This window comes from Sarcophilus harrisii, chromosome 1 (genome assembly GCF_902635505.1).
Source record: "Sarcophilus harrisii chromosome 1, mSarHar1.11, whole genome shotgun sequence".
NCBI lineage: Eukaryota > Metazoa > Chordata > Mammalia > Dasyuromorphia > Dasyuridae > Sarcophilus > Sarcophilus harrisii.
Genome location: NC_045426.1, coordinates 348,103,047 through 348,175,135, shown reverse-complemented (window position 1 = coordinate 348,175,135; position 72,089 = coordinate 348,103,047). Strand labels below are relative to the sequence as shown.

Here is a 72,089-nt window from a genome sequence, read left to right as displayed (position 1 = left end):
TCACAGAAAACAAATTCTCTTGTTGGCTAAAAATGTGTGTCTCATTCTTCATTCCACATAAATACATACCCAGATATAGCAAAGGAAAACAAATTCCCACATAGGCCCGGTTGCCCTAAGTCCATCCTTCTCAGGTGGTGGTCAGCATTCTTCATCATCAGGCCTCTAGAATCATAGTTGATAATTGTGTTGATTGCGTTCTAAAGTCTTTCAGAATTGTTTATTTTTATAATGTTAATATTATAGTAAAAATTATTTTGCTTAGATTATAAACTTCTTGAGGGTAGGTTTTTTTTGTTTTTTTTGTTTTGTTTTTTAGTATTCTCAGTGCTTAGCACAGTGCCTGGCACATAATAGGTGTCAAATAAATGTTGATTGATTGATTGGTTCAGATCATTTCATTCTGTGTCAGTTTATAGAAGTCATCCTAGGTTTCTCTGAAACTATTTTATTGTTCGTATAGCATTCCATTATTCCCTACTTGATTGACATCCTCCTTACTTTGTAGTTCTTTGTAACTATAAAGAGAGCTGCTATAAATATTTTTATTCATATAAGATCTTTTTGTATTTTTTGTGTTAGGTGCAGTTTACGAATTTTGGAGAAGACAGGTACAATTCTGATGCAGATTATATATGTGTAATCATATAAAACATATTTTCATATTAGTAATTTTGTGGAAGAAAACTTGAGCAATAAAAAAGAAAGAAAGAAAATGAAAAATAGTTTGTTTCAGTTTGTATTCAGATTCCATTAGTTTCTTCTCTGGAAGTGGGATAGCATTTTTCATTATGAGTCCTTTGGAACTGTCTTGGATTATTGTACTGCTCAGAATAGCTAACTCATTCAAAGTTGATTATCATACAATATTGCTGTTACCGTGGATAATGTTCTGGTTTTGCTCACTTCACTGTCTCAGTTCATGTAAGTCTTTCCAAGTTTTTCTGAAATCATTTAACTCGTTATTTCTTATAGAACAATAATATTCCATTACAACCATATACCACAAATTTCTTCAGCCATTCCCCATTTGATGAGCATTCCCTCAATTTCAAATTCTTAACCACCACAAAAAAAGAGCTGCTATAATTTTTTAAACAAACAGAATCTTTTTCCTTTTAAAAAAAATCTCTTTGGGATATAGACTTAGTAGTGATACTGTTGGGTCAGAGTTTAAGTATAGTTCTAAATTGCTCCCCAGAATGATTGGATCAGTTCACAAATCTGCAATAGCATATTAGTATCACAATTTCCCCAAATCCCCTCCAATATTTATAATTTTCCTTTTATGTCACATCAGCCATCTGGGAGATGTGAGATGGTGAGGCAGGTGATTTTCAAGAATTTGATCCTAACTTTGCTGATTCCCTTGCCTTTTTTCATTCTGAACTCAGGATATCTGGGTGTCTATTGTCCATTTACTGACTACATGATCTTAGATAATTCCCATTTTGATTCTCAGTTTCCTTCTCTGTAAAATAAGATAATAATACTTAGCTTTCAGAATTATTTTGAAGAAAGTCCATTTAGTGAACATTTATTAAGTACCTCCTCTGTATGAAGCAATAAGGATACAAAGACAAAACAATTTTTTCCCTCATTTTACTGGGAATGAGAAGTAAGTAAAATAAATTCACCATCTAGTCGAATAATTAAATACAAGATAATTTGCAAGTACTTATAACTGGAGGAAGGGGATCACAAAAGACTTCTAGCAGAAGGTAGGACTTCTAGCAGAAGGTAGCACTTCTGGTAAGCCTTGAAGGAATCAAGAGAGTCTTAGAGGCAGAGATGAAGAGAGATAATTCCAGATATGAAGAACAGCCTGTGCAAAGGCAGATTGATAAGAGACAGGATGCGGAAGATAGGGAGCAACAGATGGCCTAGATTATAGTGTGCAAGAAATCAAGTAGTTTCAAGTCAAGGGGGAGAGGAGGAAAACAAAAGTGCTCTTTGAGAATGTTACTGTTCTTCCTTCAGCCAATGTTAGGGTAGAAGCAAGATTTCAGGTGAACAGAAACCTAATGTCCCTTGTCAGTCCTACCTTTTGAGACACTCTCACAACTCGTGGAGCTAAATGTTTCCTTTATTATTTTACCACCACTTGTCTAAGGGCAAGCAAAAAATCTAATCCAGGGAAGACTTGCTTTGGCCAAGACGACCTTAAACAGGCACAGAGATCTCTCAATTAAGTTCAATTTGAAAAAAAAAAATTGCTATGCGAATGTGAATTGTTGCTGGGCTGATATTTATGCATCAAATAGAATTTGGTTTGGTGCAAAATAATGGTGCAGTGTGTTCCCTGGTCTGCTCCTTGAACAACAGGACTGACAAGCCGGCGTTGTATTTGAAATGACTTATCTCCAGAGTAATAATAACAGGATTTTATCTTCCCCACTTCACATCCATATCACAGATATTCTTACCATGTTCCTTCTTCCCTGAAATATACTTATCTACTTCTAACTTCTTTTATATTCCCTAGAGGCCGAAGGCTCAATTATCTTAACTGATCACAGGGGTCCTCAAACTACGTCCTCGGGCCAGATGCGGCAGCTGAAGACGATTATCCTCCTCACCCAGGGCTATGAAATTTCTTTATTTAAAGGCCCACAAAACAAAGTTTTTGTTTTTATTATAGTCCTCCAACAGTCTGAGGGACAGTGAATGGGACCCCTATTTAAAAAGTTTGAGGACCCCTGGGAGCTACAAGAGATCTTGAAGATCATGAAGGCCAGGGGTTCTTAATGTTTTTGTGATCTGGACCCCTTTAGCATTTTGATGATGCTGATGAGCCCTTTCTCAGAACAATGTGTTTAAATCCATAAAATAAAATATATAGGATAACAAAGGAATCCATTATATTTCATATAGTTATCACAATATTTAAAAAAAAAAAAAAGTCCATAGACTCCAGGTTTAGAGCTTTGGATGAAGTAACCTAATAATTTTTTAAAAATTAAAAAAAGAAGAAATTGAGATTCACAGAAGAGAAGGAACTTGTTTAGGATCACACAAGTGATAAATAGCAGAGAAGAACGCCTGGCCTTTATGATCTTCAAGATCTCTTGTAGCTCCCAGGGGTCCTCAAACTTTTTAAATAGGGGTCCCATTCACTGTCCCTCAGACTGTTGGAGGACTATAATAAAAACAAAAACTTTGTTTTGTGGGCCTTTAAATAAAGAAATTTCATAGCCCTGGGTGAGGAGGATAATCGTCTTCAGCTGCCGCATCTGGCCCGAGGACGTAGTTTGAGGACCCCTGTGATCAGTTAAGATAATTGAGCCTTCGGCCTCTAGGGAATATAAAAGAAGTTAGAAGTAGATAAGTATATTTCAGGGAAGAAGGAACATGGTAAGAATATCTGTGATATGGATGTGAAGTGGGGAAGATAAAATCCTGTTATTATTACTCTGGAGATATGTCATTTCAAATACAACGCCAGCTTGTCAGTCCTGCTGTTCAAGGAGCAGACTAGTCATGTCCTCTGACTCCAAAAATCCTCCTTTGGACTCATTGTAGTATGAAGATGAAAAAGGGACTTTGAAAGTAAAAGAATTGAACTTGGCAAGTCAACCACGTTGAAAGAACTTCAAGTATGGACACGTCAACAGATTCTTTTTTCCAGGGATCAACCACTATTTTCAGAGAGTTGCAACACCAGGAGCTTCAGAATGATTTACTTTTTGACCACTGCTTCTCTTGAAATTACTTACTAACATAAGGAAGATAAAAATCTTCATTGATAGAAGGATGTGCCTACTAACAAACAAAACCATGGAGTCTTGAAGTATGGAAATATATTTGTTGGATTTTGAAAATAAACATGATTTAAAATATACTGCTTTCACTGACAACATCATAGGTAGGAGATCTGATTAGCTGGTTGTTTGCTGTCCTTCAAAGTCAAAGAAGACCAAAGTGACATCACTATGTTAGAATCAAGTTGGTATGTTCAACCAGATCAACAGATTCCAAAGCAAGCTTGGAATACTCTGCCACAGGTCAGACACAAATACTAAGAACATTTGGGGTAGCTTCTCTAACTTTGCACATCTCACATTTCTTTAGAGATAATTTAATTCTGCTTTGTTCATGGAGCACAGGACCTTCTCTGATGAGAGCACGGCATACTGGACTGCCCTATGCCAGTGTCTCCCATGTCATATAATCAGTTTTAAGTTCTTGAGAGACCTTGAGAGTGTCCTTGTATTGCTTCTTCTGACCACCCTGTGAGACTGACACCTTAGGTAACAGCCATAAAAAAATGAGGTATTTATTTAATATCTTCTTATGTAATATCTTTAATATCTCCCATTATTCTGAGTGACCTATTATTTCATCAACATGGGTAGTCCCTATGGTGATTGGCTTAGCCAAATGCTTAGCACAAAGTAAGAATTTAATAAATGTTCTGACAGATTCATTTAGCAACCCATTCATACCTGATAATCCTGTGTGACTTTTTCTTTAAGTTCAAACCAGAGAATCTACTCCATTTACCTAAGGCCTTCTTTGCATTCTCTGAACATTACTAGCTACCCCTGGAGGACACAGACTATTTACTAGTTACATCTCACTTCCTCACAACATGACTAGTCTATTGTTTTTTCTAATTATAGATTTCTTTGATCATATCCTTGATAATACTTCATCACAATTCCTTGTCGATCACATGTTGTGGCTTAATCCAACTTATTTTCCTCTTTTCCATTGCTCTTTGGGGCATTCTCAATTTTAACTGTTGAGAGACTTGTGTTCCATGTCTTGCAGTATGTGATGAAACCATTAAAATAAGTCTTTGTGTCAGAGAAAAGTCATTAAAAGATCTTTGTAATTGCCCAGTGGCAATCTATCCCTCAATTTCTCTTTTCAATAATTGTATTTATTAAGCTTGCATTTATTTTTATAGAATATAAACTCTTTTATATTCTCTAGATGTTCAGGGCGATACAGCAGCACATTTGGGTGATATAAAAGTGTGTAGGCAGTGCAATAATAAAAGTGGTTGGGGAGGGGTTAATGATGGTCTGGATAGAGTAAAAGTGAAAAGTTTTATAAATTCCCTTTTTAGTCTTTCTCCTGAATTGATTTGCACATTGCTGGGGTTGTCATGAGGGTTAAAAAAATTTTCTCACCTCCACTCAACTCATGTCCTTTTCATTTTTTTGTTAAATGAAATCCCTGAGATTTCTGCTAAACAAAATCCCTGAGATTTTTGCTAAACAGGAGTGTGGTAGAGTTGCAATGGAATTTTGGACTTATTGTCACAAAGAGTTTATTCTGAGAGAGTATGAGCAATAGCCAAATAAAGGAAAGTCCACAGTGTTTCTGGACTTCTCCATTTGGGAGAGTTATCTATATCTATAACACAAGAGAGTTAATTAGTTGTGGGGACTGTCCACTGTGGGCAAGCTTTAGCTGCATAGCTGCTAATATCCAGCAGATGGCAGGAGAAACTAATTCAACAGAAATACTAGCGAGAGATTTTGGGGAGAAAACACTCAAACTGGAAAGTGATGATATCTCCAGAAGGAGGATATTGGCAGTTCTGCGGGAGAACAAGCATCAGTATCTGAGGTGTGAGTTGACTTCCTCGGCACCTGTAGGACAGTGTGCCCTTGTATGGATGGGTAATGTCTTATCACATCTTCTGCTATGTTGTGTAACTAAAAAGCTCTTGCTTTGATCTAATGTGTCCTTTAGTTGATATAAACATTTCAATGGGGACTGAGTGTGCTCTAACCTGTAATGTGCCTTGAACCAAGGGTGATTTCAGAAGGGGTCATGGGAAAATGTGCACTAATGGGTACTAAGCCAACACCTGCCAATGACATGTTAGGTTGATTAGTAAAAGGATTTGAAATACTTTCATCAGTATAAAAAAAAAAAGTTTCTCTTTCCCCTTCTTACGTACAAAGCAATTTCTAAGCTTCTAGATCAATGAGTGAGTTGGCTTGGGTTTCTGACCTCCTTCCCTGACACAACAGGAACACAGACAATTGTGCTTTGCCAGACTTCCTTTCCAGCTTTACCTTTAATCTAAGTTCTTGTTTCTTTCTCCCTGCAATTTAGAACTAAATATCAGAGTGAGAGGGAGTGTAGATTGGTTCACAAAAAAAGGAAGGAAGCAAGATCATTTTAGAACAAAAGAACAGTATTCTTAACAATAAGAGAAACATGATCATAGAAACATGGAATTTCAGGAAAGGAAGGGACCCTAGTCAGAATTTCATAAATTTTAAGCTTCAAGAAGGTGGGGACCATGTTTAGTTTTTATACCTATCTCCACATCCCCCGCACCCCACACTGTGCATGACATAGAATAGATATTTAATAAATGTTGGTTGAATTATCTTATGCAATCTTTTGATTTTATAGATGAAGATTAAAAGGACTAGGAAAGTAAATAATATTCCATATTACAGTAGTATTTTTCTGTAAAGACTAAAACTCACTCATCCTTCTTTACCTCCTTTACCAGCCCTCTTCTCCTTTCCTCTCTGCTCTCTTCTCCTGTGCACATGCAGAACCATAACCTTACCTGTGGGTGCTCTGCCCAAAGGGATGTAAATTTTAATTACTGAAATCTTGAAAGATAACTTTGATAATGTGGGGTTCACAGACTAGATTTCTTTCTTGAGGAACATGCCTTAGACTCAGATCCCTCAGGTTCTCACTGATTGCCTAACAATAGATTCCAGTCCATGTCCCATCTGCTCATTGTTTGGGTCCTGCTAGGTAGAGTATAAATAACAACTATTTTTGGTTAAAAATCCTGAGAGTCTTCCCTTCCCAGACTGATTTTTTTTTTAATGAGGTAAAAGAGATAATTCTCTGCTGCATTTCTTACTTACTTTAATCACTGAATAGGTAAGACCTTAATCAAACTGAGACCTGGGGAAGACCTTAGCTTAAAAAGGCCAAGATCTCCCACTGCATCCAGGATCATCTCCAGCCGTTCTGATCTCTATCTGGCCACTGGATCCAGATGGCTCTGGAGGGGAAAGTGAGGCAGATGACTTTGCACAGCCCTCCCTCACTTAAATGCAATTCACTTGCATGTCATGCAAGCCTTCCTGATGCCATGGCCTTCTTCAAGAAATAAGAACAAACAAAAACAAAACCAAGGCAGAGAGAATGCTGGAATCAGCTCATACAAACTTACCAGAATCAATTATTAAATTTTCTTTTTTTCCTCTGATGCAATTGGGATTAAGTGACTTGCCCAAGGTCACACAGCTAGGAAGTGTTAAGTGTCTGAGAGCAGATTTGAATTTAGGTCCTCTTGACTTCAGGGCTGGTGCGCTCTATCCACCTAGCTGCCCCCAATTATTAAATTTTCAATGTGAACATTTATTTACACCTCATAAACGTGATACAAATCAAGGCTTGATTGTTCTGTTGATTGTCTAGACTTAAGAAAGCCATGAAGAAAATGTTTGATAATGAGATTAAATCACAAAGTGCCTTGCTGGAAAGCCTGTTGTTAAACATTTGCCAGCATACCTGGAAAGCCAGTTGTTAAACATTTATCAGCACAGCTCTGAATCCAGGTCTTCTGACTCCTTGACTCCTATTCTTTTCAGTACATCAGCACTAATGGAAGGCTTACTCTGGGGACAAGAATTCTGAGCAACCTAGAAACAATCTCATTTAACTTAACACCCACTTGACTTTTAAATTTTAGGGACTAGAAAACTGCTGGCTCATCCTATGTCCTGAATGATTTGGGGGAGCCAGACTATGTCAATAAGTTCTTTCCTTCATCTTAAGCCTCTTACCTGCAACAACAATTCCAACAGCTAATTTAACTTTTTTGTGCTATAGATCCCCTGTCTAGTCTGGAGAAGTCTGTAGATATTGCAGATTTCCTTTGATTTGGATACTTTCAAATTCTTTCTCCCCCCTCCAAAAAATTGTTGGACTATGAGTTACAAATATCTGGTGAGAAATTTTTACTGGTTTTTCAATTCCTTCAACTTTCTGCTGGCAGATTATCCATTAAATGTTTGTGGGTATGTTTTACCATATTCATATTAGTACAGTAGTGATTCAATTTTCAATTTATTTATTAAACACCTACTATGTGCCAGGCACATGCTAAATGCTGGAGACAGAAATAAGAAAAAGAGAGATGTCCTTGCCCTCAATGAGATTACAATATAAAGGGGGAAAACAACAAACAAAAGGAAGCTGAAAAGAGGTACCTGGCTTAAAAGCACTGTAGGCAAGCCTCTGTAGACTGTGCTATGTAGGCAAACCAAGCAGAGATACTGATGGAAAATGGAGTAGTACATATATAATTTATAAACTGGTAATTATACTTTAAGTTTATTCTGTGGAGAGGGATTCATGATTTAAAAAGTTTGGAGACCACTGGATTAGACTTTTATAGCCCCTTTGGGCTCTAAATATCTGATCTTGATGATAAGATTTGTCACCAAATGATGAGGTTGGAGTAGCAATTTCCAGTCCAAAATACTAGGCACAAGGAGCAAGGCAGATGTGAAGAGTTCACAATCGTGTTCTCTTTGCCAAAAGGTACCTTTGTTTACGAGAAGCGGTTACAAGACAAAGTGAAGAGGTAAAATAGATACCAGGAGTAATAAATATGAAATAGATTTGGGAGAGCATAATAGCAAAGAAAAAGGATTTTAACATTTAACAAGGGAAAAGACAAGTTCCCTAGTGGAATTCACAATTAACCAGGAGAAAGGGAATACACCAGGAGTAGGGAGTCTGCCATTGACTGACAAGGTAAATCGGTAGAGGAGGTTAACACCCTAAAAGAATTAGCTATAAGAAAGAGAAAAAGGTAGTACATAGTGGGCCAAAAAGGATTTTAGCAAAGATGGCGTGGGCCATGGGCAGAATTATAAGGGAAATTTCACCTGAGGGGAGGATTGACATCATCATGTGGCTTTCTGATTGGATACAATAAGGTGGGGTATCCCAAGACCTCCACAGAGGTAGAGCTGGAAGGCTGTGCTAGTCCCCATCAGTGCCCATCCATACTTGCCTCAAGTAGTAATGTTATCGATGCTTCAGACTTTCTCTCTCAACCCCACCGAGTGACCCAGGACCTCATCAGTGGGATCCCACTGTTCCAATTGGGTCTACTACAAATTTATGTTATACAATCTCAAGTGGGGTCTTATTGCTGCTGCTGGGCAGTTCAATTATACTTCTCTTATTAATTCCCTATTCCTGTAGTTAAAAAATTTTTTTCATTCCTCTTCAAACTGCCCATGGCTTGCCCTCCCCCTACTCTCTCAATGGAAAATCTTACCTTATTTTACAGGAAAATTTGGGGCTGTTTTCCATGTCTTCTCTCTTCTCCCCTCTTCCTTGCTGTTTATCTTTTTTTAATTTTTTAAATTTTTTTATTTAAAAATTTTTTTTTTTTTGCTGTTTAAATTTCAGATGCTTTTTTACCACTTATTATTTCCTCTTTCATCCCTATCTCACATAATGAAGAGATCATACTTCTTATTAAGTCTAACGCTTCTATTAAAATTGTCCCGTCATTCAATAGATTTTCCCCTCAGCCATCTCCATTTTTTGACCCAGCCCCTCCCTGCCCACCAGCTCATAATCTAATATCTACAAATATGTCCATATCTGCCCCATCCTGAAAAAACCCTGAGTTGATCCTTCCGTCCCACTGTTGTTTTATCTCTTCTGCTTTTATAGCTAACTCCTCATAAAGGTTGTCTATACTATAAGTCCTTTAATTTCCTTTCTTCTCTTTTTTTTATTTTTATTTTTTCAATAGTATTTTATTTTTCCAAATACATTAAAGATAGTTTTCAACATTCATTTTTGTAAAATTTTGTTCTAAATTTTTCTCTCTCAAGGCATCAAGCAATCTGACATAGGTTAAATATGTGCAATCCTTTTAAACATTTGTCCATATTTGTCATATTGTGCAAGAAAAAAATCAAACATCTATCATTCCACTAAAATCGCCATTACCAATAATCTCTGTTGCTAAATCCAGTGCCCCTTTCTCAGTATTCATTCTCCTTGACTTTTATGCAGCCTTTTATACTGCTGATCACTCTGTCCTGCATGATATTTTCCCTATGATTTTAGAAATATCTCCTGGCTTCTCTCCTGTCTATCTGATTGCTTCTTCTCTGTCCTGCTGAGACCAAGGCCCTTCTGGAGAACTTCCAGTACCAGCAAGATTCTGTGATGATCAATTATGACAGACTTAGCTCTTCTTGGCAATACAGTGATCCAAGGCAATTCCAATAGACTTGGGATGGAAAATGCCACCCATACTTGGTCTCAGCAGGAAAAACACCACGAGAATGGTCAAGAATAGAGCCTAGATTCTTTATTCTGGCCCAGTCTTGATCTTAGTGCAGGGAGCATGCGAGTCACCATGAGGCTGGTCAAAGATAGAATGTCTATCTTCCAGTCTTTCTTAGCTCTTATATACCTTATTGTAATTACATCATTACAGTACACTGAGTATGTATGAACTAGAGAACCATTCCATCACTATGCTAAGTACTGAGTACATATGTGAACTAGAGAACCATTATCTCATCAATTCCACTGAGTTAACACCTTGTTTCAGCTATACTTCTCCAGAGTTCTGGCTCTCTACATCTGACTTTTTACTTTACTTTTAGTTTAGCTAAAAATTTTTTAGTTTAGTTCAGTCATCAATTTAGTATTATTGTTTTTGGAAAAGGCATGTCAGCTGATTGCCTTACTAATCAACTCACCATCTCTTCTACTTCCCAGACCAAAATTGTCCTCAGTGATCAACACTCTCCTATTATATGTGTTCTTTCTCATGGCTCTTTGAAGGCAATGGATATTTTACTTGTTTCTCCAGTATTTTGTGGTTAATACTAGTGGATACTAATATGATGATAAATTGATAGATTTTTCCACAGCTGCTTTGATTCCATATATAAATAAACTAGTATTTATAAAGCAAAAAATACTTGTTTAATATAGCAATTTAGCCTTTGCTTGAAGACAGTCAGTGAGGGGAGTCCACTGCTTTCTTAACCAGTCCCATTCCATTTTTGAATCACTCTAGTTTTGGAGTTTTTCCTTCCATCAAACCCTCTGTCTAAAATAGAACTTGTGATTTTTTTTCTCACAATTCTTTTTCTGAGTTCTTTTTCTAGTAATGTGCACCATTATCCTTTTAGTGACCTCAGTATGCAAGCAAAGTGTTATCTTCAACAAGTTACGTTCCCTCACCTTTCATAGACACTAATGTGAAAAATTAGTTGACATCTTTTCTATCCATACCCTTCTCCCTATGTACATACACCAACATAATTCAGCTCTTATTGCCTTTTGACTTAACTTTTGCAACAGATTCCTAATAGGTCTCCTGAAGACTCCAGTCTCTTCCCTTTCCAATATACCTTTCCTCAAATATGATTTTCCTAAAGTAAAGGTTTGACCATATCATTCCTCTACTTAATTTCAGTGACTCCCTATTAATTCTAGGATCAAATATAAGTGCCTTTGTTTGGCACTTAAAAGCCCTTCACAATGTGGTCCCTACCTAACTTTCCAGCTATATTTTACATTATTCCCTTTCTCCTACTCTGGTAGAGTCAAACTGGCCATTTCATTGTTGTCACCCATGTCCCTCCATCTTTTTATGCTAATATCAATATGGGTTAGAAGTCATTTTCATTTCCTTGCCCCTTCTTAGCATCCCTTATTTCCTCCTAATCTCAGCTCAAACACTTTCTACATAAAACCTTTCCTCAATACCTTTCAAATTGCCTCACTTTATGGACACCTACACTTTTGTACCCTTTGTCTCTCTTGGTAGAATGTGGTCTTCGAAAGGATGGTTTCATCCCTCTGTGTTCCCTGCACCTAGCACATGCACTGGCATAAAGTGCTTTTTTTTTTTCTTCCTTTTGTGACATAACTGGGGTTAAGTGACACGTGACCTATTTATTATTATTGTTAGGTGTCTGAGGCTGGATTTGAACTGAGATCCTCCTGATTTCCAGGAGTGGTGCTTTATCCACTGCACCTCTAGCTGCCCCAGAGTTGTGCTTTTTAAGAATTTGCTAGTAATCAATTTGCCCGTTTGCAATCTCCACCCATTGTTCATAATTCTGCTTTTTGGGGGAAAAACAATTGTCTGAATTCTTGTCATTTCTAGTTTAAAAGTCCTATTCCTACATCCATCCATTCTGGAGAGCAATTTGGAACTATGCCCAAAAAGTTATCAAACTGCATATCCTTTGGTCCAGCAGTGTCTCTACTGGGCTTATACCCCAAAGAGATACTAAAAAAGGGAAAGGGACCTGTATGTGCCAAAATGTTTGTGGCAGCCCTGTTTGTAGTGGCCAGAAGCTGGAAAATGAATGGATGCCCATCAGTTGGAGAATGGTTGGGTAAATTGTGGTATATGAATGTTATGGAATATTATTGTTCTGTAAGAAATGACCAGCAGGACGAATACAGAGAGGATTGGCGAGGCTTACATGAACTGATGCTAAGTGAAATGAGCAGAACCAGGAGATCATTAAATACTTCAACAACGATACTGTATGAGGATGTATTCTGATGGAAGTGGATTTCTTCGACAAAGAGATCTAACAGTTTCAATTGATCAAGGATGGGCAGAAGCAGCTACACCCAAAGAAAGAACACTGGGAAATGAATGTAAACTGTTTGCATTTTTGTTTTTCTTCCCAGGTTATTTTTACCTTCTGAATCCAATTCTCCCTGAGCAATAAGAGAACTGTTCGGTTCTGCACACATATATTGTATCCAAGATCTACTGTAATCTATTTAACATGTATAGGACTGCATGCCATCTTTGGGGAGAGGGTGGAGGGAGGGAGGGGAAAAATTGGAACAGAAGTGAGTGCAAGGGATAATGTTGTAAAAAATTACTCTAGCATAGGTTCTGTCAATAAAAAGTTATTTAATTAAAAAATAAAATAAAAGTCCTATTCCTTCTAATGACTGGAATGATTTTAACCATTATGGTCACCCTCATTTGGAAACTCTTAGCCTATCAATATCTTTCCTAAATATGTGCAGGAGAGTACAGGATTACTATTTCTCTGCTTCTCTTAATGTAGACTCAAATTACATTAGCTTTTGGAGTTGCCACTTCACATTATTGACTCCTACTGAGCTTATAGTTTACTGAATTCCCCAGATCTTTTTCACACCAACCAGACTTACACAACCATACACAGGTGAAGTTAATTTTTTGAGCCCATTTCTTTGAATCCTGAGCCTATCATTCAATCTTTACACTTCTTTGTGTCAATGTGCACATCTGATAAGGATGTAGCTTTTCCAGATCAAAAAAAAAAAAAAAAAAAAAAAGTTTAGCAGTCCAGATTTCTGAGACACTTTTTTGGAGACCTTCCAAGAAGGGTTAGAGTCTAGCCCTTTACCAATTCTGAATCCATTTAGTTCAACTATCATTTTAGCCAAGTTCCATCATTTTCACAGGAATAGCATGAAATACTTGCACAGAATCTTGCAGTGTTGAATTCCCTCTTCCCCCTCCCTACTTTCAACTTAAAGCTCTTTGGATCATCTGGGATTTGACTAATTATGAAAGGAGTGTTTCAAAAAGAGACTTGCCTCTCTGAATCCCAGCTTAAAATATATAAGTATGGCAGGCTTCTGATCAGGGAGAAAAGTAAACCTAACATGAACAAGAAAGAATGAATTCCCATATCTGGCTCTTTTTGAATTCCTTGCTTTTAATTAATAGTAGTGATGAAAACAATTGCTAATCATTAGCAATATTTCAGGGTTCCTTATATACCTAATTCCTTTTTGTATATAAGCAGTTATTTTCTGCATTTCTTCTCGACACCTTGTACTTCTAATTAAATTATAATGGATAACTGAGAAATAACCTTAAACTCAAAATAATATTTCAGGATCTGCTTGTATGACATGTGGAAGTAAACTCCTTCTGGTTGAAATGGTCCTTACCTTAATTTTATGCGGGAGAAAAAACACCCTTATCACTTGTTTCAGTCTTTCATACACTTCCTAATAGGCCAGTGATTCCAGTACAGGTTCTGTTTGTCAGTCACATTCCTCATTATTGGAAGCTTTTGGATCAAGCCCTATGTTATAACTACTCAAAACTGACAAAAATAAAGCTTCCTATCTAGTGACAGGACCATTGATTTAAAAGTGACAGGGATCTTTAATCCAAACCACCATTATTTTACAGGTGAGGAACTTAAAGCCTTGAGAGTCCATACAAGGCAGGTGCAGACAGTCTTTGAACTTGCCAATTAGGACAACTTGAACCATATCTATTTCTAGAGGACTTAATCATACAACAACAGTGTGAGGAGAAATAAACTGGTATTTTTCATTCATTCTAATGACCTTATGTTCTAGAGATTATTTTACAAGTGCTACGATGAAAATGCTAGAAAGCAACACAGGCCTTGCCCTCAAAAAGCTTGCATTTTAATTGAAGATAACACTACAAAAGACAGCTAGAGTTGAAAACAATGCTAGTGGGTAGAGAGGACAGCAAAGAAGTAGCAGGTGGTCTTGTTTGGGGGAGATTCAGTGAAAACTTATTTGAACCCAGAAACATGGGTGTGTCCAAATGCGCCTGGAAGGAGTCAGAATGTAGGCAGTCTAGTTTAGAAATAGATTAAATGAACACTGGATTTGAAGTCAAAATCTTGTTCAAAATTTAGTTGTGTTTCCTATTATACTTATGTCTTCATTTCTGTAGGTCTCAATTTCCTCATCTATAAAATGAAGTTGTGCTATATGGATGTTAAAGTGTTTTCCAATTTTGAATGATTGTTTGAAACGTAAAGAGGTCTTACACGCCATTATCTCGACCAGTTTCTTCATTTTTTCAGATGAGGAAATTGGGGCCCAAATGATTGGTTTATTTGATCAATGTCAGCCCACACCCAGTTTTGTTGTTGTTGAGGCAATTGGGGTTAAGTGACTTGCCCAGGGTCACACAGCCATGACGTGTTAAGTGTCTGAGAGTCTTTCTGACTTCAGGGCTGGTGCTCTATCTACTGCGCCATTTAGCTGCCCCAGCCCACACAAGTTTAAAGTAGAAGAGCTATAATTGTTGCCCCCAAAACAAGGCTCTCCACTACCAGGTGCTATGATTTTATTGGGGTGTATATCTTCTCCATCATTGAGTCAGTTGGTCTAATGACTTTGGTAGCTGAAAAAAAAAAGTCAGCAAGTTTGCGTCAGGTCTGAATTCTGCTAACATAAGCTTCAAAAACTTGGGGCTAACCATTGAGCTACGAAGACACCCAGTAGTACATGTAGGTAGAAGACCTAAAATATGTTTAAAATCGAATTAGTGTAGTGATGCTGAGATGGAGCTTCTAGACTAGAATAACCATTTATTTTCTTTTGAAGTTCTGTGATGTATTTTTATTATATTAGACTAATAGTTTCAAAATTTTTCTAAGGAATAAATAACACATTGATCTCTTGACAACATAATGATTTCATTACATCTTTTAGAATTTTGTTGAATATGGACCCAATTATTTTTTTTCACATCTTAGTGACTTATCTCTTGTCAAAACCACATCCACTTACATTTAATCTATTGTTTGGTTATTAAACTAGAAAAATGGGATTGATCAATGCTGAAATGTACATGTCATTATTATTTACAATGGCAATAAACAGTATTGGCAAGACCGTCTATGATTGAAGAGGCAACTCTATTCTAATAACTGGGGAAGACAGCATAAGCAAACAAAACTTATTGCTGGGCTTACATGCTTATTTATAACAAAATTTCTCTAGCAGTTAAAAGTACTTTTACTTTTGCTTTGTTATTGCTATAGCTATTGCTATAATATTAAATATACATATTCTGGAATGGATTATAAAAAGGTACTTCATGAAGAGTCTTTTTGGAATTAATTCTTCTAATCATAAATTTAAAATGAGTTTTGAAAATAAGGGGAAAAAAAACAGAGTATAAAATAAAGAACTCATGTTCCACACAACATATCACAAGTGTCCTTCACATTAACTTTTTTTATGGTTTTTCCGGCTGTGGGGAAAAGAAAGGATCATTTCAATATATATAATTACATGTTAGATTTACAACAGGCATTCAACTTCATATATGGTTTAACTTCAAGATGAGGAAGGAAACAGGCCCAAAGAAGATAAGCTGTTCCCAGGCATGCAGTTTGGCCTGAATCCTAGTCTTCCAACTCCCACATCGAGTACTCTTTGTACTTCATCAGTTATGACGTATAGAGAATGCTGACCCATTATATATCTATATTTGGATACTTCAAACAACTAGGTTTGATCATTATGAACTTGTTGGGTACATAAAACTCAAGTTTCTAATTAATGATGGGACTGCTCAAATGAAAAGTTTTGACAATGAACAGCCAATCATCTGTTGATAAATCTCTCTAAAGAGAGATCTCTGAACCTTGGATAAGAGTCATAAACTACACAATTTCATTAGGACCATATTAAAATCTTAGGGAAGCAAGATTTTGTTCTATGGCAAAGCTTGTCATGGATCTGTTAATACTATCGTTAATTGTATGAAATAATTTGTTCCAGCTTGAAAATAGTAAAATTGATAAATTTATTGGTAGGCTAAAGAGAAAATAATTTAAATGTTGGCAATTAAATCTTTAGCTTTTATGTTGATCTACTCCTTAGAACTTTGCATTTCCACAGAGTAATAATTATACAAAACTATTTTGTAATTATTATGGAATCACTTCAAACATAAAAAATAATTTAGGGCTTACCCAAATTACAGCAAGTAGAACATGCAAATTAGATACTAAATTGTGATAAACTCATTAATACAGAATGGTTAAGAGAATGAGCATATAATTGAATATTCACATTAGGATTTCTAATTTGCAAAAAATTAGAAAGCAAAATTGACAAAATATATGTGTATATGTATATATAATTGGATCTTTCTGCACCAGTGGAGTGTACTCACACCAATGAGATGATGGATCCATCAAAATACTGAGAATTACAAAATAAATTATGGTTGAGACTTTTTCAGAGTATGAATAGGAATTTATTATATTTATTAAAGTTTTCATTTAAAGTCCTATATACATTGAATTTCCAAAAAATATACAGCACTAGAAAATTTGGTATGTTAGAAATCGGGTGACTCAATACGAGGGGATTTTTTTGTTGCTCATTAGAGTTCAGAAAATGTTCAAACAATTTAGTATGTTGCCATGGGCATGCTCTGAAAACAAAGAAAAAATTATCTTAAAGTGCTGTTCCTTTTGTTTCCCTTCTGGCCAATTAATTTTCTTCTGGCCAGAATAAAATGACCAATATTTCAGAGTTGAAATGATGACTTCATTTATTTACATACAAAAGTCAAGTAATACTCCCTCATTGAATTTTGCAAAATACCATTAACTTGATTACTCAAAGTTATGGAGATGAGCCAAGTAATACAAATATGAAAAGATCATTTTGTTTTGATTTGCATCATAGAATTTGGGGGTGGGAATGATATTCACCTTCCTAACTAGTTCTTTACAGCTATTAAAATTAATGTACACAACTGGACATATAGTAACAAGGGGAGATGGAGAGCAGAAGCTCAAAAGCATACTGAAATATCAAAGGAAAAGTTAGATTAGAATTCACATGGACATATGAGAAGTGACTATACTGATAAACATTTCATTTATCAAACATGTTAAAAATAGCTAATCTCAAGAGTATTTAAATATCATGTCCTATCTTCTTTTGATTCAAAACTTCCCATGGTAGTCTTCAAGTATTACTGAACTATTAAAAAAAAAAAAACACACACAAATGCAACAACTTCTTTTCTAGAGTAGTTTTTCTTTCAAATAACTATGCTTATATGGTACTATCGGCCATATATAGAATTTAAAAGTAGACATCTATGAAGCCACACATGCAGCAAACTGATTGTCGGCCTTCATCATATTTTGTGTCCTAACAAAACCATGGCTAGTTAATTCTCATGTGCTAATCATAATTACTTAAGCTGGTCAAAGACACAAGAATCTAAATGATTATTCACATAAGGACATTTAAAATTTTTAAAGAAAAGATCATAAAGGAGTTAAATAGTGGATCTATTTTAAATAGGACCTACAGCCCTGACATTCCACTTACAACTGCAGATTAACCTGAATTAAGTGCAAAATTTCTACAAGAGAACTGAAAATACATTTGAACCTCTCTGCACCTTCAAGAGATGTAGGAAGGGCAAAACAGAAGTTCACCCATAGTTCTAGAGCTGGAAAAGGGCAGATAAGCTGAGGATCGAATCCAACCCTATTATTGAAGAAACTGAGGCAGACAGGTGAAGAAGTATCCATGGTTATTCAGTTAATTTGTGGACGAGTCTAGACTAGAAATTGAGTCTCAACTTCTTGTCTAGTGTTTTCCCCCTGTTATACTGTTCAGCCTCTCAAAAAATTTGGGGCAGCCTCAAATCTAAAATCAAATAACAAAATCAGACCTAAATAATAAAACAAAAATTCAGAAATCTCCAATATTAATAACTAATTTTAAAAACATTCCAGGAATACTATGAACTAGAAATAGAATATTGGGTGAATGCCAATTCTTGAGTTTTAATATAGCTTGACCTAGATAGTGTAGACCAAACAGAACTACTAAAGTGTCAGTTCTAACATATAATGAATTTAACTCATTAAATGAATTTAAGTTTTTATTTGCGTATTTCACTGTAGTGCTGTGACAACAAAATGACACCTGTGTACCAGAGCATACATCAACAATCCGATGTCACTTTCATTACACCACTGCTAAAATATTTAGCTTTTTGAAGGTGACATAAGCATATAAGATGGCCATATCAAATAATTTTCTGGGTTTTTCTTTGATAAAAATGTTACTTTTTTTTGTCCAATAAATATTTTATCAACCTTACTTTAACAGCCTGCAAATTATTGGGGCATGAGGGAGAAAATCACTGAACTGTGTTATAGTGAAATAGTTGCTAGAATAACCTCACAGGCACCAATAAGAGAAAGTTCCATCATAATTAAGGGCTAATTATGGGTGTTAGTCCACACTGATAAAGTTCTTTGAAAATATATGTTAGCCCACTTAAATGTGAAAATGCCCTTTCAACATGCACAAAAGAAAATGTTCAGAAAGTTATTTTTTGGCCTTGCTATGTCAAAAGTCAATTGTACAAAGATCTACGCAATAAACCTAAAATGATAGTTTTTAAAGTCCGTCTATTAAAAACAAAAATGTCATGCACTTTTATTATCAATTATGCAGATGCTTTAAAACTGTTGCAAGACCATACGGTATATATTAGCTTTTATACTGCTAATGCACAACTAACAGCAAACTTGATTAGAATAACAGAAATCTGTCTTAATTACACCTTTATATCACACTAAAGAGACAAATGCCACAAGATCTGCAGAAATATTCATTTCTGAGCACTTAAATGGCAGATAACTTTTTTGTGTTGTAATCCTTCACATATAGAACAACAACAAAAGAAACAAACAAACAAAAAAAAATTCTGCAGTCTCACTTTACAAAAAAAAGTTCTGCTGTAAAATATTAAGGGGAGAGGGGAGCTGTATATTACCTATAACACAAAGTAACTTACAACTAGTGTCAAAGAGCAAACAAAACCTCTAAATAAAAATATCAAAATACATGTAGCAACAGAAGCACGGATGCTGCATTAAATACAGTTAAGATTTAAGAAGACAATGCATTAGTTAATAAAAGACACAGAGATGGGGGGAATCTCTAACAAGTAGCTAGTAAAGTAAGAGTAAAATAATGGCAAAAATCTGAACTAAACTTATTTTACCAGCCCTCCCCCTTATTTTGAGTACAAATATTTTTGGTGTCTTTCCATTCATAAAATACCTAACACTGTACATTCGTTAAAAGTTTTTAAATTCACAGAAACACCTGGTTCTTTCCATAAAATTAACCCTCTAACTTTTTGAAAAGCATTTCAAAGTAGACATTATTATGAATGAAAAACAGCCAACAACTGGGCACACCGTTTTGTTTTGTTTTTTTTTTTTTTTTAACACTGAAGATTTACAAAAACTTTTTAAAAGTTATCATAATCTTTTTTGTCTTTTTTTCCTTCAGCTTCAAATCCATCGACTCCATCACTGTCCCTTCTTCGTTTTCTGTTGTTGTGGATATTGAAGCGCTGGTTCATTTGAGGCAAAGGATCCATACCTAGAACTTTGTGTATCTGACGGAATGCAAGGAGTCTCAGAGCAAACTGTTAAGAGAAAGAGCCATTGTGGAGTGCAGTCGAAGAAAGAAAAAAAACAAACAAGCTAAACATTACTAAAAATCCCAATTTCCCCCCTACCCCCTGCAAAGTATCACTACTTCCTCCAAACCCACCAAGTTTCAAAGCCTAGTATATTTATATATTTAAGAAAAAATATCCCCCAAATAATTTACTCAATCAGATTTGGTTAAATCCAAATATTAACTTTACTATGGAAATATTTAAAAATATATCAGATTACTTGCTGTCCTGGGGAGGGAGAAAAATTTGGAGTACAAAAGTCTTGCAAAAATGAATGTTAAAAACTTCATGTTTACATGTATTGAAAGATTAAAAAATAAAATAGAAAAAATAATGTATTTACTAAAAAAAATTAACTTTACATGTATGAATAAAAAATTTATTTCTCATTAAAAAAAAAAAAAAACCCACCAATACTATACTTCCACGGTTTCATTAACAAATAGCTATGTATATAACCAATGCTCTACTGCTTCATGCCTAGGTTAAACTGTCAAATTCATTATAGACATGTTTCAAATGATTTTGTTGAATATTAGTACTGGAGGGAGACTATAAAAACCAATCTCATTTATTACTAAAAACATCTTTGGAAATTCAACAGCCTTCCATTCCAACATTTGACGACCTTCACTCTGAACAAATCTGTTTTTCCTAATGAGTTTTTTCCTGCCTTTGTTTAAGATATTTTTGCTTTGTTTTTTTCAAGGCAATGGAAAACACTTAGCATCTGCTTAGCTTCTTTTTACTAGGCTAGATAAAATAATTTCCTTTGATATTACTTCAAAATTATGATTTTACAGTCTTAATTTGTGACACTTTCTAATTTGCAATTTAAATAAAATTGAATTCAATTCAAATAAAAAAAAAATCATAATTTTCAATAGTATCTTATTTTTGCAAATACATGTAAAGGTCAACATTCATTTTTGTAAAGACTTTTGTGTTCCAAATTTTTCTCCCTCCTTTCCCAAGCCAGCAAGGAATCTGACATTGAACAAAAATACTAACTAAAATCGTAAGCTGGTTTATCTCATCTTCCTACCTGCTATACAAGTAGTATCATATTCCAACAACAACATTCAAACTACACCAAGCAGGAGTGGTGGGGGGAAGAGAAAAAGTGAGAAGGGAATATAAACTGCATGAAAATATCCTTGCAGATATTGATATTTCTGTTATCTTAGAATAACTTAGAAAACCACATATTTTTATTATATTTCAATTTGTTTACTAAACACTTCCCAAATATTTGGGTGATATTTTTTCTTAATTTGGCATCTTAATATGTTTGACACCTCTGTGCTACACTTATTTAAGCACAGCAGTCCAGCTAAATTTAGCAGATTAGAAAATCAGAGCTAATCTTTAAACTTGAAATAATAGGTTTATTAATATGTGGATTTATAAAACTGTCACATGAGTGAAAATCCTCTCCAATTTTAAGAATAAAATCTATTGAACAGGTACTATATATAGTACCTGTATGAAATTCCCTATTAAGCACAAAGCATATACCTTTATCCTGTGTAAGAAAACTTTTAAGTCTTATGAAAAGTGTAGTGGGAAGAGCTCATTCTAAAAACCTAGATTCTGTAACAAGTAAAATACAAAGTTTAAGCTCCTTTTTTAAAAAAATTACATATGACCTCCAATTGGACAACCTAAGGTTACTTATCCAGGATCACCCAGAACCAGGAAAAACCTTAGGAGACCATTTAATTGCACTCCATTTTACTAATGGCATTTCACATCTAAAAACAGGTCTATATTATATTCCAGCCAAGTGATAATAGTCAATGATCTCACCAATGCCAGTGAAATAGCAGAATTCCCTAGGACAATCTAATAGTACAATAGTATGGGGTAGAAGGCAATTTCAATTGGATTTGGGAGTCAAAAAAACGTAGGCTAAATGCCAGCTCAGATATTTACAAGCTATGTGATCCTGATCCCTTACAGCTAGTTGGCTGTAAAACTTCCATTATAAGAGATATTAATATTACCTGAGCACTAGAAGTAATATCTTCCCGTTGTTGATCAGTCATTGTAGCCAGTGTATCAAATGGGTCCTTTTCACAGGGATCTAGAAGTCCAGGACCACCTGTAGAACATTACCATTAAATATATTCATTACCTTTTAAAAATTATTCAGTCCTCTAAGAATATAGCTATAAGATTATATTCAGCTATAAGATTAAAAAAAAATTTGATTAAGTGTAACTTGCCTTTAAGAATAATTCCTGAAGAAATGCACTCAAAAACTCTTCTCAATGCATCCCCAGGACTCTGAGGTCCAGAAGCACTACTGATTGCTTTCTCTACTAGTAACTCCATAGCCTAAAAAAAATTTTAATGTTTTAATAGTTAACCCCCAAAAAATTGCAATGCTGTTTTACTGATGCTAATGAGAATACAATTTTGTCAGTAAAAAATGAAAGGTGCTAGAAGACTGAAACTAAACCAGTAAAAAGAAAACATAAGCATCAACTTATATTCTCAACTCATTGCAGTTTGCATTTACAAAAGTAAATAAAATTTTGAAATCATTTGTGGACACTATTTATAAAATAAATTAGCATTCACAATTACCAGAAGCCACAGATGTGACTCAAGATTCAGCAGAGAATATATGGAAAAATAAAAGACAAAAATTATACAAGATGATATATGAATTGTGACCTAAGCTGGTTGAAGAAATACCCACATAAGAAGATCACAGATCCATCCATAAGTTTAAGTATAGTGAAAGTGCATGACATTTTTCAAATTTTAAAGGCTCAAATTATTTCATCTAAATAGCTTTTAAAGGACTCAGGCACGTTTTCATAATGTAATATTCTGATCCTTTTAAGTTAAAGATTATAGGTTTCCCCTCTATTGTTTATAAACAACAAAACTGTAATTTTTATTTGAGGCACAACTAGATCTATGATCTTGCTCTCCTAGTGGCAACTATAAATGCCTATATTAGAAATGATCTTGTATGCCTTAATTTTTAATAAATTACTTTTCCAAAAAGCAAGTGACCAGTACTACTAAATGAGGGCAATGAGGAAGCTCAGTGGATAGAATGTGAAGTCTTTCTTCCCCTGAACACTTGGCTGATGTGCAAAGTTCTTCTGCATATCTATGCATATTTGTAACAAGTTCGATTTTTTCTTCTTGCTTTCAAATTGGGTAGAGGAATGAATGAGTGAGGAGAATTTAAAATGGAAAAAAAAAGTTAATTTTTAAAAAGTATGTACAAAACAACAGTTAAATGAAATATATAACAGCAAACAATGGGAAACAATCCAAATGTCCCAAAGTTGAAGAATGTCTAGGTAGATTATAGTTCTCTTAATACAATAATACACTGCCATTTTAGGTAACAAAAATAATACAGAAAAGAGAACAGCTTCAAATCTGGAAAGAGCTTATATCTATCTTCATTTTATGAAGTAATCCTACACAAAGAGATTGCCTTGCCCAATTAGGAAGAACTAAAGCACAAATTTAACAATAAAATCTCAAGTACTTGACATCCAAATCTAATGTTGTTTTGCATTGCACCATGGTTTCTCAAATGATAATTCATAATATCTAATTCAATTAAATCTACTATTAAATATCTACTTCTTATGTGTTAGGCACTGGAACAAAATAAGACAAAAAACAAATAAGGCCTGCCCTTGGAGAACTCTTAAGAAGTAAAATGGAAAGTTTCACAGTGTAACCACAATTATGTAAAAGTATGTTTGTACAAGAAAACAGTAAAAGGTTAAAAACAGGGTTTTTAAATCCTATATACTTTTATTATCAAGTAGACAAATTAAAAAACTAGAAATACAAATTATATTCAAGTCAAATTAATCTATGCCTTATCTTATGTGTTTTGAAATTTGTAAGCATTCTAACTTTCAAAACAAAGTATTAATTTTGAATTTTGAATATGATTGGAACTTGAGATTTTCTAGCTTTCAGATCAGTGCTAGCTTTGAAAGCATACATGATGAATCATTTAGCAACAATGAACTTTAAATGTCACCTCACTTATCCAGAATTCATTTACCTAGTAACTTCAACTGCTTGCAACACAGCCAAGAACCAGCAAAGGTCAGTGCCTATATGTTGGGGCCAATTTCTATCCCAAGTTCGATTTGGTATCTATTAACTTTTATTTTAGAATCAATAATGTTTCTCCTATAAACACAGGAACTGGGGACGACAGATGCAGAATGCTAGACCATATTAGAAATAGTTATGTTAGTTGATTTTGTATAACTGATTTCTTTGTAACTTGGGAGGATTCAATCCATTTGACAGAAGAACATTAAAGTGATATTAGAAAAAATTTAAAACATCAATAAAACATAAAAGTATTATACAACTGCCAAGATGACTTCTCTATAAATTTGACTATTATTATCAACTCTGCCACTTGCCTTTTCCTCTGGTTGGCATTTAAAATTCTTCGTAAATTTGCCCTTTTCCCACCTTTCCATTCCAGCCTTTCTTCATTCCAAGGTCTGAATATTCTGGCTGTTTCCTTGAAAATAATACTCTAGTTCTGCTTCCTGCCTTTACCCTCCCATCCTTGGAGTTCCCTCACTTTGTTTCCCTAGCTTCCTTCAAGACTCAAGTTAAAATTTCACTTTCTGCCAGAGACTCTTTTGGCCTTCTCCTCCCTTCAACTCCCAATTACTAACGTGCTTTACCTGTGATACTAACTTTCACATACTTACATCTTCTATATATCTAGTTATTTACATATTTTCTCTTTGAGAATAGGGACTGTTTTTGCCTTCCCCCCCCCCCCCCCCCCCCCTCCAATTTGGAACAATGACAGAAAAAATAAACATTTATTAAATGTTTGCTGAATGACATATTCACAACAATGACTCTAAACCATCAAATAAAGGTGAAATTATTGTGCTGTACACTGTTTAAAGAGGCCAAAGTATTTAATAATATATTTTAGAAAGGTTTTCATCAAAAATGTTCAACCAAATATTTTGTTACTTAAAAGTTGAATTTTAGAAGTCCAAAAAATTTCCTGAAACAAGTCTCATTCTCCAGCAAGGCTAATTAAGGCACTTTTATACAAAGTTGTTAATAGCATTTGTTAGAAAGGATAATGTGGGAATGATAACAAAGAGTTCAAAGTTGGCATAAGGAAAAATTAATCAACCTTAATGACTCCATGCTTTAAAAGTTTTAGTTTGTGATTTAATCTTTAAGATAGGAGTCTGGATTTTCTATTTAAACAAAATATATGAGGGCATAAGGAGAAAAAGGAAAACCATGAATTTCTCTTTATCATGAAGGATATAAATGTATATACAATGCCTGTTAAAAGCAACCATCTAGACTCACAGGTCACTGGCTTATGAAATAACAATGTAAAACCCATATAAGAAATTTTAGCTTTCAAAAGTATCTTTTTTTGGGGGTATAGTGTCTAAAAAGGATTTAGTGTAACTCAGTAATAATAATTTACTACAAATTTAGAGACTCTGGAATATATGTTAACTTGGCCTAAGTGGAATGTAAAAGATTATAAGAAGAAATGAAATTAAAATTAAAGAATTACATGTTTAGAATAGATAAAACATGATGGTAGATAAATGTTGACATTATAAAATAGTATCTCATACTAAATCATTAAAGATCTAAGATTGTGACATTAATAAACATAGGGAAAGGGAAGAAGTACTCCCATCTTTGGACTTTCTGATTTCATTTTAAAACATTAATTGTTTTATTAACAAGATGAACATCGGTACAGTTAAGCTTAATTAGGCACTAATTTATATTTTAATTAGCCTATTACATACAGTAACAAAATTAATTTTTTGGTCAATTCTTAAATTAACATCAGAATTTTTAATCCATTTATTCTCATTCAATTGCTCTTTTTTCTCCATGTGGTTGTAATTAAAATGTGCTTTGATATGCTGCCTTTTCTATTTTGCTTTATTTTATAAAAGTGATTTCACTGCATTCCTATACTTGGTCTTAGCTGCAATGTAGTATTGCACTATATTAATGTACTACTGTTTATTCAACCATTCTCCCCTATGACTAGACATTTAGACTGCCTCCAGATTATTTTCTTTTACAATTTCGTATAAAATTAACATAAATTTCTGAGAAAAGGACTTTTTTGGTTTAGTTTGTCACAATGATTTCATGTTGTATTTCCAAAAATGGAATTATTGAATCTACAAGTCTGAGTAAAATTCTTCTCAAGTTTGTAATTCAAGAATTAATGAATAAGTATACCTTTTCCTTTGCAACCTTGTCATCTGTTGGTTGTGCTGCGATGGAAGGAGACCTCAAAATGGTTTGCTACTTTCATTTCTAATTGTGATTGAGGCTGAACATTTTTACTAGTGATTTATAAAAATTTTTGTTTCCTCTTCTGAAAATTATATGTTCATGCTGATTGTTGACTTATTTGGTGACTTACATTTGCATTAATCAGCAAATATATTAGCTTAAATTAATTAACCCACCTGTACTCAAAAGTGTCAAACCATCTGGTCTAAAAAGAATAATACTAGGAGGAATTAATCGCCAAACTAACATAGTTTTCCCTTGTAATTCTCATATCAATAAACTAACCCTTCTTTATTTTTACTTATGTCTGGCGAACTAACTATTAAGAACATTTTTAAAATAGTGTTTCTGTTAATTTGATAAAGGAGTCCTTAACACACCACGAAAATTAAGAAGCCATCACCTTAAATGATGACTCACTGATAATGTATTCAGATCAAAAGACATTATTTGAATATCTACTACATATAAGGTACCAGAGTAGGCACTGAATTGTACCTATTGTGATTCATGCAGTACAATTATGACTATTTCAAATGCATTCCAAGGAGCTACATAATACATGGGAGCTCTGTTATTTTACTTATTTTTCCCCCAATGACATGAATCAAAGTATAGATGGCAGCTTACCTAATCGGCAAAACAAAAAAAGCTGACAAGGCTAATAGCTAAGTAATACAGTACTAGGATAAAAAGATCAGGACACACGAAAACACTGTGCTGAATCTAAGATTAAATTTAACTGGGATAAATATTTAAAGTCTTATATTTTTGAGTCAAACTCAAAGTAGAAGTTGAAGAAAGCTCACAGCCTGATAGAAGCACACTGGAAAAGAATATGGACATGTCATAGGTCTAGAAGCTGAAGAGATAATGTCAAATGTCGATGTAACCTTAGGATGCCATGAAAAGAAGTAGTGTTTAGGTTTTGGGCCCCTTACTCTCTAATGTATGAAACTATATGACTGTGCTCAGGACCTGGGAACCACCTGTTTCAGAAGGCTATTGATAATTTGTATGATGAGCTAGTTTCAGCTTCATGCCTGATGAGGATTGTTAGAGGAACTGAGGATAACTAGCTTGAAGAAAGTAAGACTCCAGAAGGACATAATAATTGTCTCTAGACTTTTGAAGTCTAGTCACATAGAAGAACAATGGGGCCAGTTCTCTCTTATTCCAGAGAGCAAAAACAGCAACAATGAATTGGAATTACAAAGAGCTAATTTTAGGATTATCTTAAGTAAAAACTTCCATGAATGGATTTCCCCCGGGAGATTAGACACTGCTGCCACCTCTCTCCCCCCACAATTAAAAGCTTTCAAGCAAAGGTCTGATGACAACTTAATGTGTTGTAGAGGATTGTTTTCAGGTACAGGTTGGAATTGACAACCTCCAAGGTCTTTCCAATCCTTAGAGTCTATATATTGTAGTAAAAATATTTTTTTTCTTTTTTCAAAAATAAGATTGTATAGAATTTTTACTGTTTCATTCTCAAAGCAAAAATTTTATTTAAAAAAAATATTTCAGCATTATCCACTAAATAGCTGCTATAAAATAATTAAAGCCTTAAAAGGTCATGGTACCTTAAGCAAAATGGTTGAATCTGAGGTAATATAGAAAGCTATTTGCCATAAGTAAATGAAATAACTCTGAAGCAGGTATTGTTACTGAAGTTATCATTCAAAATAAGTTATTGGAACCTTAACACCATGCATGTTCAAGACAAAATTTATAATTACCTATCAAATATCTTCTTCAGAAATAATAAAGAAGATGTGAAAAATCAGTTTGTTTAGCTAGCAACTTTATATTTAGGTGGTAAATTATTTTAGAAGAGATAAATTTTTTTTTTCAAAAAACAAAAAAAATCTTAGTTCCTGGTTTCTGCCCCCCTCTTCCACAGGGGGAAAAAGTATGCTATTTTTAAGACACGAAATATAAAAATTAAAATAAAGTTAGTTTTAGGTTCAAAAATTAGTAATATCACCAACACATTTTTTTTCACAGCACACAAGTTTTAAACAACTTACCCAGCTTGGGAAATCAGACCAAGTTGGAACTCGCTGACAGAGGTCACGAAGAATACGTATGATAATCACACAGGACTGGAGACCATTAGCTCTAGCCTTGAGAGCAATACAAAAATCAAATTAATTAATCCTAGAAACTATTGAAAATAGCCCTTGATGAAAAAAGCTAAAACACCACTGTTCAATGGAAGCTCAGCTATAATGACAGAAATAAATCACTCCAAAATTTCATTCCATGAGCTGCCATTTACAGCAGTATTTTATGCCAGGGTTAGTACTTTAAGCTGTACTTTAAGTCAGAGTGCACAGATTATACAAGAATAATATTTCTTGATCTCCTGTGAACTTTGACCTATGTTCATTTATAACAGTAAATTAAAAATCTGCCTATATTAGAAATAAAGGGAATAAAGTAAGGAGCTAAAAAGTTTGTCTAGGGACTGAAAGGTTGAGGGAATCTGTTTGGTTTCTTTACTGTGCCTTTGCAAGACTGCAAAGTCACTAAACCAAACAGCTGCTTCCTCACCTTTCACTCCCTACACTTATAAACTTAGAGAAACAGGAAAAAAAATCTTAAAACTAAACACAAAGCTTTAAACACATATTCCATTATTTAAAGCAAAGGTACTCTGCAGCCTTATGGAATATAATATAAATACACAGCATATGGTGATCCAGAGCGAGTCAAGCTTTCAACATCGCCTTCTCAATGACCACACACACACACACAAAAAAAACCAAACACCCCAAAATGTAAGTTTCTTGTCAAATCAGCAATAGCTGCATAAAGCAGATCTGTACTGAACTATGTTAAACATTTTTCTGTTCATTTAATTTAAAGTAGCATTGCCATAGGCAACCTTTGAGTGTTTATATACAGTTAAACATACTGTAACTGAACTACTCTCTCATAAGGCTACAAGAAAAAAGTAAAATGATGTTCCGAACCTGGAACCACTTAGCGTGGCGTAGAGCAGCCAGAGCGTCAAGGCATTTTTGCCTGTCCAAGACGTCCGGTGGGTCTTTCACCATACCCGAGGTTACATCTAAAATGGATTGAATTGGCAAAATGCAGTGAGGAATGGGTGTTTGACCAGGTGAGCAAGACACTTCCTTAAAGTAGCTTCAATGTCACACATGCCATTTGAGATTTTACTAGCACTTTTAAACCAATGATTATTATTTAGCAAAATTCTTTTGAATTCATAGAATGTTAACCCAATATGAAGGTTGAGAGCAAAATGAAGTTTAACTCTCAGTCACTTTATTATTTCACTGCAATTATTGTAACAGTGTAATTAGATTTAAAATAAATGTTCTAGGAAAACAAATCCCCTCCAAAATTAAATGTTAAAGGAAGGATGGTTGGACACAGTGCACCAGCACAAAGAACACAAGACAGAGGGAACACAAAAATCCACTTCAATAAAGTAGAATTTACAACAAACTTATGGAATTTGCGCATCATCTTAAATGGTCACAGGCTATTTTGGACCCAATTTCAGAAAGGAAATAATTGTGAACAAGGTTTGAAAGAGATTTTGAAATTTGTGGAAAAGGAAGATTTTAAATAATGGAAAAGAGTTAATTCTAAAAAGATTGAAGAAATATTTTTCCTGGAGAGTTTCTGACTTACTGCAAAGGGAATTATGAAATGCCCTTTAAAATTCTTAAGAGTTTTCATAAAGCACATCATGGTAGAGTTGGAGAGGATGTATATAAAGCAGAAAAGGAGAAACAGGTACTATTGATAAAAGCAGAATAAAAAGTGGATGCAATAAGCACAGTGTTTTACTAAGAAAGAAAGCATATTTTGTATACTTCAATTCAGTAAATGATTTCTACATTATGATATTATGTATTTGTCACCCTAGAGGGAAAACAAAAGTCTTTGGGAAGAAAACTAGCAATAGCACCTAAAGATCAGGGTAAAACAAGTTACTTCAAGTAATGAAAAAAATTATGTACTTTTTAATGGTACAGTAGCCAATTCAATATTCAATTAATATATCTCAATTTAAGAATGTATAAATTTAAAAATATCCAGTTGGTAATAAAATAAATCTTAACTGGTGACTCACTAGTATTTATCACGTTAAGAGTAGAAAGAGACCTCAGAGATCAAAGCTCATCGTATACAGAGCCTGACAGCCTTACCCAAAGTCATAAGGTAGCAGGGCAAGGATTAGATCAGAGGTCCCAGATTTCTAAGTTCCATAATTTTGCCCTATATAATGCTGCCTCCCTAAGTAAAAATTACATGGCTGACAAACTTAAAAGGCAAAATGTAGCCTAACTCATAAGGACAGGACTATTTGTTGAACCCAGTATAAAAACATGTTACATTTGAAAAAGCTTTATATTATATAACTTAGTGATTACATATACTGCTTAAGTAGAATACCACTAAATGTAATGGGAATTTAGAAAACAACACAGAAAAACTGAGGTCATTAATGTAACAAGGGCAAGACATTGCAATAGGATTAAGGAAAAAAAGTATTTTTAAAATACTGTTTTCAATTAGAAAATTTACTACTGTTTTCAATGATTTTAAGTTCTCAGAAATATTTAAAGATACTGGGCATATTTTAAGTGTCAAGTAAGAGGCTACATTTTATCAATTCTATTATAAAATCTGGTATATCTTTAATTCTTACAACCCAGATTAAGGTTAAAAAAAAGGTAATAATGAGATGAAAAGAAATTTCAGAATCTTTTGAAGATTTAAAGATACTAGGAATGGAAAGTTTGTGGTATTTTAATAAAAAACAGAAGATAAACTTATTATCACAAAAAACATTTTATGAAGCAAATGTACTGAAAATTAAGATATTCAGGCAAATTATTAGTAAACAGATATTCAGAGAAAAATTAGTAAAGACAAATTTTGGGAGCCAGAATATAAACTGAACAAAATGATAGTTGTGCCACTTTTTGAGAAGGGAAAAGGGACTACTGGAAAGCACAGCCAGGAAAGTAGTAAAAAGCAGAAAAGAACAAAAGGCATAATGTGCCAAAAGCCTTTAAGGTCCCTTATATATTTACTTGGATAAAACTAGAGTGCAAATAGGTGATACTGTGCAATCTTTTTTTTTTTTTTAAATAACAACTTAGAATTGAAAGTAAATTTTAATTCCTATTAATTTAAAATTTTATATTTGTAATTTATTCCAAATTCATATAAAACCTCCCCCACCCCCAGCCCAATCCACAAGCAGAAAATCTTAATTCTACATTGTGGTTCAGAAGTATCCCGTATATCACTGATGGACAGCATAAATAAGCTTGAAATTTTTAGCTAATAATCTAAGTCCAAAGATGCCAAGACACCTATTGCAATTTCAAAATAAATTAGGGCTATATCTTAGGGAATTTGAAATAAAATTTAATATGTGGATTTTTGTACCCATTTTACATTTCAAATGGATTAACCCCTTAATAAAGTTCACTGTATGTACTAAAATTATATTTGTTGTTTAACACCCTGTTAACATACAACAGAGACTAGGTTAATTTACAAAAACAAAAGGCAAATTCTTACCCTATGTGAATGTATTCTAATATATATATGTATATATATATAAATAAGGGGTTAATCGTCAGTTAGAAGACATGCTGTGTCCACACTATTTACTAATTAAAAGTTAACAGGTAAATGAATTTCAGTAAATGTGGTTATAAAATCCAGTCAACCATTTTAAAGCTAGTGTGAACACCGCTTAATTCTATGAAAGATAGAGACCAGGACAAAAAAAAAAAAAAAAAAAATAACAAAAACAAAAAAACACACACAAAAGGGACAGTAAAATGCTAGAACTATGCATCCAAAACCCCTCCTTATTCAACATGGCAGGTGTGACACTGAGCTTTTGAAAACCTTGGTCAAAAATCCTTCCGATGTCTTGGCAGCAACCCCTGACAGGAATCAATTCCCTCTGCTAGAAGGCTTTGGACCGGGCCTGATAAGCTAAGGATGGAAAAAAAAAACACACACACACATACTTGTCTTGCTGAAGAAAAGATTCCACAGCAAGGGTTAGAGCATTTTGAACATATCAAATTTAAAGTCAATTCTGTGAAACGATGGATAACTGTCAAACGCAAACTACTGAAGGTTTTGACTGCTATGCGATTAACAGTTATTTCAATAATTTAATTTGAATTTTAAAAGTCATTTTATTTTTTTTTTTTTGGAGGGGGAATTAAATGGGGCCATCAGCAGGATTCCAAACTATATGCAAAGTCTTCATTTACAAGAATTCTTCCGGCAAAGCCTTCCTTACCAACTGAACTAACTCCCCGAAGCAAGCTAAAGGCTTTAAACCATTTTAAGACACAGAGCATTGGGAGCTGCAGTAAGAGAAAAACCACACATACCGTTATTCTGCAGCAAGAAAGAAGCAATCTTCATAATAAAACTGAAGACATGATTTACTGCACTTATTTGCAGTGAAGCAATACTGTATAAACATCTGACATTTTTGTATATCCATTTTTCAGCTCAGTGTCTTGAAGTGAAATCTATTAATTTTTGGTTTTGCTATTTTCGTTCAGAATAATACTTAGCAGATAAATGAAACTCAGAACAGTAATTCTAATTGAAATGTGGGTCAGACAAAAATAGTTTTGTTTCCTTTGGAAGGGGTAAGTTATTAAAGTTTTTAAGTTATTATGCCTATAGCTCATAACCTAAAGACTTTTGCTCTACTACAAAATAGCAAAATTATTTTCTTCCCAAATCTTAAATGAAAAGCCACACATTACATATGACTTGATTTGACCAAATTAAAAACAGTATTTTCTTGGCAAAACCCATGACCAGATCAGATTGGGGTCTGTTTTAAAAAAAGGGGGCAATGGGAGGAGTGTCAAACAAAAAAACTCAAAAACAAAAAATAACCACCAAAACAAAACAAAAAGCTCCCAGAAAAAATTCTTCACACAAAATTTATTTTATCTTTAAAGATGTTAAAATGAAGTGAAATGTGTAGCACATGAAATTCAACAGATTTCAATGAACACGTTAAAAGAAATAAAACTGTTCTCTGGGGCATGAAAGAATTTGGACAACAAAGCATAATGCAATTGTTATCACAAAGCTCTTGACTTCACAAATTATAATGCTATGATAAAACCCCTCATATATTAAGGGAAATGAAAAACTGTTGGTATCATTTTTTATATATAAATTCTTAATTGTCTCGCTATATACATGTATTTTTATATTAGTTTGGTTTTTCCCAAAGGCTATATTATGAACACATTATGAATACTGATCTAGACTAAGCTCAATTTCAACAAATTAGTAAGATGTATGGAAACAACATAAAAGGAAACAAAGTAAATTTTATCTGACCCATAAAATGATAGAACCAACATACTGCAGACACTGATCATGCTCGTTGGCTTAAAAGCTTTGGAAGCTTTGAAAGTGTTACAGAACAGTCCCTAAAGCAACACTGCTGGCACCAGGATTTCATATTCTATAAATATAAATTGATTTTAAGAGATCTGACTTGGACTTGAACTCACTAACTATGCCATTTATTATAAAAATATTTCCTGTATAGTGTCTGGGTCAAATGCTCAAACCTATAAATGTCAGGAGGCTGTGTATTTAAATGAAAGCACTCCAGACCAAAGAGCAACCTCAGAAAACTGGAAATGACATTTAAAAGCTACGTTAGATGCATAACAATGCCTCTTAAGAATGTATTAAACATTATTTATCTAGTTAAAAATCCAGTAGTTTCTAAAATACTTCAGTTTTAAAAATTATAATGCAGGGGCAAAAACTTCTATAAAGTCCCCTTGCTATAAATACCACTTTTCTAAAATTTCCAAATACCTGAAGTCCTCAGGTAAAAATAATTTTGAACTTTTCCAGAAAACTGAGGTTAGCAAAAAAAAAAAAAAATAAAATAAAGCAAAATCAATCATGCTCTGAAGTTTGATCAAGAAATAAAGTACGTTAGCAAATAGAATATTAACTTTTCAGGAAATGGTCACAAAAAGAAATGTCTGCTAAGTCAATTCTCCCTAATATATATATGTAATGCCAGCATGTTGCCTTCTAGGGCTTAATGCCATCTTAAACGGAATAGATACAATTATTGGAAAAGTAGTATCTTTAACAACTTTCCAACCTCCATCCCTCATGTTTTCCTCTCGAATAACTGGAGATGTCAGCGTGATAGTAACTTGCATTTTGGGTTCCACACAGGAATTCAGTATTATCGCGGCTTCAGATAAAGCACATTTTATGTCATACTTCTCAGGACTTATAACCTATGTGACAAAAAAAAAAAATAAATAAAATAATAATAATAATAATAATAAAATAAAATCTATCAATTGACACCTTTATTATTGTCAAATAAAGGGAATGTTTTATTTGCTTTCTTGGTGTTAACTGCAATCATATTTACAGCAGTGCTTTTCAACCTCCAATTTTCTATCACACACACAAATTTGTAAATTTGCCAAAATTTGCTTGTCAATCAATTGTGAGGAGTAGAGACACAGCCTTGGCCCAATTGGATAAAAAAGAATAATGGCAGAGAAGTTGGCATAAAACTGTCAAGGAAAAAAAAAAAATTTTTTTTAATCTTATCACTCACTATGAATATTATAGCTATTTTTTAATATGCAAGAATAACCACATTGTGGCTTAGTCTGAAATGGGCACGCTCAGAAGCTAAAATAAGATAAATTTACCCTAAAAATGGAAGCTTCTGTTCTGGACCTGAACAATAATTTTATACTGTAGCCTGGTAATATTATGACTGAGGATTACCTAATTTTCATCCCTTCAGCATTAACAATATAAATAGTTTCCTTAACTCTATGACCTTATTTTAGGGATCTTACTTTTGTTCATTTCATTTTTTAAAGGATCCAAGGAAAATACGATCAACAAAGAACTAGTTCTTTGCCTCCTCATTTAAAAAAAAAAAAAAAAAAATGGGGAAAAAAATGTAACCTCACCACAAACCAGAAACGATTTCTTTTACAAACTCCCTGAATTCAAGCAAAAGGAATTCTTGCTAGATCATGGAGTAATATTTGCAAAGTACAATCTTACAGGGTCATAAGAGAAGGGTCATTTGATGCTCAGGTATCATAACGACTCTTTGGTCTTATGCAGCAAGAAAAGTATATAAATATGTATACATATATTAGATTTAACATATTTTAACATGTTTAACATGTATTGGACTGTCTGCCATCTAGGGGAGGGAGTGAGGGGAGGGGATAATTTGGAACAGAAGGCTTTGCTAGGGTCAGTGTTGAAGGGTTTCCCATGCGTGTTTTGTAAATAAAAAATAATTAATTAATTGATTAACAGAACACATCAATAATAATAATAAAGACTCTGGAATCTGACACAAAGACTGAAAAGCATTTGTTCAGAAAATAAACTTAAATAATTTAAAGAGAATTATCAATTGGTCTTTCCATTTATGGCTTTTTGTTTCCTTTATGAACACAAAACTCATATCCCTTCTAATTCATGGGTCTTCCTATAAATAGATAGTACTGTGGAATTAACTGTGGAATGAATTTAATTTCTTTGGACGGTCAGAGAACTTATATAAGAACAAATCTTACTCTTCTGACTCTTTACTGGTTCTTTACTAGCTACTGACTCTTTAACTACTAGTAGTTTGGCCATGGGAAAGTCACTTTTTTTTTTCTAGCCTTGTTTCCACATTTTTAAAAACAAGGATATTGGATTAGATGGCCCCTCAGATCCCAGTTGGCTCAGGGTTTATGATCCTTTCACCTCTCTCTCAATCCTCTAATTGTTCACCTGCATAAGAATTGAGTCAATAGGGGATAATGTATAAAGTTACTGGCTGAGACAATTTCTTAATTCATTATTGCATAGATTTAATGACCATTAAAGCCCCACAATTCTTACATGAGCCAAGTCACTGGAATCATTCTATGATATTGTCCTTGGCCATCTTCTCAAGGTCAGTCAGGACATTGGTAGTAGAAATATCAGCTTTGTTCCACTTTGATATTTTGGAGACTGGCCTAAATATAACAATATCAACACAACAAAACTGCTACTAAAGAATGTGCCGTGGTAGAAAAGAAGGGGAGCTGTCTCAACACTTTAAGTGTTGAGACATTTGAAGTCTCAAATGCTTACACATTATGTGTGTAATGCTTACACAATTAAATGACTTTTGCTTGACCCCAAAATTACAGATAAGATGGTACCAGGGGGAAAAAATTCATAAACTTCAGGACAATCTAAACCATATGAGGAATTTCTAAACCATATGAGGAATTTAAGAAGTGTTGTTAATGCTATAATCAATTCTGACAAAAATTTAAAAAGAACTCAAAATTTCAGAAAATTAAAAAAAAAATTTTAAATAAGAGAACAAAAAGTATTATTTGGAGTTCTTAGACTTCACTAGAAACATTCCATACCACAAGTTTTCAGACAGGAAAATTATAGAGGGCATCATCAAAAGGCAAAAAGATTATCAGAAAGGCAGGATTGACATTTACTTAGAGATTACTAGTAAATGGCTTAAAACCTAAAAAGATATATTTACTTACATAGCTACTTTTTAGTCCCAATTAAAAATGGCTTTCCTCTTCATTATTCAAGTCTCAAAAAAAAAAAAAAAAAAAAAAAAAAAAAGGAGACTAAAGATAAAATATTTCAGTGTTACCTTGTAAAAGTAAACTGGTAAATTATATGATGCCAAATGCATTCACTACAAAATATAAAATTGTAGAATGAGGGGGGAGAAAAAAAAAAATTGGATAGAAAGCATGCATGATTGGAAAAAAAAGTTGCCTAGAAAGCTTACATTAGTTTTTAGGTATAAATTAAAGATCAGTCCTGACAATAACTCTAAACCCAACCAAGGAGCAAAAATTAACATTCCAGATAATACTCACAGCAAGCTGTTTGGGAAGATTCTCGGAAATACGACTCAGTAATGTCTTGGAAGGTTTCTCTGAGCACAGTAAAACAAGGTTTACGTTTCTATCTCCACGGAGAAGTAATCCTTTTGCTAATACTCCTACTCGCAAGACTCCTTTCAAAGCTCTGAAATAAAATCAAATTTCATTACAATGTAATATTCTTTTATCCAATAAGAACATCTATCTACTGGCTCAGACATTTAACACTTCCTAGCTATGTGACCCTGGGCAAGTTCCTTAACCTCAATTGCCTCAGGGAAAGAAAATAAAAGTAAGAATATCTACCAGTTAATATATAAAATTAAGATAAAAATTTGCCATACAATTAAAGATTCCACTAAAAATGAGCAGTCTATATTATCAAAATTAGAATTCAACTCATCAGTCAATAACTATTTATAAAGGATGTTACCCTATTCCAGATAATATGCTAAATACTGGGGATACAAAGAAAAGCAATGAAGTTCTCAGCTCTCAAGAATTTACATTTTCACCGAGGAGGCAAGATGTAAATAATTAAGTACATACAAGCTATATTCAGAGTGGAAAGTAGTGTTAGAGAAGACACTAGTAGCTAGCTATGTGAAGAAGACAAGTAGAGATGAGCAAAGCCCTCTAAAAGCTAAGAAACTTAAGATTTAAGCTGAGATAAGGTAGAATAGTGGTCAGCATTTAACAGGGACAAAACACTCAAGGAATGGGGGGGTTGGGAGAGACAGAATAGGGAGAATATAAAGGTAGGGAGGCAAAAGATGCAGTGTCACATTCCAGCAACAGCAAGGAAGAATATGGTCAGAACCACGCTTTAGCTACAGAGTAATAAAATCAATAGCATTCATTAAGGGCTTATTATGTGCCAGGACCTTAGGAGGCAGTTAGGTATCTCAGTGAATAGAACACAGGGCTTAGCATCAGGAAGATTTGAATTTAAATCTGGCTTCTGACAGTTAAAATCTGTGTAACTCATGGCAAGTCATTTGACCCTATTTGCCTCAGTTTCCTCATCTGTAAAATGAGTTGGAGAAGGAAATAGCAAACTACTCCAGTATCTTTGTCAAAACAACAAACCAATCAAATCCAGCAATCACAGACAGTATAGTACATGGAATCACAAAGATCTGGATGTTACTGGACAAAAACAATGTGGCAGGCACTGGGCCTACAAAGAAAGACAAAGCATCCATGATTGTATGAGGATCAGCAGTGAAAAATGTAAGATGGGAAATGAAATATTTTCCAGCTAAAGGCACAGTAGATAGAGAGCACTGGGCCTGGAGACAGGAATTCCTGAATTCAAAACCAGCCCTGAATACTTACTAGCTGTATAATCTTGTCAGTCTCAATTTCCTCAATGATAAAATGGGGATATAAAAATATCTACCTCTCAAGATTGTTGAGGCTCAAACAAGACAATAATTGTAAAGTGCTAAGCACAGCATCTGGGACACAGGAGATAATTTAATACAAGCTTGTTATTCCCTTCCCATTTCCAAAGACGACTATGTCACTGTACAGAGTATATAGAAGAGTAAAAAGACTGGAAAGATAAGAGGAGGCCAGGTTTTTAGACGGTTTTAAAAGCCAATGAGAGGGACTTATATCTGATGTTGCTGGTGACAGAGAACTAATGAATTTTGGAGTAGAAAGTTAACCATAATAGGGAGATATGAGGCAGGGACACCACCTAAAAAGCTGTTGCAACAGTCCAAGTATGAAGTGATGAGAGCCTGCCATAGGATGGTGACAGTGTCAGAAGAAACCTAATAATAGCATTTTTAGATCTGTATCCCAGAATGATCAAAAGAAAAGGGAAAAGACCTGTGTGAACAAAAATATTTATAAATAGCTCTTTTTGTGGTTGCAAAGAACTAGAAATTGAGAGGATGCCCATCAATTGGGGAATGGCTAAAGAAGTTATGGAATATGATTATGATGGAATACTATCGTGCTGTAACAAATAACAAGCAGGATGGTTTCAGAAAAATCTGGGAAGATTATATGAATTGAGATGAAATGAAACAAGCATAACTAAGAGAATATTGTACAAACTGTGAAAGACTTAGCTATTCTGATCAATAAGATTCACAGTATCAAAGGACCTATGATGAATGCCATCTCCAGAGAGAGAACTGCTAAACTCTTGAATCCAAGATTGAAGCATGCTTTTTTTTTCACTTTCTTTTTCTTGTTTGTTCCCCCCCCTCCCCCCACAGGTAGAAGAAGGGAACCAATTTGGCTAATATAGAACTCAACTTTGAAAAAAAATTGAGTTTTTTTTTGGGGGGGGCAGATGGAAAAACCTTTTTGTAAAATTAATTTTATATGTATCATTAAATATTCCCTAATTACATGTAAAAAATTTTAAATTTTTTTTCAATTGCAAATTTTCTTGCCCTATGGGGTGAGGTCTCCCCCTTCTTTGAGAAGGCAAGCAATTTGATTTTGATTACACACGAGATTATGCAAAACATTTTCATAGCAGCCATAATATAAAAGAAAATAAAGCAATAAAAATAATTTTTAAAAAGTGCATTGAGTTGATTAGTTCTATTTCTATAAGATAGCATTTTTTTGAGTCCTTTTGTAATTGTCTTGATCACATTAATCGAGTCTTTCACAATTATCCTGACAATATTGCCATTACTGTGTATAATGTTCTAGTTCTGCTCACTTTTTTGTTTTGAAAGAGTTCACATATTATATCTTTCCAAATTTTTTCTGAAAGCATCCTGTTTGTCATCTCTTATACCACAATAGTATTGTTATAAGATGGGCATCCTCTCAATTTCCAAATCTTTGCCACCACAAAGAATTCCTTTAAATATTTTTTTACAGATATGCCCTTTCCCCTTTTCTTAGAGCTCTTTGGGATATAGACCTACAGATGGTATTGTTGTCTCAAAAGTAAGCAGCTTTATAACCTTTAGGGCATATTCAAATTGTTCACTGGAACAGTTGATTAGTTCACTTCACCAATAGTGCATTAGCATCTCAATTTTTGGACATCCCTTCTAGATTCTGTTGTATGACCCACCAATCTGATAAGTGTGAGGTGCAATCTCAAGACCTGGATATATGTATATTTATGTATTTCTCTAATCAGTAATATAGGGAGGACACAGGTGATACAGGTAGTAAGAGGGCGAATTAAAAAAAAAAAAAAAACAAAAAAACCTATGCTTCCATCTGGCCTCAGTCAGTTATATATTAACTGTGTGACCCTGCAAGTCATCTAACCCTGTGTGCGTTAATTTACCTCAGTTCCTCAGCTGGAGAAGTCAATATTTTTACAAGAAAATTCCAAATGTGGTCACAAAAAATCAAGATATAATTGAACAACAACACAATCAATAGTGATTTAGAGCACTTTTTTTTTCCCCAGGTGATTACTGAAGCCTTGATTTCTTCTGGAAATTGCCTCTGACCACTGTTCAACTAAAGAATGGCTTTTATTTATTTGGCTCAGTTTCCCATGTGTCTGAGAAATAAGGCCTTTATCAGAGAAACCTGCTGTAATTTCCCTCCGTTTTCTATTTTCCTTGTAATTTTGTTTGTGTACAAGCTTTTAAATTTCATGTAAAGTTATCTACTTTACTTCCCGTAATCCCATTATTTCATTTGGATATAAATTCTTCCCTTTTCTATAGATCTGATAGGTATTTTTTCCTCTAATTTGCTTAGGATGTTACCCTCTATGTCTAAATAATTTATCCATTTTGACTTTATCTTGGTATACAGCCTAGTTTCTATCAAACTGCTTTCCTATTTTCCTCGCAATTTTTGTCAAATGGTGATTTCTGAGATCTTTGGGTGTATCAAACACTAGTCATTTACTACTGTATACTATGACCTATTCCACTGATCCACCACTTTAATTCTTAGCCCATACCACATGATTGTAAAGATTACTGCTTTGTGAACAAATATGAAATCTGGAACTGTTAAGCTACTTTCCTTAACATTTCCCCCCCCATTAATTCTCTTGATGATGTTATTTTTTTCATTGTTCCATGTGAATTTTGCTACTATTTTTTCTTACTCTAAAAAATAATTCTTTTGGTATTTTGTTGGCAATTTAGGTAGAACTGCCATTTTTATTATCCATGAGTAATTCATATTTCTCCAATTCTTTAAATCTGTCTTCATTTCTATGAAAAGTGCTTTGTAATTATGTTCAAATAATCTCAGGGTTTGTCTTGGAAGTTAAGATTCTCAAATATTTTATATTGCTTGTCATTATTTTAAATGGAATTTACCTTTTCCAGATGGGTTTTGCTGGTAGTATATAGAAATACTGATAGTTTATAAATAGGTTTATTTTGTATCCTATAATTTTATTAAAGTTATTGTTTCAATTAATTTTTCTGTTGATTCTTTACTTCATCATATTATTTGCAGAGGGATGTTACTTTCTTCCTTCCAATTTTTAGACCTTTATTTTTCTTATTTTATATATATATATATATGTATATGTATATGCTAGCATTTCTAATAGAATATTGAATAACACTGCTGGTAACGGACATTCTTGCTTTATTTCTGGCTTTATTGGAAGGATTATAATTAACAAATTATGCTTGCTTTTGGTTTTATGTAGATACTTGTGATTTTAATAAGAATGGCTATTATATTTTGTCAAAGGCTTTTTTTCATCAACTGAAATAATAATATGGGTTTTGTTCTTTGTTACTTATGTTGTCAATTATGCTGATGGCTTTCCTAATACTGAACTAACCTGACATTTCTGGTATAAATCCCACCTGGGTCATAGTATATGACCTTTGCTATATAATCTCTTTTGATAGTATTTTATTTAAAATTTTTGTATTGATAGTCACTAAGGAAATTGGTTTGTACTTTTCTTTCTCTTTGTTTTCCTTTCTTAAGGTATCAAAACCATATTTGTGTGTCATAAAAGGAATTTGGTAGGGCTCTTATTTTTTTTTCCAAATACTTTATGTGGTTTTTGAATTGTTACTTAAATCTTTGGTAGAATTCACTTATGAATCCATCTGGTCCTAAGGATTTTTTTCTTGAGGGAGCTTGTTGATAGATTGTTCAACTTCTTTTTTTTGAAACAGGGTTAATTATTCTATTTCTTCTTCCATTAATCTGGATAGTTTATATTTTTGTGACACAGAAAATCTCTGATAAATATAATGTCCAATCAATTCCATAGATCTCATTAAGAAACATGCTACTGGCCTCCTGACAGGAAATGAACCCATGGTGCATACCAAGACATGTTTTTTTTTTTTAATATGGCCAATTTTATACTTGATAATACAGATCTGTTAAGAGTTTATTTTTCATTCTTTCTTTTTTTTTGGCTGAGGCAATTGGGGTTAAAGTGAGTTGACCAGGTCACACAGCTAGGAAATGTTAAGCGTCTGAGGTCTGATTTGAACTCAATTCCTCCTGACTTCAGGGATAAAGCACTTATTCCCCTACACAAACTGTCTCTTCCTTTCTTTTTTCAATGAGATAAAAGGGAAAAGGTAGGTTTTTTTGTTTACTGAAAATGAAAAAAAAAAAACAAACCAAAAACCCCATACCTGTCTTTACCCCCTTCTTTCTTGTCATCACCTTCTTTGCTTTTGCTTTTTTCATGATCAGACATATTGTCTGAAACAAGTTTGAGAGCCCGTTCAGTGATAGATACAATTTTCTGAACTGCCTGTAACTCTTCTTCAGTTGGATATATAGCTGCATGTTTTGTCATTACATAACGGTCATCAGATGAATCAGGACGGCGTAAAGGCTGTGTAGAAGAAAAATCTTTATTACTTCATTTAAACAAAGGAAATCATTTACTTCTATCTAAACAATATTTAATTTCCAAAATAGGTGCAAATTAAAGCACTTTACACCAATTAAATTGGCTATGGTTTAAAAAGAGAGAAAATGATAAATATTTGTGGAACTATTAGAAAAACATGGACACAGATGCATGGCTAATAAAATTGTGAATGTCTAGCCATTATGGAGAAGAAATATGGAATCATGCCTATGGACACCATTTGATGCAGTTATATCACTTCTAGGCCTATACCGCCAAGATTTCAAAGAAATAAATGTCTTAGGTAGACAAAAATAGAATAGCTTTTAATAATTGGAAGGAACTTGAAACTAAAAGGAGTGCTCATCAGTTGGGGAATGGGTGAATAAATTATAGCACATGATTATAATAGAATATTATTATGCACAAGAAAGGACAAAAGGGAGAATTTTAGACAAACCTGAGTAAGACTTTTATGAACTTGCATAAAGTTAGCAGAAGAAGAATTAGAATTATTATATGGCCTAAACATGCAGAATGAAACATATTTTTGGACATTACTAATATAGGAATTTGTTTTAATCACTATCCTTATTTGTTACAATAATTTTTTTATGAGAGTGGGTGGTAAGGGAAAAAATGCAAAATAAAAATCCTAAATTGAAATGACAAATTTTTTCCAGAAATTCTTCATCTATTTTTAAATAAGCAATAACTACACAAAACTTTTACAATCTACTCTTATACTTTTTTTATACCTGTAAAAAGAAAAATGCAAATTCACAATGTACAATGTTTTTACATAGATAATTTATGTAAAAAACCTATATTGAGGATTTTTCCTAAAACAAATAAAATTTTTTTGAGACAGAGAATCTATAAATATTACACTAAGCTGCATAAAATTAAAGTTAAAAGAAACATTTGGTATGCTTTTTTATTTTATAAATCAGTCATTTTCATATTTTTTTCTCCTGCAAATGGTTACCAGTTTTCCCACAATGACACTTCTATACATTTCCATGAGCCACAAGTGAGAAAGATGAAGTGAAAAGAAAGCTTTCTCTCTTTCTCTATGCACAAATATTCTCCCCTGGGAATGTATTTATATAAGAATACAAATCTGGAGTTGGAAGAGATCTCCGATACCTACCAGGGCAATCTCATTTTAGAGATGAGGAAACTGAGGGCTGAGAAAGGTTAAGTAACCTATCACACAAGGTCACAGAAGTAGCAAAACAGCAGAGGCAGGATTTGAACCCTAATCCTCTAACTCCAGAATTAAGGTTTTTTCCTCTATACATGTCCCTAACATTCATGTGTTGTTTTCCTGTTGTTGATCCTTGAATGACCTGGACCTCTCCTGATGAGAAAAGGAGAGCTAAATTTGAAGCATGATTAAAGTTAATTTTTTTTAATGAGAGATCTACTTGTAGAGTTATCTTAATTTTTTTTTCTTCACATATTTAATAGGAACAATTTCGCATAATCAGCGAAAGTAGGAAATCAAAAGGATCTGAATCACTTGTAACAAAGCAGGGATGTGCTTTGAGGCCAAAGTAAAAAGTGTAACATCCCTACTATCTACTTTTATGCTAGAAGACAACAAGAGTCAGGTAGCTTTTTATGTGAAGAAAAAGATTTTTGAAGACAATCTTGGTCAAGCTGATGACAAGTGAAAACCAATGTACTAATAAAAGAATTCTGTAGAAGAGTCAAAGCACTCACAGGAAGTTCTCATATGCCCCAGGACCGAGGTAGTAGATCAGATGAAACATTAACAGTAATGCTCAAGAACATTTCCCCCCTCTTCTAATGCCAAGATGGTGTTCACTCAATCTCATTCAAAATTTATAGAACAAAAACTTACTGCAGGTCCCTGAGGCTGAGGTGGCATTCCTGGTCTGACCCCAAGGAGGCCCAGTGGCCCTGGAGGACCATGTGGATATCCTCCATCAGGCATTCGACGGCGGTCATCCCAGTGATGCTGTTCTTCCTCCATTCTTCTCCAGTACATATCTTCTTCATAGCGTCTGAAATTAGTTAATGAATAAAAATACATACACTGCTAATAAAATAATTTTGGATTAGCCTTTAGATTATGCTAATAAGAGCAAAAAAGAAAAACCGGGGAAGATTCATGCTAAATGTATGGGTTACACATTCTTCTCTATTTTATCTAATCACAGTCCTTTGATTTTATAATGAAAGTAATAATTTATGGCGCAGTTAACAGGCAAAAAAAAAAAAAAAAAGAAAGTGTTTGGGGACTTGAATGGAAAAAAGTATCATTTCTCCCAACTTCCTCCTTTTATTTCTTCCTGGCTATCTCAGATTCAATCAGTTTATTCTTTCTTGTTCCATTCCTCACTCTAAGCTAACATCTTAATGATATTCTCATGCAAAATAGAAATTGAGAACTGAAAATTTTTTTTGCCATGAAAGTCCTAAGAGCTAATGGGGATGTAGACAATTGGCTCAGAGATAATAAGGACAGATTCTTCTTCAAGTAGGAATGACATGTGTGTATGTATATAAGTGCATGTATACACGTATGTGTGTATGTGTGTATGCATGTAGTATAGTATACTGCAGGACAAATAGGTCTTGGGACTCAAAAATGAATTCAAATTCTTTTGACAACAGAGCTCTATAACCATGTGCAAATCTCTTAACCTAAGCCTTAGATTTGTCTTCCGTAAAACTGGAATACTAGCTGTAGTATCTATTTCAAAGATTTACTGTGGGGCTCAACCTAGACTCTACTTTGTGAATTATAAAGTATTATATGTATGTTAATATTTTATAGCACCAACTTTCTTCTGCTGAGAGCAAGAAAGCTTAAACTAAATTTGTGTGCACACTGGCTCTAGATTCTGGGTTCATACAAACCAAATGGGACTACTTCAGTGGTTTTAATAAACATTAAGCACCTACTATGTGAAAGGCATGATTGTAAGTGCTGGGGATACAATGTAAAGTAAAACAGAATTCCTACTGTTAAACAGATTATGAGTCTAAACAGAACATATGTATAACTGTACAAATTATATACAGGACAAAATAGAAATATTCAACCCAGATAAAGTGCTAGAACTACAAGAGATTAGGAAAACATTATGTAAGAAAGTGAGATTTTAGCTGAGACTTGAAGGAATTCAAAGAAGTCAGAAAGCGGAAATGAGAAGGGAATGAAAAGGCCTGGAGTTATGAGATGGGAGTGTCTTGTCCAAAAAGTAGCAAGGAAGCCAGTGTCAATGGATCTCAAGAGTATGTAGATGAGGATAGGTAGGTGTGGGAGAACTTATGAAGATCTCTGAACACCAAAGAGAAGATTTTCTATTTGGCCTAAGAGACAACAGGGAGTCACTGGAGCTTAATGAGTATGGAAGTGCTTTAGAAAATTATTTAATTGCTGATTGAAGGACAGATGAGAATTGAAAGAAATTTATGACAAGCAGAAGAAATCAATCAGTAGGCTATTGTAGGAGTCTAGGAATGAGGTGATAAGGGCCTCACAAGGGTAATGTCAGTAACAGAGAGAATGAGTAACATGTGTAAGATATAGCCAAAATAAAAATGAGGAGCTGAGGCTGATATCTAGTTTCTGAGACTGGGGGATTGGGGAGGTAGTGGTATCCTTGAAAGTAAGAGAAATTTGGAAAAAGGAAGTTTAGATAATGAATTCAGTTTGGAACACACACACTGAATTTAAGATGTCTATGGGACATCCAGTTCAAAATGTTTAATAGGTAGGTGGAGATTTGAGACTAGAGGTGGGGGCTGAATGAAGTTGTGAATGATCAGTATAGAAATGACAATAAAATGCATGGAACCTCATAAGATCACCAAATGAAATTATATAAAAAAAGAAGAGAAACTAGGATATATGTATTATGAGCAGGGACAAGTCCTAGATGTGTGATTTCACTGATAGTAGGAACTTTTTGAAAGTGAAGGTATGTTGTGTCCTGCTTTCTAGAGCCCCCATGTGAGGGTGATTAAAACATAATATCTTCGTGGAGAAGTGATGTGGTGAAACTCCTAAGGATGGTGGAAATATGGAGTCCATTTATTCCCAGTTTTTCCCCTTTTTATACCCTCATACCCTTATGGAACCAAAACATCACTGGATAAGCGCCAAGTATATATCGCGCATGTGGGATCACAACTTGCTATTGTACATAGTTTGCCACCTGGTATCCCTCTGCTTCAATCACAACACAGGTTTTCATCGCCCCTTGACTTCTTAGGAAGACCAAGAGCCCTTAGGGGACATGGGAGCAAAACCAGACATTGTTAGCAGGTTCCCTCTGGGCTGAAGGGTCTTATGCCTCACCTAGAGTTCCCCCTATTGTCTGTCTGTGGCCCTCTACACAGGTAGGTAGCTTTTTTGCAACTTATAGTCTCAGAGAACCCTAACACATTGAAAGACTAAATGATTTGTCCTAGACAAAACACTCAGCAAGCTGAACCCAGGTTTTCTTGATTGTGAAGTCACTCAAGTTTACTTCTGACTTCACTACACTGTCTTGTGTTATAGGTATGTCAAATATAGAGTGGTTACCTTATGATCATTTAAGAAAACTACAGTTAAGAACAATTTAGTCAACTGGACCCAAATGAGTTAATAAAACTGCTTCTATGCTGTCACAAAATTTCAGCATTTTGTAAATCATTAAATTTGAAACCCTTAAGAAAATGTTTTTAAATACTTTTGAGTATGTAATTATCAATTTTCTTGGAACCAATGTTTCCCAACTTTTCCATTCAGCATGTATTTATTATAATCTAATTAATGTAAATTCATTGTTTGTTCTTTCTTATTCTGTCCTCAAAGAGTAAAGTTACTTTTGTTATATTGTTTCTTCACCTACCTGATTATCAGCACAAAGATTTGGAAATTTACATAATTATCAAAACAATTTTCAGTATATAAGTCTTATAATTAAAATGTTTTGAGTAGTTGCATCTTAATGATATATTTTTTTCAATTAATACCAAAGCTTCATCTGCACTAGTTTGTACATTTTTATTAACTGATTTAATTTATAATAGTTAAATATATGAGAATCAAAAGATCAAATTATTTGTCTCTAAAAAGTCTTTGTTGTAATGCATGTGTATGGCCTAGAAACTTTTAAGATTCAAAGGGAACCCTTATAGCTTTTCCCAACTATATCAATAACACAAGTTTGTCAGATTAATTGTCACACTGAAAAATATGAAGAACCTGACCCAAAGGAGAGGAAGCACAGAAAAAAGAGGAAGAGGAAAAAAACATGAAAAGTTTTGGAGAGAGGCAAGGATTGTGGTGGTATCCAAAGACGGCAGTGACTTAGAAGAGGCCAATCCTAGTACCAGTAGAGATAAAACACAAACCTAGCTCTGAGCTTTACTAGTATCTGAGGCCAGCTAATGATTCCTCAGACATGAAATTTAACATCGCTCATTTAATTTTGCTTAAAAACTCCTAATATGTTATTTAAGGAGCCACAATGTGAGATCCCTGTTGATGATATTCCCTCAAAGTACACCAAGCAAACTTACCTTGCTTAAAAACACCAGTTACTGTTAATTTATTCATTCAGCCATTCACTAAACTATCCAGCAAGTATGAAGCAATTTCCCGTTTTATTAAAAGTGAAAAATAGTACCTCATTTCCATTCTCCAGCGTTCTTCCTCTTCACGTCTTCTCCAGTATTCTTCCTTCTGCATTTGCTTCCTCATTTTCTCTTCTTGAATCTTTCTTGCCCGAATACTAGGTTTTACTTCCACTTGCAAATCTGGATTTACTTTTTTCTATATAAACATTTTAAGATAAGTTTAAGATAAATTGAGAAAAAATTCAGTAAAGTTGGTAAAATCACTATAGTTTTCAGACATATATATATATCTATATATGTATCTATCTATCTAGTAACTCAAATTAGATTTTCAAAGTGTTATATATATGCATAAATTATACGCAAGACCCTGTGAATTCTCACATCCTTCAATAGTCATGGAATTATCATTTTAATATGCCCTTAAAAAAAATCCAACATAAATTTAATTTTATAATATAAACTCAAGCTCCAAAAGTGAAGTGACATGGGTATGTAGTTTCAAATATGTAAAAACTAGGAAGCTGAATAGACTTAGGAGAGAAATTAGACAAGTTTTGTGAGTGATACCACCCTTGAAATAATAAAAGCTCCCATATGATCAGAATGCTGTCATTTTTTCTAGGAGGTAAATGCTAAACAAATACAAAACAATAGCAATCTCCACACTAACTTTATATTGAAGCCTGTGCCTTCTTCCTTTTAAGTGCATCTCCTTGGCATTGGGATCATTAAAGCTACACTCACACAGCTTACAATGGAACCGAATAACTTTCCCTTCATCATTTCGTACCTAAAGAAACAAATGAAAAACATTAACACTGAAAGATATGTTTACATAATGATAGAACTGATCATCATTTATTTATTCATTTCCAAATTTCTGTAGCCTAATGATAAAAAGAATAATTAATCACAAGTAGTTGTAGCCAGATAAAGAAAACACAAAGTGTCTGAATTGCCTATGATCTTGACCAGATGGCTTGTGTAACAATTTCAGTAAGAATTCATTTTTTGACTCTGGCCTATAGTTTCTATTGGTAAAGCAAGACCTCTTTTATAATTTAATTAATTCAGAAACATAAAAAATGTGTTATTTTGGATGAGTGAATTTTCAAGTTAATTGAAATACATTCTTAGTTATTTGCAGACAGGTTATTTTACTAGATAGTAAGTTCCTTCAGAACAGGAAACCTTAATAATACCACCCACCCCTTTAAAATCTAGCATGATTTTCATTAAGTAATTTATAGTGTCATTTCCCCTAATACTTTTCTTTTTTCAAAATACAGAGGATAAAGAATACAATAATATTTTCTTGATAACTTAGGGTCATAATTGAGAATATAAACTATCATGCAATGTTATAATACAACAATGCTTTTGGAAGCTACTGAAATAGACTATCTTATGACAGTGGTCTTAATATAAGATGTTTCTAAGAGCCATGCTTTTACAAAGTATAATTATTTAACAAGCACAGTTGCTCCTGTTTCTGGTGGTTAGATAACATTTTCCCCTGTTTCAAAATGTGTTGCTTTTTGAAGCTTTCTTCTATAGGCAAGACTCTATTTGTCTTTTCATCTGGAAGGTTCACAAAGAATCACAAATTCAGAGGCAGTACCGAAGCCATCTTTTCCAATTCTTCTCATATGAGTGAGTACACCAAGAAACTAAATGTTTTCCAAATTCTTATTCTCAAGGATGTTTTGGCTTCCTAATTAAATAATTTTTTAGAATTAGGTTTCAGTTTTACACATAAAAAATGTTAAGCTCCATTTTTCTTTTCCATGAAGTAAAATGTTAGTGATTTGTCTGAAGCTAACTTCTTTAATAACAGAGGCTTTTTTTGCTTATTTTCCCATTCTGCAAAGTTAAATATCACTAAATGGATTGCTAGAAGGCAGTATATGAAGGTAAAAAATAAAGTAACTAAAAAGCCTTTCTAGGCCATAATATGGAGTTACTCTGCAGTGAACACATTTTTGAAATTATCATCTTATTTAACATAGAAGTTACAGGGGTTTAAAAAGAAAAAGATTTGTAAATGAATAAGTCTTCTCCCCAGAAACACATTTTCATAACAAATTTAGTTTGAATTTTGGAATAAATATATTCTCAGTTCAGTACCTCCTCAACATAGTCATGGCCTACTGGTTGCACATCACTCTGCAAAGCAGCAAGAGTTGTGGGCGTCACTGGGTCTGATGGGTCCGATTTTACTTCTTGGGTCTGTACAGCAGAAGTGGCAGGGGTAGGTTTAATACTTTCGGTACCTTTCAAATCTTCTGTTTTAATTGACGGCAACTTATTGCCACCTAGAAAAAGAGCATATATAAATTTGCAAATTTTAATCATGAGCAAATTTCACATGAATTAAATTGGAATGTCTAGAATCTTCCTATAATGATACCACTATTTAGTAATTATGGATTTAAGCTTAAAGACTTGAGACTTGAAAACATTTAGCTTTTGATATTTAATAACAAGTAAGTTACCTGAAAGTATACATAATATCTTCACTGAGAAACTCAACTATTTAACAATTCACTTTCATTACTTTTATTACTTATAAGTACACACACACATACATACGTAATATAAGTATAATATATAATTATTTAATATTTATATTTCACAAATAGAGCTAGAAGTATACTACCAATTTTTTAGGTAAGAGTTTTCATTTTTAAAATTTGTGCTGTCCAAGTAGATTTCAACAACCGACAAAATAAAACATCTAATTCCTTTTAAAATTTTATCAATTTCTGATTACTTGAAACCTAATCTAGTGTTTTGTAAAAATGAATTTTAAAAATAGCCAAGATTCTTTTTTAAACTATTGGTGGTGGTGAATAGGTTAAGAAACAAAAGTAAAAGTATATAGGTGTAAATGAATAATCATATTATTTATAATTCCAATTATTTTTCATATAAAATACTATCTTGTGAATTTTCCAAGTTGTCCAAATATAAGTCTGATAGCAAAGGACATCTATACTTGCCAACAAAATTTATTTTGGGTGTAGATGTTTTCTTTGCAGCCATACTTGCAGGCACAGTTGATGCTTTAGTGTTTGATGCTGTATTGAGACCTGTGTTTGTAGCAGGTGTAAGAACTTTGACTGCAGAAGTTACAACTGAAGAATTCACAGTACTGTTGCTAGCTGCAATACCAGAAGTAGAGGCAGTTGATTTAGAAGCAGATGCAGCTGTTGAAGAAGTAGCTTGGGTAACAACATTTGGTTCCGTTGAAGGAATAGGTTTGCCAAGTTTTGTGTGTAACTTTACCACCTATAAAAACACATTTCATTAGTATCACTCAACAGTATGTAGAGCATACAGATTTTTAAAGTAATAAACAACACTTAATGAAGTCCAACTATCCCCTTTCAATTTAATATAATAATGTGTTACATAGTTTTACTTATTTGCTTCCTGTTAAATTAATGTATAAATTAATATCTGCCTATCACCTTGCTGGGTAACCTTAGGCAATTCATTAAACTTCTAGGCCTCAGTTTATTCACCTGTAAAATTAGGGAGCCGTGATAAGCTCTAAAAAGTACTATTCATTCTTTTGCTTTAAATTTCTCAATAGTAAAAACAATTTTTAACCCAATATAGAATTCCTAGTACATCCACATGTATTTTTGGACATTTAATTTTCTTTGAAGGGGATTTATTTTAAATTTCCTGAGTACTTTGCTTCTAAGGAATTTTTATTTTCACAGCATGACTATGAAGCAAATATGTCTACTCACTGCTTCTACCTTACTTAGATAAGGAAATCAAGATAACAACTTCATAGAAAGGAAATATTAGCACCTGATAATTTTTAAGTAATAAAATGAGTTCTTTAATTCAGTTTCTACAAACTAGACTTCAGTAATGCATTTGGTATTTTAGTGAAAGGAAGTAAAGATGACAAATATTTTCCCTAATTATCACATGAATTATGAAACAATACTATTAAGCTCTCTGAAATTTGAAAAACAACCTTTACTTCTACCTAACCTCCTATCCCAAAGATGATGACATAAGGGGTATATATATGTAGGTATGTGTGTGTGTGTGTGTGTATACGTTTGTGTCTGTGTGTGAGAAAAGGCACCTACTTTCTGATGCTTAGCACCACGAATGTGTGCTGCATATGCATCTGCTCCTGTACAAGACACATCACACAGCTCACAACGTAGTTGATTTTGAGTCCCACGAATGGAGGTACTGCTGCTGCTGGTGTTTTGAGAAGCTTTCAATGCAGCTTCCTTTTTTTTGTGTTTCTGTCCTTCTAAATGCTCTTTATAAGTCTGTTTTAAAAGAAAACATTTTCCTTCATTTGTACACCATTCAGTATAATCAAATTTACAAATCTCTTAACACTCATTTAAAAGTCAAGATAACTAATTTCCAGAAGTAGCGGAAGAATGAATTATAGAATTCCTTACAAACTAGGCAAATTCAGTCCACCTTATTGGTGACTTTATAGACTATGGTTCCTAATAAATGCAGTAATTTTCAGAATCATGGGAGTCGTCCTTTACCAAAAACACAACTGATGAGACAAAAAGGATATGCTTCTCTTTCTTTAATCAAAAGACAATGGTGGTAAATCTATTTATACCATTAGCAAGAGTTTCAAAAGCAAGTAGGGAAAAGACATTGCTATTTCATAAATAAATATTCTACATTAACAAAAACTCTAGCTATATTCTAATACATAGAAGGATACCAACTTACAAATAGGCTGAGTTCCAAAATGCCATTTGTCATTTAATTGTTTGGAACTATACAATTTCCCAGAGAAACATTGCAAATGGTAATAAAAGTTCACAAACTGGTTCATAAAAACTCATTTAATCTATAACCTAACTGAAATAGGTTGTACTTTAAGAAGAAAAAATAATTTGAAAAAATTTTAATACTAACAAGAAAGAGAGCAAAAATTTTTCAACACCTTCAATGTTAGAACTACCTAAATAAAAGCAGTTTTAATTATAAGAGAATGAGGCGGCAAATAATAGAACTAGTGATTTCCTTAGAAGCTATCTAGACCCCCTCATTTTACAGATATGGAAACTGAGGCCTAACAAAACTTAGTGACTTGCCCAAGTCAGGGTCTTTAAGATATTTTCCAGGACTCTAGAGGCTAACAATGATCCTTTATTCACATCATATTTGATTTCAAAATTTATGCCTTTTCTCTGAAAAAGGAATATTATTAATTAGTACTACTCATATACACAACAGACTCAGAACTGATAGGAACCTTAGAGATCTAATCCAATGCCTTCATTTTATAGATGAAAAAAACAAGAGTTGTCAACCTTACAGTCTCTAATACTAATATTTAAATTTGTTTCTATTTTGTGACCCAACAGGAGCTACACACAGAGCAGATGATTAATAAACATTTGTCAATTAAAATACTTCCAAATCAGTTCTGAATGGCAGACAAGCCTAGTACATTAAGTTTATTGACTTTCAGTCCAATATTTTATACATGTGTCCCCCCCATGTTAGTACCCTTTCCTTCAACAGCTTCAGACATTCTCATCAGTCCAACTATGTTCTTGCCATATCCCCCAGACCAAGCTAACTGCAGAGACTACATATCCTGGGGGACTTAATCTATTCAGTTTTGGAATTTCTGTCCCGGGGCCTATGTTGTCTTTATTGGTAAACTTAAGTGCAAACTCAAGTGAGTAGATAGCTCAATACATATCTAGACAAGACGTAGCCATGATTCATATTGTACCCTAGCTATCTTATCACCCACTCTGCTTTGGTATGCATCCATTCCCTCCCTCAAATAATTTTCTATTTATTTAATAGTATGCATGCTCTGCCTTCCATACCCTTAACCAAAAAAATATGAACTTTCTTAAGGAGTGGAATGGTCGGATTTTATTCCAGTTTCATTCCTAGAGACTAAAAGTGTCTTGCAACTTAATGTTTGCTGAAACTATACTATCTCTATTCATTCACAGTTTGTAATAATTCCTGATCAACAAATATCATGTCCTTTTTGTGTTCCATATCCATTATATTCTACTATTTCATAGTCATGACTAGTAATACACGCTCGGTTTTAAGAACATTTTCTCACATGAAATGCTCTAGTCTATATATATATCATATATCTACTCACTAAAAAGGACATATAATTCTTATATAATTGTTACCAACCTTCAAAGTATTTCTCTCATTCCATTATCACCCTCTCTCAAAGGTACTCATTTCTGGTACGCATCCTGAAAAAACCTTACATCTGAATCTCAAAATATCACTTTATCTTACACTCACCTGAGGTTCCATATTAACCCTTGTATACTCATATTTCAAAACAATCTCATGATATAGCCAGACAGAGGCCTTGCATATTTAACCTCAATGGCAATACCCTTTCACTTGCCATATACATGTACTCAACCCCAATGATATACTCTCTTGGGATAGAGGATGGAAAGCAGGATATAATCAGTCATCAGTCATACACATACACAAAATATACTTAAATTGGGTGCCTGCAATTTGGTCATTGCTTATAGTTGTTTTTCTCGTAATGACCCAAGGATTCAATAACTAAAGTCAATACAAGACCTATCAAACAAACTAATCCTATAGGTTTAAAACTAATTAAAGTTTTGAAGACTCAATATGGGAAACAAGAACCTGCCTTCTTCCCAGAAACATACCTAAACTTTCTAGCAACTAAATTCTCACTATATTTTTAATCCCTTTAGAAAAATTGAAAACAGATTATGCCTGGGAAGAGATATGAATATGTTTGATACTGACAGGAATAGGCTCATAATCATATCACATATACAAGAACTACTGGTTACCAACAAAAAAAGAGCAAGGAAAAACAGGTGGTCTCATGATAATTTATTCAGCACCCTAAATAAGCTTTCACTGCACTTTTCTTGCTGCCAAAATCCTTAAGTCTTTCACTATATATGATATAACTATAAAGCAACTAGATAGTTCTGTACATGCTACACACACATATTAGTCATTTTAGTCCCAACTTGTAAAAAAAAAAAAAAAATCCATTTTTATATTGGGGTGGACTATAGTTCTTCTAAAAATGGTTCTCTAAAAGTTTTTACAATATTTCAGAAATTCCAGTTAATTTCATATCTTTGTTTACATCTCCTAAAAATATTGCATTAAACAATGTTCCCTCATCTTTAAAATTAGGTCCCTCCTAGTTCCTAAAGTCTGAGTTTATGAAATTTTCATCAATAAAACAGAACTTTAGAGACATTAAGAAAAAAGAAAGATATCTTCTTTCCAAAATGGGAGGAGCTTTCTTCAAAGGCTTTACAAAATATATATTTTTGTAAGGAAAGAAGGCAAAATTCAAAACAAGACATAAAAATTAAGTTTGGCTTAAAAAAAAAAAAACCTTTAACAATATAGCTATATTTGCTTCTCCTTTACATTAATATTAATCATTGTTCTCTTAAATTATTATTTCAAAACTTAATAGCAATTAACTCCTTTCATAGAAAAATGTTTTGGCTAAAATGCTACTATTTTCAGGAAAAAAAAAATCTTAGAATGCCGTCCACACTTATCAAAGATGATCATTAAGACTTGCAGTAACATAAAATGTAGATACCTGTGGTCCAGCACAGCTGATCTTACAAACATCACAATAATGAATCTGGGGTGGTTTGGGAGGCTGTTTTGGTTTCAGTTGTTTATTTTGGAATGGTGCTTTTTTAGTAAAGGTGGTCCCTGTCCAGGCAGCTGTTGCAGCAGCAGCAGCTGCTGCCGCTGCCGCCTGCTTCTGTTGCTGCTGTTGTTGTTGGTAGTAGGAAGATGCAGCTGAATATACTGCTGCTTCATAACCTGAATAAGAGGTACCTTACAAATAAAAATCAAACAATTATTTACATAATAATTAAAATCAAGTACTCAGTAATAAAGTTTAAGTTATCAAGTGATATTACCGAAATTCAATTAATAGGTATAATATTCAAATATATCATTTAAACACTGTATAACTTTCATGGAACCCAAGAGGAACCGTACTTACCTTTTCTATGCAATCATGCTTACCTAAGGCACTTAGAAATAAGCTAGATGCTCTGGGATATATGATTCCTCAAAGAAATTTGGGCTAAAGAACCAAGGGCATATACTTGACATAATTAACAACTTTAAAAAAGAAAATACTCAAATGGCAAAGTCTAGGGTATGTTATAAGAATTTTAAAAAGGGCACAATGTTAGAATAGTATCAGAGTTGGCATTCTTGAATTGAGTTTGGATGGAGGGGTAAAAGTCAGGAAGAAAGGCATACAATTAAGCATGAATAAACATGAAAGCCTCAGAAATGGCCTGCCTGAAGTGAAGGATTTATTTGCAATGGGAAGTAGTGGGGAAATTAGTTTGGAGAGGTAGACTGAAGTCAGGTTATAATACCTTTGAAAGCATTATCAAAGAACAAGAGATGGGCTTTTCTGCTTTCTCCTGTAGGTTGAACGACACTATAAATTCTATTTCAAATGGCCAACAATGCAAAGAGTTCTAGAATAATTATCCTAAGTCTCAGCTTCCATGATATTCCTATGACATTCTGCTAGCTCTCTGAATAATCTTTTTGTTTTAAATAGAATAGTTTTAGCTAAATTTCTTTTACATGATAAAAGAGCTTTGTGACTCAGAAGTCTATTTAAAATCAAAACAATTCACTCATCTCCATAATATTCAATTCTGTTATATTAAAGTCTCTGAAAGTGAAAATTGCTAAGTTGACAATTCATAGTATATTTGGTTTGCAGTTCTTTCTTGGGAGTTGAGAGATAGAGATTTATGTTAGGGAAAGAAATGTTTTTCGAACAAAGAAGTATGAAACACCTTTTACTTTACAGATATCTGATTCTACTGTTGTGGGCCTTTTTTGAGGTTTGAAATCTATCATCAAACCAAGAAATAAAAATAAACCGGGGAGAAAAGGTGAGATAGGTAGAATTTAAAAACAGCCAAGTAAGGCTGAATCTAGAAAGCGAACAAAGGAACATGATATGAAGGTAAGTAATATAGAAAAGCTCAATGGGGTTTGTTTCTTGGAATATGTTGCTGAAATGAAAGACATGAAAATAGGAAACATAAAGAAGAATATACAGAATTGGTAGAGCCCACCAATCAAAGATATTTAAAATGGTCTGAGATAAAGAGTAAAAATTATTATTCTAATGAATGCCACAGGCTAAGAAACAAACAACAACAACAAAAAAAACCCCAAATAAACCTCAAAACAAATCAAAACAACCAACTTATGTTTCATATTTTTCTGGACTGATCAAAAGAAAACTATATTATTCACTTTCTCAATCTTTGTATGCATACACACATAACCAATACATTCCGTTATTTACTAACCCAGGAAGTAAAATTACATTTTCATGAAAATCACTGTGCTTAATTACATCCATATCCAGGTTGATTCTCCTCAATCCATTTTCTAGGTGAGTTGTTTTTCCAATGAGATACTTCACATTTTTCTTTTTTTACTATTGTTTTATTCTTTTTTGGTGTCTCATAGTTTTCAGCTTCCACTTGCCCAATTCTAATTTTTAAGAGTATTTTCCTCAGTGAGGTTTTGTACCTGTTTTTACCATGTGGCCAATTCTGGTTTTTTAGTTGTTTTTATTTACCATTTTTAAATTTACTATTGTTTTATGTCTGTTTTACAAAGATGTTACTTCTCTAATCATGATTTTCTTGTATTCTTTCCTTTCCCCAATTTTTTCTACCACTCTAATATTAAAAAAAAAAAAAAAAAATTAAAATTATTTTTCTTTAGCTCTTCCAGGAATTCTTGTCAGGTCTGTATCCAATCTGCATTTTTCTTTGAGATTTTACTTAAAAAAAGTGTTTTCACCATTGTCTTCTGAGTTTATGTCCTGATCTTCCTTGTCACCATGGTAGCTTTTTTTAATTCCCTTTTTATTGTTGTTGTTGTTATTTGCATATCTTTCTAGCTTATTTCTTGATGTTGAATTTTATGTTAAAGGGGTGTAGTTATGTTAAGGGCAAAAGACTGTCTCTAGCTTTAGGCTTTTTTGCCCTGTTTTAATTGTGGGCTGGGAAGAAGGGTTGTGTGTAATTTTTCATTGCTTTCAAGATGTGGGATCCAGGGAGAGATGTGGTCTCTTCTCTTCCCTCATCTGTACGCTGGGTCCAGATAACACCTGCAAGTGCAATATCCCTCTTCTTGTTCTAGAACTACAACTAAGATCCCTGATCTCCTCGTGACTGCAAGCACTCCTCTCCATCCTTGAAATGCGACTTGGAACTAGTAAATAGGCAGTGGGCTTGCTAAACAGCTTCTGGTTCTGTGCCCAATGCCAGAATGGGAGGTACCTTGTTGTCCAATCTTACTGCCTCTGGGTAATGAGAGCTCCTCAAACTGCTGCTATTACCATCTACCTCCAAGGTGCACAGGTGATCTTACTGCCCTCTGTGCTCCTGATTAGTCCCCATCCCAGTGTCATAGATCTCTCCTTATCTTTTAAGTCTTCACTAGAAAAATGACTCGCCCTAGTCTTTTGTTGGTTATGCTGCTCCAGAATTCAATTTGAGGCATTCACAGTTGAGAAGGAGTATACTGGAACAGTTCAGCTTACATGTTGCTTCTAATCTACTATCTTGGCTAAAAAAATAACTCTGAAAAATCCCAAAATTGATCAATGTAATGACCAACCATATCTCCAGAGAAGGTTGGAGCAATTCCTGACAGGTAATGGACTCAAAGTATCAAGCATTTTGGGATATTGCCACAGTGACGATTCATGTCACTTGACTATACTTTATTACTAGGTTATTTCCCTTCCTTTCTCTTAGTTTTTAATGGGCAGGGGGGAGGAAAGAGGTGACTAAAAGAATGGAAGGGGTTTAGCTCCAAAAGAACCAATGAAACTTTAATGCAGAGAAGAGCAGAAAAAAAGCACAATTTTGACAGTAATATGTGGAATTCATAGCATTCCTCTCCTACCCCCAAAGAAACTTAAGATTAAAGTAGATATACAGGAATCCCCTTCTTTCAAGACTGAGTTAAAGCTCTACTTCTACATAAAGCCTCTGCTGCAATCATCTCCCCACTTCCAAATAGAGGAGCTCTTTTCCTTGTTTCCATTGAGTTGCATTTGTTTTTTATATATTTATAGTATATACTTAAATATGTACCTGTTGTCTCCCAGTTAGAATATAAGTTTCTTGAGAGAAAGGACTTTAATGTTCTTTATATTTTATATATAGCATCTGGGGTAGGAGTTTAAATAAATACTTTTAAATTAATTCAAATTTTAAAAAGGTACACACACACACAGGTCAAAGTTAGATTGAATATAGAAGAATACATGGCAAAATTGTGTCAAAATAAAAATTATTTTACATGAATATGAAAGGATAGAGTATTACAACTGTGTTAAATATATGAAAACAGAAATATACATAGGAAGATATATAAATGATGAAAAGTGAAGCAAGTAGAATAGAAAACATACATAATAATTGCAACATAAATGTGAACAAACCAAGTACAATCTGATGGTGTGACATTATAATTAATCTTGACTCCAAAGAAGAGATGAGAAGATAACCATTCTCCATTCTTTGTAGAAGTAGGGGACTAAGAGCATTGAATACAGCATATAAGTTTTGACTTCATGTTTAATTTAAAAAAAAAAAAAAGAAGTCTTTTTCCTTTTTTGTTATAGAAGAGGATCTCTGGGAAGAAAGGAACAGAGGGACATAATGGAAATTGTATAACAATCACTGTACTAAGCACTTTACAAATATTATTTCAATTTTTCCTCACAACAGTCCTGGGAAGTGGGTTATCTATTATTTCCATTTTACAGGACAAAATTTAGGCTAAGTGAGGATAAGTGACTTACTCAGAATCACACAGATAACAAGTGTCTGAAATCAAATCTGAACTGAGGTTTTCCTGATTCCAAGGGGAAGGGAATAGGCATTTATATAATGCCTACTATATATCAGGTATTGCAATAAACACTGTACCATTATCTAATTTGACCCCAAGTCGTTGCTATTATTATTCACATTTTACAGGTGAAGAAACTAAGGCAAACAGAGGTTGGGTTATTAGGGTTTTTTTGGAAGGGGCTGCACAGCGAGGGAAATTATTGTAGGCTTGAGATCAGGTCTCTGACTCTAAGCTCAGTGCTCTGTCCACAATACCACTAAAACTTTATCTAAAAATTATGCTACCTAAGCTTATAAATTAAATGGACAATAAAAAGGTAGTTTTAAAAAGATCTACATTATGGACAAGAAGAATAAAGAAGGGATGGGACTACTCCTTGAGGTTGATGGTAATGAGAAAGTCAGTCTACTTCAACTGTTTCTTCCAAAAATAATCTCTTAATTGGGAAAGACAGCACAAAAATTATTGCAAATAAGGGATGTGAATAAGGGATGGGTTCAGGCAACACATAGCTGTTGTCCTCAATGAGTTCTAATTAGTTGGTCTAGGGAAGCAATACCTTATAGTATTGAAAGAAATAGCAGATAAAATTGCTAAAATTCTGTTAATGGACTTCTGAGAGTCAAGATGGCGGAGTAAGCAAGAAATTGCCTGAACTCTACCAAATTCACCAATAACTGTAATATAGAGCCTCAAAATGAAAGGCAGAACCAACAAAAAGATGGGGTGATTTTCCAGCTCAAAACAACTTGGAAGGTCAGAAGGAAAGCTCTGCCTTACTTGGCGAAAAGGATAGCACAATTCAAAGTAGGGAACATCTAGACAAGCTCCAGTGTAGGTCAGTGAAGGAGGCCCTGAAGTTCCAATGTAGCATGCTAGTGAGAGGGCTCCCTGCGATCCCTAGAGCAGTACCAACTAGCCAGGCCTCATGTGGCATGTGCACAACACCAGATTAACTGCCAAGCCTTCAGTCCCAGACACAAGAAGATTTAAGTCAGTGCCCCCTTAATCCTAGACACAGAACTCAACTTTAAAAGTAACAAAATAGACTAGAAAAATTAACAAAAAAGAAAAAAGGAATTTGACCATAGAAAGTAATCATGCTGACAGGGAAGATCAAAACACAGACTCAGAAGAGGATAGCAATGCTAAAATAACTACATTCAAAGCCTCAAGTAAAAAGATTAGTCTCAGACCCCCAAAAAATTACTGAAAGAGCTCAAAAAGGATTTTAAAAATCAAATAAGAGGCAGTTAGGTGGCGCAATGGATAGAGCACCAGGTCTGAATTCTGAAGGACCCGAGTTCAAGTCTGATTTCATATTCTTAATTCCTACCTGTGTGACCCTGGACAAGTCATTTAATCCCAATTGCCGGGGGGGGGGGGGGGGGGAAATCAAATAAGAGGTAAAAGAAAAACAAAAGAAATGAGAATGATGTAAGAGAATCATGAAAAAAGACTCAATATTTTGATAAAGGAAAGGACAAAAAAAATTGGAATTACTGGAAAATACCTAACTCCTTAAAAAGTAGAACTGGTCAAGTAAAACAGGAGATTAAAAAACTAACTGAAGAAAATGACTTCTTGAAAAATAAAACTGCATAAGTAGAAGCAAATGACTACACGAGATATCAAGAATCAATCAAAATCAACAGTAATATATATATTGCTGAAAAAGCAACTGATCAGAAAAGCAGATCCAGAAAAGATAATTTAAGAATTACTGCTGAAAGTCATGATTTTAAAAAAGGACCTGGACAGCATGCTTCAAGAAATTACCTAAGAAAACTATCCTGGTATCCTAAAATCAGAAGGTAAAATAAACACTTAAAATAATCTACCAATCTCATTTCTTGAAAGAGATCCCAAAATATAGCCAAACTCCAGAATTATGAAACTCACATGTGAACACTTAAGAGAAGTAGTAAACACTAAAAGCCATTATTATGGATTGGGTTACATCAAATTTAGCTATTTCTTTTTTGGTGGAGGGTAAGTATACTGGTTGAATGCTATAAATTTGTATACTTGATACACATGATATACAACAGTATAAAACAAAGTTAGACGTATAAAGCTGGCTGAATAACCAGACGGATCCATATCAACTTGAAAGGAGGTCTCTAGTGAAGTCTTCCAAGAATTTATCCTTGTCATTGTACAATTCAATAGCTTTATCAATGAATGATTTGAAGATAGATTATATACTTATCAAGTTTACAAATAATGAAATTTGGAAAAAAAACAAGATGAGTCTATCCAAAAAAATAGTGATAGACCAAAAAAAGCCAAATCAAACGATTAACAAAAATAAATGCAAAGTTTTATCCTTGAGTTAAAAAAATATTGACCTCCCAACTACAATATGATAGTGGTATCACTAGGTAACAATATCTCTGAAAAGGAGAATTTTAGTTGATAGTAATATCAATAGGAACCAGTAGTTTGATATGGCAGTCAAAAAAAGCTAATGAACTAAGAGATATAGTTTCCAGAATGAGGGAAGTAATATTTTTTATATATTTTGACTTTGTCAGGTCACAGCAGAACCCTCTAGTACTACTCACTCCATTTTAGCAAAGACTGAATCACAACCAAAGAGGACTCCTAGAAGTGTGAAAGGACTAAAAAACATGCCCTACGCTGACTAAGTGAAAGAAGTGGGCATATTATGAGATTGAGGAAAACAAAATTTAGGGGATACAAACATTTAGGGAATGTTTTCAAGTGTATAATAGTGAAATTGTCATGAAAGAGGGATTAAGATCAGACTTGTATTTAGCAAAACAAGGCAGAACCAGAAACAATGACTGGAAATTTCAGCTCACCAAATTTAGACTCAAATATAAGGAAAAACTTCCTAACAAATAGAACTATCCAAAAATGGAAGAAGCTGCTTCATAAGCTTATTTGAGGGATTCAAGTAAGAGACACAATGATCATTTTATAAGATTCTTAGTTTGATCTAAATTAGACTAGGAAACCTCCAAAGTCCCTGTCAAGTCTAAGACTAATGATAACCAAAGGTGGTGGTAGTTCTTCAGATGTTTTAGTTTCATCCAACTCTTTCTGACTCTATCTGGGGTTTTCTTGGAAGAAATACTAGAATGGTTTTCAATTTCCTTCTCCTATTCATTTTACAGATGAGGAAACTGAGGTAAACAAGGTTATGTAGCTTGTCCATTAGCAAACAGCTAACAAGTATTAAAGATCAGATCTGACTTTCAGGCCCGGCACTCTATCCACTGCCCCATCTAGATGCTCAATTTAGGCAAAAATAAAACAGCACGAATGAGACAGTAAAGCAAGATGTTTAAAATCTAGGTACAAAACATATTTAACATATATTGGATTACTTTCCATCTAGGGGAAGAGAGAGAGAAAAAAATTTGGAACACAAGGTTTTCAAAGATGAATGTTGGAAAAAAACCATCTATGCATGTTTTGAAAATAAAAAGTTAAAAAAAAAACCTAGTAATTATTTCACATTCTTATGTTATTTCATCTATTCACTATCTAGTTTCTACCTCCTTTCCCCATAATGATAACTATCATTCTTTCAAATACCTTCCCCTTCTTTGGCAACACAATAGCTTAAGTTTTTTTCCTCTCATAGTTTTTCCAGATCTATGTAGCTGTCTACCATTAATAAAGGAAAGAATGAAAAAAGCAATTTTTGATATCTAGTCACCATAAACAGTTTTTGAAGTCTTCTCTTACTAGGGAGAGTTTTATTCCATCACAATTTACAACACTATCACTAAAACCTTTTATTTATTATCTTTACTATTTGATTTCTATAGCAGAACACTCTCATGAACACATTTATCTGTGATATCTAACAAAAGATTTAGATTTGCTTAATCTTTTATTTTAAAAAGATCATATTATCATACTTACCAGAATAAGTAACTGCAGTGGTACTGTAAGTAGCACTCTGGGTATAGGATGGCACTACAGTAGCTGCAGCTGCTACTGGTTGTACAGTGGATGATACAGGATATATGGAGAAAGTAGTCGTTGCTGGACTTGGTGTGGCTGGTTTTATGGCTGTCACTTGCCGAGTTTGCTGGGCTTGAGTATACTGAGTTGCACCTTGGCTATAGCCTGCTTTAGGAGCTAAATAGAAAAAGATAATTAAAAGAGGAAAACAAATAATAATTTAAAATACTTTTATCAATATAGTTATGAATTATATAATTATAATCACATAACTGTGAAAACATGAGCATGTTTAAAAGACCTTATGTTAATTACCACCAGAGGCAGTCTTCCTCTATCCACCATCTAAATACTAATAAAAAATTAAGTGAGAAGGCTAATGCAATATTAGGCTGAATTAGGAGAATGTCTAGAAAGGAAATTACAGCCCTACTATATATACTCTGCCTCATAAGTACTATTCAAGAAACATTTTAAGAAGAATACTTTGGCAAACTGCTATGAGTATGGAATAAAGTAACAAGAATGATGAAGAAGCAAATAGCAATGTTAACAGTAGGTTGAAGCACCTGCAGTATTTGGGGGGGAGGGGGGGAGGGAGGACTTAAAAGGTTACGTTACAGGTTTGTCTATGTATCTGAAAGGCTATCATGTAGAAAGGGAATTAAGATTTGATTTGCCAGGCCTCTAAGAGAACTGGGAAGGAATAGAAGTTGCATAAAGTAATGTTAGGTTCTATTTCTGGAAAAAGTTCTAACCATTACAGCTATTTCAAAATTTCAATGGGCTTCACTCCAGAAGTAAAGAACTCAGCCTCAAAAAAGATCACTAAGCAAAAGTTTAAGACACACTTATTGGGAATTTCTATTCCAAGTACAGGTTGGATTAGATAGCACGGCTAGTCTCTAGTAACCCATACTGTTAATTCCATAGCCACAGAGATATTCTTATTAGAAATGGTATCATTTGCAAAAGAACATTTTAGCAAAATAAAAACTAACCAAAATGTTTTTAAAGCCAGAAACCAAATTTCTATACATTTAGACAAATATTACTTCCCAGTTTCCAGAGAGGCACACTAATTTGGAGAAAAGTCAGTTTCTGCTGTGGACAATAATGTAAACCACTAGAATTATATTTGCAATTTGAGTAAATCTGTGTTGGGAGGGAAAAAAATAACTTAAAACATGAGATTCATAAAATAGAAACTAACAAAGCATTGCCAAAAGGGTCCCTAAATGACTAATCATAGTAGCAGCTAATATTTCAGTTGTTATTCTCATATATTTATTTTCAACAAGGAAAAAGAGCATGGCTAAAAGTCAAAGCCACTGTCTCCTTTCTGTATCTTAGATATTTATTTAACTGAGGTGAGATAAGTCAGATTAGAAGTTGCCAGTTTGGACCCTCAAGTCATGTCTTCTGTGATAATATTTCAAAATAAGTGGATTTCATGGAATTAAAAATCAGACCTTTTCACAGATAAAGTTGGAGTTCCCAACAAATTATACAGAGTACAATGCTTTATACAATGAATAAGTTATCTGAACACAACCCACCTGTCTGGTAGTAGGATTCAGCAACAGAAGGCTGAGGCTGAGCAGCGGCAGCTACAGCAGCAGCAGTTGCTGTTGGTTGTTGATAGTACTGCTTACTGTCATAAGCCACAGCTGGGGCAGTAGATCTCACATATGAGTATGAGTCCTTTAAAAATGTAAAAACTGAATTTAAGGAAATCTTGTCACAAGCAAATACTCAAAAAAGTAGTGACGAAATAAAGGACAGAGTTTACAAGAAACTATTGATGAAAGAAAAGAAAAGAAAATGAGTATAAAAGGAAGCTTATTATAACACTATGGAACTGAACTCAGCATTAAATTCATCAATATTGGACCTTTCCATGAAGATTTGGTCTTAGAAAAAACAAAATGACTACAAGTCAAATTTTACTATCCAGTACATATGAATTAATATTTAAATAGATTTGCGATTGAACTAACAATTTAATCATCTCCTATAGAAACATAATGAAGATTTGTGAACAATCTAAAGAATTTTTGTTGTTGTTGATTTGTATTTGCATCATTAGATAAATATCATTTTTCTAAAGCATATACAGTGCTCACTCACTCCCACTTCCCAGCAATTTAATAAATATTCCTTTTCAGAATGTAGAAAATTCTTTAAGATTCTTATTATAGCTATTTCTGACAAAGTTTCTTTTGTGATTTTTCTTCTTAATTTATGTATTGGGACAGATCAAGACTACAGCTTCCTAAAGTAAAAAATAAAATCTGTGCATGGAAATGAAAAATTAGTTATTAACAATATACTTTCAAATACTTGATAGCAAATATAATGGATGATTTACATATTTCTTTAGCTTTCTTTAAAAAGAAATAGGAAAGCTCTTGATGAGAGATTGAAATTAACCAAGATATGTTAAATTAAGCTTATCAGAAGAAATTCCAGAGGTTTCGGCTTGGTTATGTTAAACAGAAGGCTAAATGGCAGCCTAGTGTTTGTTTTCAAATACATAAAAGATTTTCACTTACTGTTCCTTATGTACACATAAAACTGAACAATGTTTTTAAATTAAAGCAGAATAGGTTTTTACAAAATCTCTTCAATGGCTTCCAGGAATTATATCTCTAATGATTTTTAAGAAAATAATAGTCCCTGGAGCTTAATTAGTTGTCCTATTAAAGACCCTTTCCATTCTTCTTGTCCAATATTCAAAAGCATCAGTTTTCTTACCTGGTAATTCTGTGTAGTGGCTGGAGGTGGTGGAGGTGGAGCTTCTTGTTGCCTCTGAGTGTAACCATAGTCTGTTGCTGTATGAGCGGTGGGGTAACCTCCATAAGCAGCAGCTGTTGCAGCAGCTGCAACAGCTACTGGAGCAGGCCTGGCAACTGCAACTGTGGCGGCTGCTGGTGCATAGGCAGCAGTAACTGTATGAGCAGCTACTGGAGCCTGATGGACAGTGTAGCTAGCAACTGTAGTTGGATGAGAGTAGGCTACACCCGAAGCTGGCTGCTGGCTATGTTACAGAATGGAAAAATAAATTTAATACCATTTAATATTAATTCTTCACCTCAACATATTTAAATAAAACAGTAGCATGAATCACATAAAATGTAGAAATGTGGTATTATACTATAAAATACTACACATTGTTCTAGAACCTTTAACCCAAGTTCAATTCATATGATATATTAAGAAGCAGCTGCTTCTGATAAAGGAGTGAGAAAATCTATACTAAGAAATTAGGATTAACAAACGCAATGTATAGAAGAAATCTGAGGTTGAAAACACTTTTCCTGGCTATATAATAAAAGCTCTATTAATCTTAAAGGCATAAAAATTAAAACAAAATATTTAATATTCTAGGTAGTTTTTTCGTTTTTCAGCAGTGTTTCTTCTGGACTGCTTATGATATAGTGGTTCAGATAGATTAAGATTATTGATATTGTTTCTAAACTTCTAAACTTTCTCCTTCCAATATTCATTGTAATATATATTACAGCAAAGTCCTGAGCTGGAATTAGTTTATTAGTCCTGGAGCAAGAAGGAGGTTAAGAAGAAAGCAGAATGCAAACAGTGGGAATTAAGGCACAGTCAATTTGAACCAAGCTGCTTCTGTTTTCTTGTTGCCTCTGGGTATAACCATAGTCTGTTGTTGTATGAGTGGTGGTAACCTCTTTTAAAATTTCTTTAAAAATATTTTTGTTTCTGGCCCTAGCCTCATATGATCTAGATAGTCTGGAGGATTAGATGGTTTTTACTGTATCTTGAGCTACAATACATTAGAACACTAAAATAACCAAAACGAAAATACCTTCCTCTGCTCGCTTTGACAGGTTCTCCAGCTCTATACTGGTCTAAGAACAATCTGAAGTCTTCTCCAACATCATTAAATTGGGAGTGGAACTACTAACATAATTCAGCCAGACACCTACAATAGTAGAGTGTTTAGGACTCATTTCTCATGACAAACTTCTTTTACTGAGACCAACATCTTCATCCATCAATTTAAAATATCTATACCATTTACTGACTTTTACTAGCTTTTGCCAAGTCCAGTGAACAAAATGTACTTAAGTCTATACTACTATTCTTATGCTAAATCACTTAAAACCGGACATTTTCACTGATTATAGTATTAGCTTGAATTCCATTTTAAAAAAATAAATAAAGCTTATGATATTCACAATGATTTTACTGACAGAAGGCCTTTAGTTTTTTGGTCAATTCTAATAGTTTTTTCCTTTATGTCAAGGCTGATTCCACCTCTCAAGAGACTTCAACACATTGCTTTTATTTACTTCTGACCAGCAGAGAAAGCCATGACAGGTTTTCACATACTTAGAAAGAGTTGACTAACAATCATATCCCCTCCCCACAACGACTTTCTTTTATTCCAGTTAAATATTACCAGCTACTTTAATCAATTCTCATCTGCTATACATTTATCAGTGCTTATGCTATTCTAGTTACTTTCCTCTAGACATACTTTAGTTTATCTGTATACTTTTATCTCCTTAGTCTTAAATACTAAAAAATACACCTAGCCACTCCTCTGTCATCTTGTACTTGAATTTGATTTTTTCAGAACCTAAATTAATTCAATTAACTTTTATAGCTACATGTGTTGTAGGTCTCAGACACTTAACACTTCCTAGCTGTATGGTCCTGGGCAAGTCCCTTAATCCCAATTGCCTGGGAGGGGAGGGGAGGAAGACCTACCAAATGTTAGGCACTGTTAGTTAAGTACTGGGAATATAAAGACAACCAAATGTGAGATTTTACAAACAAGTCTTGTTTAAATTAATCACCTGGTTTTGACTCTGAAATAATTTTGATCCTGATTCCATTATCTAAAATGTCAATATGTTGGCTATTCCTCTCAACAATTGTACAATTATGTACAAATCTGATAAATATGCCAACTAATACTTTTCCCCAAGACAATAATAATGCAAGCATAGTGCCATGCACAGTTTCCATTAAAGACTCCTTCAAAATTGACATCTAACAGTCAATGACTCCCTTATGAGTCAAGCTATTACACCATTTCCAAAAACAGCAAACTGCATTTGTGCCACATCTTTATCTTACCCATAAGTATGAAAGATTTGTCATATGCTTTGTTAAAATCTAAGCAAACTATTCCTACAATTTCTGACTTGCTGGTCTAAAATGAGATTAATCCAGATGGTCTCTTCATGTCCACATCATTCTGGCTTTTTATGATCAAAGATTCTTTTTTACATATTCATTTTGCATCCCTGTAATGCAAATTTTCTAGAACCTTGCCAGAAATCAAACCCAAGTTTGCTGGCAGATTCACTCTTCCCTTTAAAAAAATAAAAATAAAAAAAGTATGCCAGTTCTGCAGCACTTTCCCTCATGACATTCTTTTTAAGATCAGTAACAGTAGCTCAAAGACATCTACCAGTTCTTTATATTGGGATATAAACTCATTAAGGGCACACAGGTCCCATCTACAGAATACTATCCATGGCTAGCTTTTAGCTATCCTTTCATTTAACCCTTTCATCTTGATTGGGTCTTACTGTTCCTTAGTTATCTTCTTTTCCCTAAATATAGTTTTTAAAACTCCCACAAAAATTCTTTGTTATCCTTACCTTTTACTCTTTAACCTCAGCTAATTTTGAGTCTGCACTTAAGATATTTAACAGCCAATTACAATTACCATTATAAATACCAAGATAAGAGGAAGAATGGTAAAGACGGAAAAACCCTAGAATGGGACCCCTACACCTATCAACAACTTCCTTTCAAACCTATGAATCTAGCTCTAAATCTTATTGCTGGCTTCAGTCAATCTAACTCATTCCCAGTTCTGGGCCTCACTTTCAGCCCTATTCTCTGCCTCCTGTATATTCTGGCTGTGGTCCATATTCCACTAAGCTTACTTACAAATGTCCTATACTGCTGGTCTGTCCCATGAACTAATTTTCTTTGGAAAGCTAATATATGTGTATTGTAGTGAGTTAGGCAGCTACTACAGCAGGAAACGATACATATCTATTGTTGCTAAGAAACTTTTTATTCCTAAAATGGCAGAAGGAAAGCACTCAATTTTCCCTTACAAATACAATATATTTAGCAATTTATTTTTATGAGGAAATAAGCTGAATTCTAACTGCCTAAGTTTTAGAATATAATTAATTTCTTATGCTCATGAATGATCCTTTAACTAACAAAACACAGTTCCTCTACTAATAAATATAGCTTCAGGCTTATTTCACATTACTTCCTTTTACCCACATTCTAAGCAAATTGGACTGCCTATCCAACCTCCAACATTCATATGAACTATTTTCTATTCCTGTAATACAATTTTATTTCATCTTAAAAATCTTTTATCTTTTGGCAAGGTTGTTATCTCAGATTTACCTCTTCCTAAATACTCTCTTCTCATTTTTAGTACAATCTCCATCCTGGAAGTACTTTGACTTTACACAAAAATACCTACTTCAAAGCCCAAGTAAAATGTAAGCTCTTTGATGGTAAGGCCCAATTATTTTTGTCTTAATTATATCCACCTGGAACAGACCTTCCCATTAGATTATTACAACTGAATTAATTTGTCATCTTCAACTTCTTATCTCCCAATTCCCTGCTGTCTACAAATATATCCAGGTCTCCTCTAGCTTTATAAAATATTCACTTAATTCAGTTTCTTCTTCCAACATCCTCCCTATCTATCTCTCCTTTTCTTGTTCACAGATATACTCTCAGAAAAACTGACTTCATCCCAAGAGCATAATCATGCACTTATTTTCTGTCTCATTTGTCAACTCCTTGAAATGTAGTTTCAACTCCACTCTTTTCTCCATAGTTAACAATATTTTAATTAGATCCAATGGCTTTTTCTCATTCATCCTTTGTTAACATTTGACATTGCTGACCCACCCTCTTCCTCTGGAAGTTTTTCTGTTTATCAAACAACTGAACTCAGTCCCTACTTTTGAGTTAAAGCTATGTTCTCTCAATGATCTCATTAGCTCCCATGAATTTAATTTTGTCTATGCACGAAACTCCCAAAATCTATAAATATATCTCTATTCTCTTTTTTAACTCCAATTCTACACTATCAATGGCTTATTGGATATATCTAAATGTATAT

The 72,089-nt window shown here is 33.7% G+C and overlaps 1 protein-coding gene across 1 annotated transcript; it reads right to left on the bottom strand.

Moving 5' to 3' along the window:
• Positions 1-17,356: 17,356 nt before the first annotated feature.
• On the bottom strand, positions 17,357-67,978 carry ZFR (zinc finger RNA binding protein; the record flags this gene model as incomplete). Its single annotated transcript, XM_031945881.1, has 18 exons — positions 17,357-20,287; positions 22,330-22,427; positions 22,552-22,663; positions 28,678-28,773; positions 29,626-29,723; positions 34,827-34,968; positions 37,609-37,759; positions 43,191-43,396; positions 45,285-45,447; positions 49,072-49,217; positions 49,695-49,814; positions 51,152-51,339; positions 52,027-52,315; positions 53,140-53,331; positions 56,652-56,899; positions 64,892-65,110; positions 66,493-66,637; positions 67,691-67,978. Coding segments are annotated over 18 exons (3,081 nt in total), but the record flags the coding sequence as incomplete, so codon positions are not given.
• Positions 67,979-72,089: the final 4,111 nt, after the last annotated feature.